Source organism: Plutella xylostella, chromosome 23, assembly GCF_932276165.1.
Source record: "Plutella xylostella chromosome 23, ilPluXylo3.1, whole genome shotgun sequence".
Classification (NCBI taxonomy): domain Eukaryota; kingdom Metazoa; phylum Arthropoda; class Insecta; order Lepidoptera; family Plutellidae; genus Plutella; species Plutella xylostella.
In genome coordinates, this window is record NC_064003.1 from 2,437,242 (window position 1) to 2,509,330 (window position 72,089).

The 72,089-nt window shown below is 37.2% G+C and overlaps 1 protein-coding gene, 2 long non-coding RNA genes and 1 other non-coding gene across 5 annotated transcripts; 2 read left to right on the forward strand and 2 right to left on the reverse strand.

Annotated features, from left to right (window-relative positions):
* Positions 1-22,546: 22,546 nt before the first annotated feature.
* On the forward strand, positions 22,547-24,805 carry LOC105395901 (diuretic hormone class 2). Of its 2 annotated transcripts, XM_048629572.1 has the most exons (4): positions 22,547-22,637; positions 22,945-23,046; positions 23,797-23,820; positions 24,493-24,805. In XM_048629572.1, the coding sequence occupies exons 1-4, from the start codon at positions 22,552-22,554 to the stop codon at positions 24,623-24,625; spliced, it is 345 nt and encodes a 114-aa protein (XP_048485529.1). In that variant the 5' UTR covers positions 22,547-22,551; the 3' UTR covers positions 24,626-24,805. The 2 variants fall into 2 exon arrangements, with proteins under 2 accessions (XP_048485529.1, XP_048485531.1); XM_048629574.1 differs by lacking the exon at positions 23,797-23,820.
* Positions 24,806-26,968: 2,163 nt separating this feature from the next.
* Trnae-uuc lies at positions 26,969-27,040 on the forward strand. Its single transcript has one exon. It is a non-coding gene; the product is annotated as a tRNA-Glu (tRNA).
* Positions 27,041-59,550: 32,510 nt separating this feature from the next.
* Positions 59,551-60,685, reverse strand: LOC125490409. The gene is made up of 2 exons (XR_007267670.1): positions 60,381-60,685; positions 59,551-59,877 (listed from the first exon to the last, which is right to left on the reverse strand). It is a non-coding gene; the product is annotated as an uncharacterized LOC125490409 (long non-coding RNA).
* A 928-nt stretch (positions 60,686-61,613) lies between these two features.
* Positions 61,614-62,748, reverse strand: LOC125490410. Its single transcript, XR_007267671.1, has 2 exons — positions 62,444-62,748; positions 61,614-61,940 (listed from the first exon to the last, which is right to left on the reverse strand). It is a non-coding gene; the product is annotated as an uncharacterized LOC125490410 (long non-coding RNA).
* Positions 62,749-72,089: the final 9,341 nt, after the last annotated feature.

Below are 72,089 nucleotides of genomic sequence, written 5' to 3' on the forward strand. Positions count from 1 at the left end.
TTGTACTTGTGACTCTCCTTCCTACCTCTATTTTTCACCATTTTCCTATTTAACAATCTATAATCTACACAGACTCTGGTGTCCCCGTCTTTCTTCTTAACTAAAACTAAAGGGCTAGCATACTCTGAATAACTCACCTGAATAATGTTGTCGTCCAGCCACTCTCTTACTTGGTTTTCTACTACCTTTTGCTCTGCTAGTGAAATACGTCTCGGCCGCTGAGCCACCGGGATATCATCCTTCAGCACGATCTTCATCTGTATGGGAGCCTCCTTGACCTGTAGGGGCTGGTAGTTCTCTACCATCTCCGTCAGCTGCTCCTTGTACTGGATATCACCAATGTAATCTACAACCACAGAATCACACGTATAACACCCTACTTGTTTCATCCATTCGTCATCTTTCATACGTAAACTCACGCGTCCGTCTTCCATAATCAATACCACTCTTCTCAAAAAATCTTGACCAATTATCACATCGTAAGGCAAACAACTTCTATTCACAACATGAAACAATACGTTATTATAATGTTCTTTATCTATCTTCACACTTAAAGTGACTTTCCCTAGGGGTTTCACTTCCAATTGTCCGAGTCCCACCAAAGCACTCACATGTCCCTCGTCAAACTTAGGAGAACCTATCAGTTTGTAGTATTCGTCGGTTAACAAGTTAACTTCACTGCCCGTATCTATTAAAGCAGTCATTTTGCAGTCTGAAATTTCAATAGTCTTCATCGGCTTTCGTCTTTCCGTCTGTTTGTTTACATTTGCATTCGCATCTGTCATCTTGACGTTGACGTCCATACAGTTTGAACTGTCACTGGCTGTCACGTTTGCGCCTGAATCCGTCGTGCCACTCGTAGCGCTAGTGTAGTTCTCACGTCGTTGGTCGCTCCGACTCGCTGCTGAATTTTCGTTGTTTGACTCCGTAGGCATGGTGAACATTGAACGCCTCGGTCCACGCTGAGGTTGCTGCAGACCAGGTCGTCCTCGTCCAAACGCGTCGTTGCTCCGCCAGTTGCCGCTTCCGCCTGGCTGTTGACACTGCGTAGCAATATGTCCAAAGTTGTTGCAGCGGAAACATTTAATACCTCTCTGTCTGTACGGGCAATCCGCTGACACGTGTTGACTCTCTCCACAGTTGTAGCACAGTCGCACGGCCGTCGTCCTGTTGCCTGGCGCGAGTGCAGCTGCTGCGGGGCCTGCGGGTGTAGTTGCAGTAGGTAGACGATTGAAGACCGGTGCCCGTCTTCCGCTCGACTTCTGCCTGATGGTCTCATACACTTTCAACTTATCTTTCAGATCCCCATAGGTCGTCACGCCGTACAGCATCACCTTATGTAACTCGTCGTCTAGTATTCCGTCCACGATATATTTTATAGCGACGTAGTCGGGCATCTTGCCTCGCTTGCCGAGCTCTTTCATTAACAGCATGTAGTCTAGGCACGTCTCATTTGCTTTCTTCTTCCGGCTGCTCATTAACTCATGGATCGTCTTGGAATCTACGGTGTCTGGGAACTCCTTGGTGACCGCCGTCTTCAGAGCCTCCCACGTCTTGAAGGGTTTCTCTGAACGCAGCCAGAGTGCCGCCGTACCGGTCAGTGACCTGCGCCCCACGATCAGCCGCTGCAGCTCCGTCCACCCGAAGATCTCGGCGTTGTCATCGACCTCCTGCGCCCACCGTGTTGCGGAATCGGTCTGGTCGCACCCACTGAACTTAGCTACCAGCTCCTCCGTGTACGTGAGCGGTCCTGATGTTCCGACTGCCTCCCCGTCATCTCCCGTCGTCGTCCGTGGCATCTTCTTGTCGTCGTCTTTACGTCTTAAAATAGTATATGTTCAGACCTGAAGGCGTTGTGATGCGAAGAAAAATTTTCTTGTAAAATTTGCAACTGTCAGTCTTGTTCTTTTTATAAAAATCCGTCTTCATCCGCCGTAATCTCCGAGATTTTTTTTTTATTTTATTTATCCCGGACGAGCCCCCAATTTGTAGGAATTAAATCAAATGTTGTGTTTATCACTTTTATTATAAAAGGGTCAAAATAAAATAAAGAAATATGAAATCGTCTTTACGTCTTTATACGTCTTTCACACTCTGCTTTCACTCTATGCTCCTCTGTTATTCGTCGTCATGGATACTTCACCTTGCGTTCTGTTCCACTCCCACATACATATATTGACGAAATACTATGTGACACGTCACCTCTCGCTACATGTGAGTATTTAACTTTAGATACCAACATTTCAAAAATAAAATTTGCAGGGTGCATCTGGACTATTCTGTACTATTCATTAGGAATATTAGAATATAACCTAGACATGCGTAGTCTAGATTCTATAAAGGTCTACTTCAAGGCATTCTCCCAATTAGACAAATCAGACATTCAGTCATTAATACTGATGATACCAAATGACTATTTACTTGAGAGATAGTTATCGTACGTACGGTCATGTGCAGAGAAACCTGAACCCTCTCTCATAGTAACAATACTTCTGAGGGGGGTCAGGTTTATCTGTCCCTTACTGTACTACATCTGATTCCGCAGGCAACAGCTAGTAAAGAGTAATGACGTCACATTATTAGGTTTGTGATTTATAGCCCAGGGGTGTAGGCGAAATATTTCCCAATATATGAGTTTTGTACGTGATGTCCTAATATTGGCCTTGTAGACACTTATAAAGATCGCATCCAGTGGCGTGCTTTGGGAGAACCTACGTCCAGCAGTGGACTGCTATAGGCTTATGATGATGCGACACTTATAAAACTATTGCCTGCAATGTACAATAATTATTTGGATAAAAAACAGATCGTAAACTAGAAAATAGCACTGAGGAACAGCTTATCTTAAAAAAAACGTTTTTTACTTTTAAAATGTCACTTGATAATTCTTATACAGATGTATTTCGACTCTTTCGTTTTTTTAATACAAATATTAAAAGGCTATAAAATAATAACTTTTTAAGAATACCTATTTATGAAAACATCCGGATTTAACACGTCTTCAATTTATAAATCGTTTAGACGATTTTTGAAGTGAATTTTTTTTTGTCGGTAAACTTTGTTGTTCAGGAAAGTTTCTTTCATTTCTTCACAGCTATTCGTGCTTAGCATTCAAATCAGATTTGGAAAGTTATACATTGTACCTACGTTACGAATTGTGACGAGGCATAGGTACCGGTTGGTTTTTTTTTTCATTTAAGTAACTTGTTGCCACTTTATTTATTTATGAGTAGAGAGTTATTTTTTATGATATTTAAGTTATAATTAATTTAAAGCTCGAGTAGATATAGACAGGAAACAAGGATGCGCCTTTTACATCATCATAATAATAATGTTCAAATATATAAACTACCCTAAAGCGAATTAACCAGCTTTTGTATTCTGACGACTTCCGACGCGGTGAAACAGTTGACTAAGTTGATTGAATTAAAGCTTCCCTAATTACATTTGTCATCCCCACACACACACACTAATTACAAATGAACTGGTTCTAACAAGGTGCAAACAAACACCATAAGTTTGACTTGGGCTAGTTGTTCTACAATGTTGGTACTGTAGAAGATACTAAATACGTAACATAACATAACTCTTGCCTTGTATTTGTGTAAAATGATGCGGGGTTGATAGTATTTCTGCAGTTATTATTTGACAAAAGGTATAGAGGCATAACTTCCAAAAATCGCAACAACACTGGGCTTTTCTCATCCAGTAACTATTGGCTACAGCCTACGTTTCTTAGTTTCCTACTTATATTGTATAAAATAATAGAAGACATGTAGTTACATCGCTTATTTCCATTTTATTGAGTAAATATCGTAGTAAAACTAACAAATGGCTTATATCCAGTTGAAAACAGTCAATTCACGTTCTCTACATTTATCACAATGAACACTATTTCTCGCAATCACCTTTATTATGACAAAGTTCCAATTACTTTGGTGTTTAAAGTCCATTTACTTGATTACACCCATACCTCAGTAACTTCCGACATTCTTTAGACACTTTATTCGTTTTTCACCATTGCATCACATTCGTACTAGAGTAAGGTGTAAGGTAATTGGTAGATTAAAACACCTTTTCAATTAGGGATCCATGATCGAAGGGGATCCAAAGCAAAATAAGTAATGTATCTATTAATAAGTAACACAATTTCAGGTTATGACGCCCTAGAGTAAATGTGTTCTGTGATGACGCGTAAGTCTAAGTAACAATTTCATAAGGCCAGAAAAGACCCTTTTAAGTATAGGTTAATCTAAGAAATATGTAAACTGGTGGTCCACTTGCCCTACTAAATGTGCAGCCTGAGGGTAAGACTAACTAAATTTTTCATTTATATTTTAATGAAACCAGCCACTTGGCTGGTGGCCGTGAATTTCAAAACGGTTTACCCTCTACGTCATGAGACGGGCGCGATGTAATTTTCTTGTAGATATTTTTATAAACATACCTAAGTACTTTTTTCGTAGGCTGCGAAGATTTCGAATAACAATAGTTTAGACGAACTTCAAAATAGTTTTGAAACAGAAAAAACAAGAAAACTTACGCTGGGTTTTCATTTGTTGATTTACATATTTGTATCAGGTTAAGCATGAAAGGGTTTATTTTTCATGAAAATCGGGGTTACCAACCCTTTTCTATTTAGGTACAATTAACTTTATCTCGTTATTATTGCGTGGATTCATCCTCAATGGCTCACTCAGTAATGTATGCTGGCAGGTGTGGAGTGTTGAGTTCTTGTGATGATCCATCAATAGCGGCGTGATGGATCACGTTGTTCCTCACTTTTCTTGCCTTCTTACCAACAGTTGTGTTATGATGACGCTCTCTGTTTATTATACCTACTTAATAAGTCGGTATTTATGTTCCACATGTGACTTCGGAAATTATCTGTCCCTGCTGCACGGCACCGTTATCGTAGTAGATAAACGTTGATGTATCACGATATGCGATAAACACGGATGCTATCGCATTGCATCGAACGTACCGATACCGTGACCTCTCTCCGAAACTTCGTCGTCAAAGCAGAGTAGATGGGCACAGAAAATATCCTTATCTGCCGAAAACTCAGTTCTAAGCGATATCGCCGTCTTAGGTACTTACCCCCTTATTCATAGAGAAGTTACAGAACATTTTAACTAATAAACTGTTTTGTCCCTCTCCGACAAAGAACAATTTGTTCTTTGACAGAGAGGGACAAAACAGTTTATTAGTTAAAACGTATTGTAACTTTTCTATGAATAAGGGGGTTAGATTATAACAGCCTTCTAAGTTAGTCCGATAATTCTACTAGTTAAAGGTTGAGACGTGGGCTTAAAATAATAACTTATCTTCGAACTTAAGAGTAATTGGTGATAAATGTTCAGTAGCCAACAATGCATGTTAAGTAGTTAACCATTAGAGCGACATTTCCATGGCACGAGGCGCATTGTCCCTCGTTAACTGTTCGCTTTGACAAGTGACGGCTCAAATGTAGGACACCCTGTATAATGACTACTGAAGCCTCTATGGCGCTGCTTGCATTGTTAAAGTTGGTTGATACTGCATTTTGCAGTCGAATTGGAGAAAAATGTCATAAGTTACGCATCCATTCTTGATTATTATAAGGTTTGCGAGAAATTATATCGTTAGTATTACATAATACAGATATACACGTAACATTTAAACGGTATGTTTCCCATCTCATACCTAAGTTAAATTACTTACTTATTAAAAAAATAAAATCTTTATTCATAAAAAAAAAATTTACAAAGTAAACTAGCACCGGGGTCTTGTGCTAAGAGAAGAGACCCCGAAGATAAGTGTAAATACGTCATATAGTGACAGTTTACACAAACAATGAACATTGGGATTTTTTCCCAACAACTACCAGGTAAGTACATCTTTCTTCTGCTATTTGTGTAAAAAATCATACGGATACTAGCTGTGCTACCACAAAAAAAAATTAAACACTGCTTAACTAGTGTTTAAAACGAAATTTGACAGCTTTAGAATTTGTAGGCATTGACAGCGCTAAACACCTGTTAAATACTGTCTTAGTTTTTTGGTAAGGCACTTGAAGTTTAATAGAATTAAATATTCGTTTATTAAAAAAAAGACTGAAAACCTGCACCAACACCTTGTAATAGGCAGAGTATCAATATAAAATTCAATGTACGGTGGCCTGCGCCTAAAAGTATACAGGCGGAGTTTTTAAAATAGCGATCCCTGATGATGAAGGGACCAGCTACATCTTTTATAAATCCGGGGGCGGGTTGTGTGTGATGTGTGTAACAGTGGTGTTTATGTGGATGTCCTTGAGCAGCATGTGAGCTTGAGATCGCTATTTTAAAAACTCCGCCTGTATACTTTTAGGCGCAGGCCACCGTACCTACATCCCAGGATTTCATTTATTCACTAGGTATTTGATAAAGGTCGAACCTGAGTCTGTCTAATGAATTACTAATGCATAATATATACAACCCCGATCAACCGACCCGATCCAAATCACAGGAAAAATACTATCGTGAATCGATCGTAATGGCAAAACCACCAGAAAGTAGGCAACATTTACTCTTCGTTGTACAGTCAAACTATAAAGTCCTGACATCAAAGAGTGCGATTTTGCTAAGACTTTTTATGATCATCTTTTACATACATTTTAAAAATAAAATACCGATTGATCATGAATTTTTACGGATTTGTCCTTTAACAAATATGAAAGATCGATTAAATACGATCTTAAACAATTAGTTAGGTTAGGATCCACTTCCGTTTTCACGACTTTATAGTTGGACTATAAGTAATTGATACAACTAGGCAGTAGGTGATAGGTACTCCAGTATAATGATTCGTGTACACATACATTCACTTACTTCTTGACTATGCGAATATAGACAAGTATGTAAAAATCTTGTAGGTAGTCAAATCTACAGGGCAAAAGAGGAAAGCAAATAAGATAAGTTAGTTTTCGCAAGTACCAAACAAATGTTTTCTTACTGTGCCAACTTTTTTTTTTTAATTCTCAAACAAGACTTTATCGTCTTTTCTGCTATTGGTACGCTTTACTTTTTTTGTTTCGATTATAAACCGTATCTGTTGATTTCCAGGTTTTCCTGAAACAACCTAAAGAATAACTCCCCTGCGTTCGTATCATACAAAACGTTTTCCATTCCATTTTAATTTCAAGATAATTTTCCAAACAGTGCGGTTGGCTCTGGGAGTCCTGCCTTATCTATCTACTTTCTTTTCATTTTCAAAGAATTGCTCATTAAAACCCAGAACCATTCATTGTTCTAGAAAGAGTAGGAGTTTATTGTCTTCAGTCGCACGAATTATCAAAAATATTTAGTTGAAAGCATGCTTAGTCTGAATAATTAAAAATATTTGAGTAAAGTACGAACTTAAGCATTTTAGTAGAGTTGTTTTTCAATTGTGTTTGATTGTACAGAAATAACTACTAAAATGGCACAAACAATCACTTCATAAATATTAGGTACAGGTATGGCAACAAAAAACACTTTATGTAACAGGTTAAAATCTGTAAAAAATACACATTTCACTCTTCGTTTTCAGATAAGCCTCTCCCCGAGAAAGGAAGAAAATAATCTTTAAAACGCAGAAAATTCAGTCTTCAAATTTGTTATCTGCTGCAACCGAACTCAAAAGAGAAGTTAATAGCTTCCTCTATTTGTGAGCTAACGGTGGTACCTAGGTACAGATGAATGCACTATTTGCACTAGATGCTCTAGATCTTTTGAGATTATAAGCGCGGTTAGGTCGGTATTTATTATTAAATACTAGCTGTTCCCGCGCGCTTCGCTTCGCCTTAAAAAGTTTTCCCGTGGGAATTCCGGGATAAAAAGTAGCCTATGTTCTTTCCCAGGGTCTAGACCGTATGTATACCAAATTTCATTCAAATCCGTTCGGTAGTTTTGGCGTGAAAGAGTAACAGACAGACAGACAGACAGACAGACAGACACAGTTACTTTCACATTTATAATATTAGTTAGGATAATATTTAATTAAATAGCCCCAAGAGAACTCTGATAAATAATTTTAGCGATATATCTAGTAGCCTTTCATGCAAGATTCACTATGTGTTAGCTATAATTTATTACTACAAAGTTTCATCCAAATCCTTTTAGAGTTTTTGCGTGAAAGAGACGTAATTACTCACAAAATTTTACATTTACCTAATTATATACTTAGTCAAGTGTATGAAGAAGAAGTGTGTCTAGAAATTCTATAGATATCTCATTATTTTTATCTGTAAGATATAATTGTGGTCTGATAGTGATAGTTAACTTATCGTTGTAGAAGAATATCTTAACTCATTTAACTCATGGCGTGGGTAACACTGAATAACTATCGAAAAGACGGTGGGCCACGTCGTCATATCGTTAGGTAATTACCAAGAGGTATCTAGTCCAGTTTCCTTATTATGGAAGTTAACCATTGGGGGATTATAATTACCTATTGGGTTCTATCGACCCATGTATCCTATTTTCGCATTAGATTACGAGACGTATTGTTATTAATGTAGTATTCTGTTAGGTACTTATTGTTATTTGTTCGTTGGAGGTCGAGCTATTGTTTCTTTCCACCGCTATGGGGTTATTTTTCGGTGTCAATTCAAGGAGAAAATAATAGGATTACGTAAGTGCCCCATTCACAGTGTCTGAAAAGTCCGGTAGCCAACGAAGCTCTGGCTGTCTATTCTCCTAAATAAAAACCAGTCCCAAACAAATCGCCATTCCTCATTTCTACGCAACTTTAAAAACTAACGTGTTTCCGCCATCACTTTGACTGTATAACAAGAAAACTTGAATGTGAAAGAATTTTATTCATTTCATACAAACTTCTGTTGTTTCATTCTCAGGTCATGTATTTTCCGTGAGGTGTCATACTAGAGGTATAGTTAGGTCTAGAGTTAGTTTCGCTCACAAGTAAAGTTCTACAGTTAAATTGCTTACAAGTTTACACTCTGCGTTGGTCGCATCTGCTTACTTAGTAATTTGTGAACTCCCAACTAACAAGACAAACAAACATCACATTAACCACATGAAACACCTTTTATATGCAAACATTTCAGTAAATAATAATAATTTAGTTTATTTCAGATAATTTCAGTAAAGGTTTACTTATCTGTAACGTACGTATCGGGTCAAACGGATAATCATAAATATATGAAGAAACGGCTTTGGCAACGGCAATGCCGATGAAGTGGACGCAATTGTGTGAATTTCTATGCAAAGAATACTGAAACCGATGCGTCCGTGTCGTACGATGCCAAAAGGTGGACGCTCACCTTAAAGGTCTTCGCACATTATAACAACTCAACGGTGACTCGACTCTATGCTAGACATTGATATTTAAGCCCTGTGTCATATCTTCAAGGTTTGATTTCAAAAATGATTATAAAGTAGTGTACAACGAGTGGCCTACGCATCGTACACTAAATGTAATTTTTTGAAATTAAACCTTGAACATATGACACAGGGCTTAAATATCAATGTCTAGCATAGAGTCGAGTCGCCGATGAGTTGTTATAATGTGCGAAGACCTTAAGGCGGTTTGCACAGTGCTACGCATGACGCTACCATGTAGCACACAAGATGACATGTAGTGGCTTCATGATGAAACGTGTACTTCTTTGCGTGTTCATGATACACTCTAGATCTAGAGTAAAACTAGCGTTTTTGACCGCGATTCGAAAGACAGATTTTTTGTTAATTGCTTCGCTTTAAGTACTTATTTCCCTTTTTATTTAAATAGCCTCCATTATAAATTAAGCTCATGCTGACATTTTGTTAAGTACTTACTCAAACAAACACGACCTGCGAGTAAATATTTGAGTTAAAATGATGTTTAATTTAATGTCGTTTTAATTAGTGACTACTGGTCGCAAGTAGGTACTTATTACCACTCTTATTTATGTAAAATTTCGTTAATCATTACGTCCACGTGATAGTGTAAGAAATTTATCGTAGGCTCAGTTTTAAAGCGGTTTTTAGAACATTCGTACGAGTTTAGCTAACGCCCATCTAAAAGTTAGTTCTCTTACAAAACCGTCAAATAAACGCACAAACTAGTGACAAATCCAGTAACAATAACGGTATAAAATATGTTCTAGTTGAGCGAGTATCACGGTGTAGTGGGATTCAATGTTATCTCACATCTTCGCAATAAACCCAATGGTTTTGTAGGTTATATCCTCGTAGCAGCTTTACAAAGTCTTGCGTAGGGAACTATCGTGAATTCTATAGAATAATATTGCATAAAATAGTAGATACGTTAAATCATAATATATAAAGGTACGTAACGGTATTCTAAGTTTAACATGCCAGTGTATAATATGTTAATTTATCTATGAATTAACTCTCTCTGGTATCTCCCCTACTTACTGTTAAATCTATTTTTTTGGTCGTCACCAGTTTTTACTATTTATTTTATTTTGGACATGGTTCACGGTTAGATCTCGGCCGAAAATGATAGGTTCGCGCAGTAAACGTTAGATGAGTCTATTTGAACCCGGCACAAAAGTATCCACTCATGGCGATGTCTCCCAAATAAGCTTTTTTACTTTTAGCTACGCGATGCAAAGCTACCAATAACATTCGTTTAACTAGTTCCTCATTTTGCTTACAAAGAATTACGTTGAACCCAGCGGTACACCCTTGTCGACTAAGCTTATTTATTTGGTACATATTGTAAAGACATTGTTGTTTATTTCAGAATAAAGAGTACTAGGTACTCAAATATAGATTTTGTTTATTCGATTGGGTAACTTGCGTTAACGTATCTGGGCTTAAGCTGTATTGCGGGTTCTGTGTATAAAAATACATATTTTATTTATTTTACTATACTTATCAATATCATATTTTCCTTCCTACGAAATAAATATATTATTACAATATAATGTATTATAATCCATGTAAAGCTGGGTTCACATTTGAATCATCTCTGTGTATCGTTTCTGCGTAGGCTCATCATGTTTTTCGAATAATTGCGATTAAACTTCTGTCTGTAACGTAACGATGTATCGTAAAGTAAGTACATAAAATATAGTGATATCATTTTCACGAGAATATGATGATGATGATACAAAAATAATTAGCTTAACAAACTTGAAGCTTCAGCAACCTTCATTTTACTTTTAAAACTAAATACCTCACGTGCAATTCAGCAAGTATTCAATGATATTAAAACCATGGAGTGCACTTCCAGGGCCCTTGGGGCAAGATATTATGTGAAAGAAAAGAAAGAAAGAAAAGAAAGAAAATGGTTTTTTATTGCCAAACATAATAAGTACTTAATCCTAATGATTTTATACATAGATACCATAAATTTTTTAAACAATAATATTATTATAGTTATATAAAACAACATCAAAAATTACTTACTTACTACTTATTCATAGGTGTACACTAGTTTGTTCCGGCAATTGGAAATACGCTCAGCAAATGCTGCCGGATTCACAAATATACTTATGATCCATACAGCATGTGAATGGTGAATGATGTTGAATGTTTCTCGGTTGCTTTGACTGGCTCTTGTTAAGGTTATCTTTGACTTAGTTAACTTAATAAAGTACATACCTAGGCAAGGTTCATACAATCATGCGGATCTATTACGTAACACTACAAGTTTATCATAATGGAAATGATTATGATACCTATATTTATCATAATAAACTAAAATATACTTACTCGTATAATATAGCTACTATTCGTAGAGCGTTTACTCTAAATGAGCAGAAGTTTGAAACAGGCAATACAGGTTGTTTACTGTCTGAATCGGAAATTGGCTCATCTTGTTTTTCAGGAAAACCTTTCAGTTTTCGATCGGGAAAACTTTAAGGGTTCTTTGTAATCTGCTTAAGCCTCTAATGATGGGTTTGTTTCTTTTCACTCCGTGTATCCTGTTGGCTGTCAGAGTACCTATACATTTGTTTAAAAACTTTATACTCGTAACTGTACTAACGAATGGTACAGTGAATGGCTATCGTAATATTTGCAGTTGTATCGAGTTTGTAACGTGTATAACACAGCAGTGCCATTTTCTCTAGTGTGCAAAGTTTTATTTTTACTTTCAAAATGATTTGACAGTGATAGGGCACGTTGGTGGCGCAAAATACACATGCGGTTTTAAAACGAGTGTTTGGTGTAAAGTGTTGGTTCTATAATTTTTTGCCCTGACTAAATATGGGATACACTCGCGAGGAATGAAAAAGTTTCAGTGACATAGCACCAATTTACTCATAAATAGAAAAAAAAAACTAGCTTAATGATGTCTTCTGCAATATTGAAGTATATTTAACAGTATTTTTTATATTATTTATTTGTACAGAAACCAGGACACACTTACAAAATATACATTTCCCAGAGGCGAAATAATCTTAATATACAAGACCTACCCATCTAACTGCTTCGTATTTCCACCTTTTTCGGATTTATTTCCTCCCAATGGCCACAATCCGTATTTATCACGTTACTACACCTTCAGGGCGTCAGCGTCGGCTGAATGAAGGTAAACCAAAATAAATTGTAATAAAAATATACGGACATACATACTAGAACACTATTTAGGATTTATTTTATCACTATAGTTTCATATCACAAATTATATGCGTAAAATATCTAGACTTTAAACTTAATTCATTTTAGTAGAGACGAAAATTTTATGTCGAATCTAATGCCACGATTTTTAAGCCAAGTTTACCTTTTAATTTTGAGATTTACAGAAACTGTCATATAGCCTAATTTTAACCAAAGAATAATTTTAGGTTTTGACGGCACTAAAATTAGATTTGTGCCTTCAGAATCGACATCATTACCCAGCTAAAAAACGTTGCACCAACGATTGTCGCGCCTTCTACTGTGCTGACATTATATTTTTGTAGTAAATTCATTGCCGTTAGTGAATGGAGGCAGATGGTCCCAATTATCAACTATCGGATGTGAATGCAGCTCAATGGCTCTCACACAAGTATCAATCTGTGACTGAAAATTGTATTTCAGAGAGTCAATTCCCGTGAAATAAGTGGCTTAGTACGAGTTGGAAAAAATGTGGCCTGTACGTTACGGATATTGGGTCTCGATTGAAATCCTGTTGGGGACCGCGGTCGCTCTCACGTATTAATATCCAATCTGTTCAGTTGATTTCTTGATAGCTAAAGCTTTTTCGTAGGTGATAGAATAACGAGACAAAATTCGGCCATTTATAAAATGGTACATTTGAGACCGCGTTGTTACAAATACGGATTAGTTAGGAAACATTTGTTTTTTTAATAAAACTATAGCGCCTATTTCTTACATTATATGTGTCATTTATTTAAGCATACGCTATACATGTAGTTTTCTAAATGCTTAGCTGAAATGGCGGTCGCGATTTACACAATCCAAAACATAGATCTTACGCTCCTTTCGGGACCTTTGCAGAAGGGCTAGTATGGGGCGCATTTAAGACGTGACAAGAGTTTTGCATCGCGCTCACTCACAATGTGCAGTCCCAAGAGCGAGCGTGACAAAGAACTCTTGTCACGTCTTCATAGCGCTTTGTGCTACAGGGCCGGGTTGGAATGTAAATCATCTACATCTAGAGTTCACGCTCTGCGCGTACAATTATTTATGTATATTGTATTCATTCATTCAAATATTTATAGCAACAATAACTCATACTAGCACTACAGGTTATTGCAAAAGTGGTACAGTTAGCTCAGTGCCCCCCAACAGATTTTGTTCTACCACTTTTGAATGGCATGTGATGACTTCCCCATTATCGCTGACAACCATTAGAGCTGGACTAGGGTTAATCACCTGCTTGAGATATGTTTCATACTCAAGTTTGATTTATCTAGACCAAAGCGCTTTCAAATATTCCAAGAGTTTTTAAAGTAATGATTCCAATAGCTTCAACTGTAACGCCGTAAAACGGTTCTTACAGAAAATATATTATTGAAGTACTTACAAAAAAACTTTTCGGACAAATAACAGTCCGTATAGAAATACATTGGACCAACCAGCTGGAAAATGTTTGTATTTGTTACTACATGACATAATTTATCGCACATTGGAACCCTTATAGCCACTTAAACCAGTAACGGGCAGTATTTCTCCAAATAAAATAACACCACTTTTCATATAACCAACGAGTCCCACAACGCATGAAAAATATGAAAGATGATACAATTTATATTAAACTTTTAGTGTACGAAGATTTATACACACATTTTTTTTACGTAAGTATTTATCTTATCACCAACTAATTTACATCCACTACTGAAAAGACCTAGATCTCCAGCCTTCTTCTATGAATAATAGCTACACCCTGTCCTCAACTCCGTTAGCCAGCCATCGCATCGTTATACTTACCTGTTTTTTACATACTGTGCGATCCTAACTAATATTATAAATGCGAAAGTAACTGTGTCTGTCTGTTACTCTTTCACGCCAAAACTACTGAACGGATTTGAATGAAATTTGGTAAATATATGGTATAGACCCTGGGAAAGAACATAGGGTACTTTTATCCCGGAATTCCCACGGGAAAACTTTTAAAGGCGAAGCGAAGCTCGCGGGAACTGCTAGTATAAAATAAAGCAGTAGGTAAAACATGACCAATTTTTAAACAAAAATTTGAATCAGGCTGGCAAGTTATGTACTCGTATCTAATAATATATTTCTGCGCAATCCGGTCTTTTGGGATTCGCTATAGGTTACTGTTTAAAACATCGACGTAAAAGTTTTTTAATTTGAGTAAATTTATTTGTCGCAAGCTCTTTATTGTAGCCGTGGGAGGTGGGAGTTCTATAACTGGATAAAAAGGTTTAACGAGTTACATACAGTTAGATATGTTGCTTTAATCTTTTCGTATTTAGTGCCAAGTAAATGTTGACTTATTAAGAGAAACTTAAAAATGTATAAAGTACAACCAAAATAAAATTGTATGATTAAATCGGTTCATTTCTATATAAGTAGTAATATCTAAATCGATAACGCTGATTATCGATTTTATTTATGTTATCATTGGCTGCATTTTGAATGTGAGATATCCTAGAATCACTTATTACCAGTAAATGTATAAATAAAACATAAATCCCGCCGTAGACCAAAATTCTCAAAAAATAAATAAACTCAATAGATCAAACAATAACAAATATCAATAGGTACGAGGAAAATTCAACATCATGGCAAAATCATTTAGGTATAATTCCAACTTTATTGTGAAACAATCATATTCAATTTCCTTCATTTATAAATACTCCCAACAATGAAAAATATTAATTTAATTCAGTATTCTTGACGGTGAAAGTTTATATACCGGCGAGATTTAACTAAAACTGAGATGGAATTAAATTAATTAAATACTTTTAGATTTTTTTCGGAAAAAGTACTTATTACCTACTTCTTATGTAAATTTAGTTTTAGGTTGTATAAAAAAAAAGTGGAATATTCGATTAATTCATATCTTATGTGATGAAAATGGTAGTTACAACTGATGTTAAATACATAACCCTACTTTCTTAACTGCGGCGCCACAAATTGGTCCAAAAACTTTTTGTTACAAGAACTCATTTATCAAATAGCTGACAGCTTGTTTCGTAGCAATTACAGGATTTGCATAATATTGTAATGCTCCCTGCCTACTTCTTTCTAACAAATTGATTTACAACCATTTCTTGTCTGCTTTCTTTCATATGTTTTGAACATCAGCTGTTGGTACTACTTGCTAATTCCATGATTATGTGAATTCACTGTCTTTTGTTTCGAAAACCTGGAAGCCGATTCTACACCACTCGTCTTTCGAGACTAGTGTGTGAATTAATGTCCACAAATGGGAAAGATTAGACCAGAATCTATCCAGATGTAATCAAAATGTTTTATACTCCGCAAATAATTAGAATTACAGAATTAGCACGACTCGCTAACATAATAATATATCAAAAAGCAATCCTCCCTCTGAGCAAAAATAATCCCATAGGTTTTCCACTTAACCCTTCGTTGGCAGATTAAATTAAATTTTAATAAATAAAAAACGGCAAATGCGATTAGTACTCGCGGGTTAGAGATTCCGGACATTTTCAGTATCTGTGATGTAATGAATGACACCCTTCCCTTCCCCACCCACGGGAAATGAGTAATTCAATTCAAAATTATATTTTTGAAGGCGAAATGTTATTTGCTTATGTATAGAAAAGATAGTCATAAACAGCTTTTAAACCAGGCATACCAAATTAGTTAGTTAAACATTTTCAGATACAAAAATAAAATAAAATGTTTTTGACTATAAAGTTTTAGGACCACAGCAGGACTTATTTTCGCCCACCCCTAAAAACAATTCGCACATATTTTTTGTGTAACAGATAAAATTGAAATGGTCCATAAAATACTGAAAACAATACGAAAAGCGCTATAATAGAAGGATACGATGCTTTGTGAAACAAATAAAGGCGTTATTTCTGGTATTTAATTTTGTTATGTAGGTTAGTACTTATTTTGCCGACGCCGCGTTGGTCGCCATGTTGAGTTGTTGACTTTATATCCGCGGGCACAAAGAGTCAAGTTAAGTTTTATTGTTATTCATACCTTAAGACTATTTTTTATTTCTTAAATCTATACTTTTTTTGTTGAATGACATCACCCGTATGGTATTAATATTTCACAACTATTGCAATTACCTATCAATGAGGAGTTCGATACAAAAGGAACCAGTCAGTTAGGATAAATAACTAAATAAGTACTAGGTACTAACTTAAGTACTACTATTTACATAAATCATTTCCATGCATTTATAAAAAATACTTTTCCATATATTCCTACTGCATCTCTACATTTTATATATTTTCGCTCTAAGCTTTAATTTTGCTTACAATCTCAGACCGTCGAGGGACTTCGCAGAGCGAACCAGCAAACACATAGTGACTGATTTATGGGTCGGTAGTTCCATTGTATTCATAAATAATAAGATTTTTTTACCTATATAAGTAGATAATATTTACTATTAGTATAAAATTTCGTCTTTTATTCAAAATACAATTGCGTTTACATAAAACCATAATAGGATGTGTTAAAGGTGAAGTTTCCTACGTATTTTATTTAAAATGAAAATAAATGTTCACTTTCATCTTCACATAAAAATCCTTTTAAGACGTTTAGGTCCTATTTAAACGAAAGTCCACAAACTTACATTAACATTAATGTTGTTACGTCTTGGAAGGGTCGTTTGATGTTACATTACATCCGAGAAATCTGTAGAAATCAAAGAAGCCATTACGGCATGTGCCATGTATTAAAGGTGAAGATTTCTGGCATGAAAAATAAAAATATTAGTTATGATCTTTCATAATAATATTAATAATACGTTGCATGATACTCATGATTGATGAAATTTATAATAATAGAAGTTTATAAGTTGATAGCCGTGAATTTCAGGGTTAATGTTACTTACAATCCTTAAAATTCATTGAGTACCTACAAATAAATTTTCTAACATAAACTCAGAATGATCCGTATTCGAGATCAGGTATATGTATCTCTTCTACTGATATGATCTATTAGAGTAGCTACTAGATTCATTTGGCCCGGAGTTAGGCTGAGCACTCACTGGGAGTTTTTTGTCGCAGAAATTATGTATAATTTCATTCGTTCATATAAAATGAATTTGCGATAAAAAAAATTGCTAGGAAATTACATGAACATCGAAAAAAAAGGGTCGCAAAAAGTCAAATTTATCGCAGTGCGCGCAGGCCCTTAGATGTGTAAATGACTGTAAACAGTGGATCAAGTTCTGCCCAAGCCGTGATTGCAATTCAGCGGCGCGGCGGTCTAGCTTGTGCTGCTAAAGTTAGGAGCATTTGCAGAGAATGTTACGAATTTGGTGTTCACACGGATCCTGATGTCAGCAATGTTGACTGTTGTTGACTGTTTGTTAATTGATGCAGGTACAAGGGAAACTGGCTAACTGGGGCAGTTTGGACTGCATGTTTATGTTCTGTTATGTTATACGAGATATCTGACTTTAGAAATCAATTTTGTTCGATAGCCTTTAACAGACTGGTAAAAAGAGTCAAAAGGGGGTGGTGATTATTATAAAAAAAACTTTTGTTCAATAAATTCCAGTCAACCCCTTTCGGCTGTACTGGTTTTGCAAGACATTGTATACTTCAAAAAAATATTCCCCTGTTTCAGAGTTAGTTCCATAATCAAAGTTGCTCAATAACTACCTCTATAGTGCACAGTATCTGTCATCGGGATAATCACTCATGCAATCCCACCCTGTACACTAACGTATTTTCCTATCAAAATCATTCCTATCAAAATCATAACGGATATGAATTATGTTATGTTTGACAGAAAGGACCCTCCCCCGCCTCGATAGTGTGACAGGCGCACACTAACATCATGTAATTTCATTCTAATTAGCACTCAACGAGGCAACACTTGAGTTTCCTCCGATATGAGCAGATAAATGTGTGTAAAAAGCCTGGAAATGCCAGTTCAGCGTCAGTTAGTGGTGTCTGTTGTAGAAGAGGAACAACTGTTTATAGATATCAGGTAGGTGATTTTTTTCATTCTTACTTTAAGTTTTCATGGCAGAAAAGCTTTGAAACTAGTCGTCAATGCTTAGGAATCCAATGTATCTGAAAAAAGTACACGCTTTTCAGCAATTAGGTATATTATATTAATCCTTCTAATTAAGATACTCAGTTGTAATCACATGAGGACAGTCATCATGGTTACGTACATCGTAAAATATGTTTAAAAGTCCTCATTTTTTTTAATTTTATGGCGGATTATGCCAAAACTACCATAATGACCAAACAGTATAATTAAGTAAGTATATCCGAAGTGTAAGTTTCGATAATTTATTCAAACTAATTTTTAAACCCCAATAAAAATATACTTTATACACATACATCATCTGTCATTCGTTTTATCATAGTGACCACCAAAGGCCCTAGTTTCTATTCTAGAATAACCAAAGGTAAATGTAAAAATATTCAAACTCACCTCGGTGTTTTCTGCACTGTATTTTCAACAAACGCAGTTCTGAGATAGTCACGGGTAGTATCAGATTACAGGTATAGCGCATTAGTTTAAGTGGAGGGTGCTATTCTAGTATTTATTTAACTCTTCGTTGCACTTACTGCGATCTTTTGATATTACGAACTTATAAATAAATGTGTTATTAATAATATAGGATAAAGGTACCTGTACAAAAGGTGGGCTTAAAAGCATTTTCTACCAGCAAACCTACATGAGGTAGGTACAGAGTACCTATACTACTTTGCTGGTCACTACAGGATAGTTTTAATACTCTCTCTTACGTGTTATACAAACCTGAGATCCTATACCACCACTGCCTGTACTTTTGCGTAAAGGTTGGTTCTGCTATAATGCTTTTAAGCTTCCGTCTACCAGATTTTTATGAGAAGACCAACGTAATGATGGAGCAATGTCAAATTTTATCAGATCAATCAAGCTTGCAACTACTTCAATCAAATGGGTCTAAATAGGTACCTATAGCAAGCAAACTGCAAAGTTATTCATATTTGAGTAATATTTACTTACAAAAGCCAACTTCAGCTTTTATTTCCAGTGTAAACTCCGCTTAACACATAGACTTGAACGCAACATGGTAACATTGTCAAAGACTTTAACAATGCTGGGAACACGGCTCTGCACGCGCCGATAACGACTGTAGCGATGGGAAACGAATGCAGGAAAAAGTCTTGTGTTTTAAGTTATATTATTATTTATTTATATACACTTTATTGTACACATACACAAGCAAACATAAAAGAGAACAGTTACAAATCAAAACACAAGACGTATACAAAGGCGGGCTTATTGCCAAAAAGCAATTTCTTCCAGCCAACCTACGACTGGGTGAAAGATAAATGACATTAGGTCCTTTAACTAATTTGAGTAGGTACAATTAATAATTATCAAACAGAAATTAGCCTATGGTTTAATTATAACCTTAAATTAACAGTGCATGATTACAACATAAAATAAACATAATATTATAACATATAACTTATATATAAATATATAACTTATAAAAATTACATCATATTATTAGGTATATTTTGTAACTTTCTAGCTACCTGTCTGCTCTATGGTTTTATGTCTCAAAGATCGATAGAAATATTCGGAATCGGATGCTCATTTTAAAAGCTATTAGATTAATGATGGAGTGGTTTTGTCAAAATAAGTCCTTACCAATAATACTTACGTCAATCAAAACATTTTAAGAAAGAAATAAATTTCTATATTGTTGTGATTTTGAATACTATGTTTCTTCAATTATGCTATAAATTTATATGCTTTCGAGCGCGTTTCAATAACTTCTAATAAACTTTAAGCTATATTTTTCTTCTCCCAGTACCTACCTACAAAGAGCTTATTGACTTGCCGAGCCGATTTGCATTGCCGGGAACTGTTTACAGAAAGCTCAAAAGCCAATTGTGTCCCGATTGCTCTGTTTCGTTCTTAGACTTAAGCTCCTTCGGTCTAATACGGTTAGTGGCCTATAAAGTTATAGTGCTGACTGGCTTTAGCTTTACCCTCCTTTATTTCGTTATACGGGCTTAGTTTTATTAATTTCTTAAGTTGTATTCTCTTTTCTGTTTTATTTTTTGTGTATAGTATTATAGCTTTATTGGAATTATAGGTACCTAGTATTGCTATAATATAGTAGATAAATCATCATTAGACATTTATTAAGAGAACATTGGTCGGGTTTGTTCGTAAAAATATGCAACGATGAGTACTAGGTTATACCTAATTACATACATAAAAAACATACATGACACGCGAAAAGCTTATCATAATCACACTATCAAAATTTCCGTGTTATTTCCCAATAAAATCCACGAAAAATCGGTGCTTTTGCACAATCATAATTATGATAACCCTGCCATGTTTTGCAAGTTATAAGTTTCAGATTTAATCTTATCTACAAGCTATGGGTGCTTGATTTTTTCATGAATTATCTGAGTTATCCAACTGATAACAGCCAACATGTTAACAATATGTAATTAGGCTCAGAAAATACCAACAGCACAAGCTTTTTTATTAGTTTTATATGGGTATGGTATGGGTAATCCTTTACTATACAGGATGTTATCTTTACGAAAAAAAAACATTATAAGATAGATAGATAGATACCTATTCTTTATTTGTACACAAAAACATGGACAAAAAAAACTTAATCTAACACATACGTACAAATGGCGGCCTTATCACTTAAAGCGATTTCTTCCAGGCAACCTTTGGGTGGAAGGATATTTCGATGAAAAGGGTTAAGGCCCTGTTCCACAATGTCTGGTTAGTGGCTACTTGTCAGATAAAACACATGCTGTCACCCTCTGTTATTATTTTTTTGACAGTGACAGCATGTATTTTATCTGACAAGTAGCCACTAACCAGACATTGTGGAACAGGGCCTAAGTGTACTAAGAATAAAGAAGGTAGTTTCCTACTCTATGATTCGCAAAAAAAAGTCCACCCGTAAAGTCAGAGCTTTCACGATAAAGTTACACGTTGCAACAGTTTAGGCAAGCTAAAGTTTAAAAGCACAGCGGTTCACTGTGGCCACTTTGACCCCGTGATGTAGGGGCAACATTAAACTGGACACGGGGCAGATGTAACTCTTAACTAAAAGTTTTAAAACTTCAGTTAACCTGAGCTAACCTACGTGGAAAGTGGTTTAGTGTGAATCTTTTATTTTAAACGTGTGCTGTAGTGTAGGTACTTACATGGTTTTATTGTAGTCGTGTCAAGTCGGTGTAAGGTGAATGCTGCTGGTAGTTGTTACAAAACAAACCCAGGCATCCTTTTCTAGACATACCTAAGCCTGAATTGTTGAGTTTTCATAAAAAAAATAACCCATAATTTTTCAGATGTTTAAAATAATATTATGTAATTCCTTATCCCAATATATTAGAAGTACAAGTACATAACTAAACAATGAAATTTATCGCTCCGAAGTGATGACATAATATTTTTGTGTCTTTTTTTTCTTCCGGCACAGGTGCAACACGCTACCCTACAGCGTTTTTGGATGCTCTCCTTATTTTATTATATTAGGAATCAATCAACTAAGCGTAAACTTTATGAGGTACACTTAACAGCATAAAGTTACGATCGTGCTTGCCTCATGTGCCATAGGATCGGACCAATCTCTCGATGTACTTACTCGATTTTATATTTGTTCATAAATTCGAGTAAGTAATGTTTTGAACCTTGTCAAATCCGAACTTCTCAAAATACCTTGTATAAATATGTTCTCCCTGGTAGGGTAGGCAGGACGCAAGACCCATGTTTTGGTTTGAACCCAGGTTTCATGCAGAAAAAATAATTAGTGATTCAAGACGTCATTCTGAATAACAAACCTTGGACTTCCAGAAGGATCGGGACGTCATCCTGAATACAAACAAAAATACACTCACGAGCAACGAAAAAGATCCACCTGCCATAATCATTGGCGTTCCATATGACACTTCCTTGCACACGTGTCTTACAAGAAAACCTAAAAAGCTCACATATTTCATCTCGTTCCCGCAGGATGGTGCGACCGTCTAGCTGTCTCGTTCTGGCGTGCGCTCTCGCCGCCCTGCTGATCGTCATGCCGGCCGCGGCGTACCCCAGGTAGTTGTACTTACTCCTGTTTTATAGCCCTTCAACAAATCAGGCCCTAGGACCAGCTCATCGTTTTTTTATCCGTTTATTACTAAAAACCGCAACCATTAGTAATTGAAAACCAACACAATGCATATGCAGCTGTCATGCGTGACACGTGACTTTGACCAAATGGTTGAGAGAACTAGGGATAAAAACGGTCCTTAATCATGAAAGCCAGAAGGCAAAATTTGGTGCTGGTGGCTATCTACGTAATGGAATAGAATTTCTTACATAAATGTATTGTCTTGCTTCTAACCTCATCCTCTCCACGTTCCAGTCAGAACAACTACTTCCGCGACCGCCAGTACGACCCCGACGAGATCATGGACCTGCTGTCGCGCCTCAACACGCTCATGCAGCTGGAGCACAAGATGGAGACGTGAGGACCTTCTGTTAATCTTTGTAGCCCTGTTAGCTTTCGTGTCTTACCACCATCGACATAATAGCAATTAACAATCTTCCTTCTGTCAATCCATGTAGCCCTGGTAGCTCTGGCGTCTTACCGCCGATAAAATAGCAATCACCAATCGTGAAGCAGCATCTCTTATCTTTCAACCAGATGCAGATCGCTGAAATACAAGTTATGTGATGTTTGATAGATAAGGTTCGTTTGTAAATTGCTAATGCTCGGTGGTGGTGACCCTGACGAGACCATCTGTCGCACCTCAACACGCTCATGCAGCTGGAACATAAGATGGAGACGTGAGGAACCTTCTGTCACTCCCTGCAGCCCTGGTAGCTCTGCTTTAAGACCACCGATTTCCTCACGATGTTTTCCTTCACCGATGCAGTATCAATCAACATAACAATCTTTATGCAGCATCGCTTGTCTGTTAAACAGATGCAGATCCAATCAAGTTATGTCACTTTTGTTAGATAAGGTTCAGTTTTCGATTGAGATTCAATGTGCGATAAAAGCTTATACTCTTATCTATCCACTGTCCAGTCGTTTAGCACGGGGCGCAAAACGCGTACGTTACTCTCGAGTGAAAACGACGCAAAACTTATGTCACGTCTTGACATGCTAGGCGTTCTGAACAATTATATCTACTCATAACTAGTTACATACTTTATGTATATCGTGTGAAACTACAATCTAATACTTATACAATGTCTTCTTTTTCCACAGTATTAATGACGATATCTTGACTAGGTATGTTAAGTTTAAATAAAGTCGCTTGTTTTTTAATGTTTTAATGCATGTGTATTTTTTATTTCAAATCTGCTATTCTTATGTCGTGAAGTTCATCTTATAATGGGACTATGCATGCATTTATAACTATTATTTTGTGTTACCTACATGTTATAGTTTTAGCACATTAGTATGCTTTACTTAAAGGAGAACGGCAGTGGGCGTACCGCCTTTTTTTTGGAGCGTTTCAGAACAATGTTTTTCTCTTTTCTCCCAGCTTCTAAAAATCTAGTAATTAATTGACTTGTGTACCTGTACAGTGTCTCTCTAATCATGGTACTTTCATTACGGAACCCGTCATTTCCATAGTGGTACAAAACGTCCTTAGAACCCTGCCTTTGTCCTTTATACAAGCTTTAACGATGATCGATAATAAAGTTGTACAGACATTTTATGTTTTGCCATCTACTCGTTTATGTTATAGGAAATATTTAACCACCACCAACCTTATCCTCGTAATTCAAAAAATATTTTTCTATATTTCTTGGTTTTATCGTTTTATTTTTTATTTTTTCTAGTCAATGCCAAAAGAGAAACTGTTCAAAAAGTTTGCAAGCGCCTAACCTAACCTAATCACAAAAAGAGGTCGTCGAGAAACATTAAAAACAAACAGTTTTCGTTTTCTATTTACAGCGACAAGCGCGGCCTAGATCTGGGGCTGGGCCGAGGGTACTCCGGAGCTATTCAAGCCAAGCACCTAATGGGGCTGGCGGCTGCCAATTACGCTGACGGACCAGGCAGGAGGCGACGAGACACTTCCCACTAAACTCCTTCAAGCAACCCAAGCATCATCATCCTTTTTCGTTTTCGCAAAATAGAACGCAGCATTTGAATTTTCCGAACGCAGCCCTGTTCTGAGTTTCGCGCCTCGTGTTCGAATGGTTTTGAATTTGGAATCTGTCGAATGATTTTTGTTTCCTTTTTCTTCATAATAGTTGGTAAAATAGTCTGTACCCGTATCATGAAAATTCGAGCTAACGAATAGAATCGAATGCGAGTGCGACTATTGTCAACTTGACAGCACTTTCGAACACTTTTTACCTTTCGAATGAGTTTCGAAAAGAATGACCACAGAGTACATAATATTATTCTGACAATGACCTATGGAATGATAGCTGTCAAACTTTCGCAAATCTGTACACCGCAATACACCGCCATTTTGTTGTTGACAGGTTGACAGCACTTTCGAATAGACTATCGAATAGAATGTGCTGCGTTTTTTCCGGATAGCTCTACTGGTTTACATTACATCTTCATGGATGATTAAATTGTGAAAGTAGGTAACCCTTTTGGATTTCTTAGTTAAATCTTTTTTTTTCTTACGCTGACTGAAACTTTTTGTGCTATTCAATAAGTCTGAAATGATTTTGCTAATCACGCGCGTTAGTTAACATCCTGAAAGTATTTTATAGAGTTAGTCGTATACGCTAGTCTTACCATAGTCATTCCTAGTCAATGTTCTCAGTAATAATAATCCATGTTAAATATTAATCGTAATTGAAATATACCTACCTACAAACTTATAAACTTTTACCCTCTACCTTCCCTTTCCTTTACCAATCTTCCTACAAAGAAATTTTATAGCTAATCATGTTAAGCAAAATACAAATATTTTATAAAATTCTAGTCGAAAACGCTTACCGTTAAATATAACTTAGATATAATCAATGTTACTTAAATAAATCTCTATGTATAATATGATTGTACTACAGAAAAATATCTTATAAGTTTCCATTTATGAATGATACCAATCTAAATATTGTGGCAAATTGAACTAAGCTTTGGATTTTTGGTTACTATGATCAGTGATTTATAAATACCTCCTGTCTAGAGTTATTGTTACGGATTAAAGAGATATTCATATTAGCTGTCATTTGTTTTAATTTAGTTTTAATTAGGTAACTACATTACATAATTAACTAATTATTTACCTTACCGAAAATTCCCTGCTTCGCCTAGCAAAATTTTCTTCGATAGTGACCATGCGGACTATGGACGCACAACTCAAAATTTCCTGCTCATGATTAGATAACACGTTTTTATATATTATTATTTGCTCAGTCAGAATAGCATCCAAATGAAAACCAATCCAGATCTACTGAAACCAAAAGTTTTAGTTTAATGTAGTGCGAACAAGGTACTTAGGTACCTAAGTATATCATATTTAGCTATTTCACCAGTTTGGTCATTCAAATGGGTCTCGTACACGAGGTAGAGCATGCGAAGTGGAACGGAAGATAATATACCTGTATACGGATAACAAGGACATATACAATAGAAATCTGTTGATTTTAATTTTTAAGTAGGTACCTAATAAGTTCCTATTATAATGCTAAAACAACTAAGGCCAAGTTTACAACTTATGGATATGTGCATTGTGACAGTTTACTGGCAAAACTTAGTATTATCAATGACGAAGGAAAAAAGAGTATTATACTAACACTGAGTTGCAGAAAGGATCTTTAAGTTAATGTCGGCATTAAATGTATTGTTGCCTTGCTTTGACACTATACGGACAGAAAGAGACAGACATAGAATGTCGACATTAGCTTAAAGTCCCTTTCTGCAACTCGGCATAAGTCTATGGTATAAACATGTCGCTAGCGACATCTGTGTTACAAACTAAGTACCTTATGATACATATTTGACAGAGACATCTGTTGGATTATAGATGAACTGCTGTATCGTGAAGTGTACTTTCGAAATATTAGCCAATTGGTGATACAAAACTCCCATAGATGGAAGCACTCGTCGTATTTTTAACAATATGTTCTGTTTTCATGGCCATGTAAAACCAACATTTGACCTCTCAGCAAGGGCAGTCTCAGATCATTTCTATAAATTCCATATAGGGAGAACAGAAAAACCAAATGAGTAAACTTTTATCTTTATTTTAAGTTCGTAATATTTTATTAAGTGCTTACCTAGGTACTTACTTAAAATCCAATAATTTACCGATTACTGTGGGAGGCATTTAAATTCTCTTTGGTTGGACGTAGGTAAATCGGTGGATTTGTAGAAGATTTGTAGATAACAACAAAAAATCTTGTAATCTACTGCAGAATGTCAAATTTTACTCATATACGATTATTTCACATCTTCATTCATATCCCGTATGGTCTAGTGGCTAGGATACCTGGCTTTCACCCAGGAGGCTCGGGTTCGATTCCCGGTACGGGAAAACCTTTTTGTTTATTTTTTTATATTCCGAATAAATCGACTAGTGTCATAAGTTTTTTCAATATTTGTTACTATCGTGTCTATCGTATTATACTTATCATTGGCTTCATGTAGGTAGTATAATTATTTTAATAGTTTAATTTATGCTTAGGTTAGGTACCCAGTAGCTACTAGTAATGTAACGAATATTCGCATTCGCATTCGCATTCGCGAATATTCGCACATTTTAGGATATTCGCATTCGCATTCGCAAAATTTTGTGCGAATGTTTTGCGAATATCAGTACTTATTAGAAAAAAGTATTGAAAAATAATGGTAGGTTAATTAAATCAAAATCCATTCGTCTATAACCTTTTATTACAAGTTACCCTCTTAATCTCATTACCTTTATCATTTGGTATTTATTTAATTATTTTTTTGGGCAATGAAACTTTAGAAATAGTTAATACAAGGCGGGCCAAAAGTAATCACCCTATTGGAAGTTGCTCTCATTTGTACAAATGGACGCCAATTTCAAATTTGTTTTGATATTGGTGGACTAGACAAATGCAAAATACAAGTTCAGAGGCCATGGAGTGATATACTCACCAAGATCGCGGAATAATTGTGTATACTTATTCAGTTTTCGGGACGCCTTTTTTTGTTTTATCTGTCATTTTTCCTTGCAAAATCGCCCGATTTTGCCGTTTGAGACGGTTTTGAGGGGTTTTTTGAAGACCCGTGTTTATGTGAATAAATAAACCCGTGTCTCTGGAAGCCCTTAAGGCGAGTGCGAGAATCTCTCCCCCGAAGTTCTCGCTGGAGTGATGAGAAATAAAAGGAGCCATAAAAGGAGCCCGTATGGCAATCAATTGTGACGGCGCCCATTTTGCCGATATCATCTTCTAGACTTTACCAATAAAATTGTAAAGGTTCAAATAAAAATAAATCAAAAAACAGAATCCAAGTTTCTCATAAAAAATGAGAGCCAAACAACATCGGATGACTTCTATTGGTCCACCTTATAGTTTCATAAGACCTAAACACTCACGTGCAAAGAAATAGTTCTACTTAAAAAATACAGACACCAAATAGCCCCTATTTTTTTAATCATTTAATAGATTTTTTTTATAAAATGTAACACGTTTTTAGTAGATAATATTCTAATTCGTCGTTAAATGAACTTGAAAATTGCAGAAGTCGTCATTAAGTATTTTTTTTGCGCTTTGGATTAATTTGGTGTTTTTCTTAATGGATCATTTTCATTGCCCGTGAGTGTAAATAAACAAACAAAAAACATATTTTGACAGTATAGTCTCAGAGCAAGACAGCCATACATTTAAATACGTTTAAATGTTTCGTGTAAATCGTCTTCAGAAACTGCACACAGTCGCAATGTGTCGTAAGTGTTACGGAGCTATATAAAGTTTTTTTTTTTAATTGCGTCTAGTATTGTTTAGTCTGATTCGGAATGCGCCTAGACCGGAACGTACCTCGTTCAGTACGAGACTGCCACCAAACCATACAAATAACGCAAAATTTGAACACAAACTGAATATTCGCATTCGCATTCGCATTCGCGAATGTCGATTTCAGATATTCGCATTCGCATTCGCATTCGCGAATGTCCAAAAACACACATTCGTTACATCACTAGTAGCTACACTATAAGTACGTTTACCCACCTAACCATTGTATACGACTGAACAAAATACCCATAAGCATCCATTCTCATACCTCTTTTCACAACACAACACACCCTTTTGTCAAAGAACTGTGTCAGCTGAGTATGAAGGGAGCTTACCTGACCACCGTAGCTTGACCTGTGCAGCGCCGTCGTCGGCTACGAGCTACACCGAGGTCGGGGGCTCAGGTTACGCTGGACTGAGTAATATGGTAGATGTGCACACACATGGCTGGGCCCAGCCCTGGTCGGATGGCGTAGGCAGGGTGTATTTATACCACGGGAATATATAAATATATCTAAGGATGTGTAGGCTGATTTAGATAAAAATCGCCTTGGCTTAGATAGGTCTAGAAGCGAATAGCGCGTAGGGTAAAACCGGGATAGCCGTCAGACCGTCCAAAACTTATTGAAATCGTAAAAAAATATTCATAAAGTACTTACCTATCGTTTTAAACCCTATGAAAATACTTAAGTTTTGTAGTAATAGTGTTATTTTCGTTTTGCACACCTTATAATAAAATTTTCTTGCACCTCCTGTGGGTTGACTGGTAGAAAATGCTTGTAGCATTAAGTCCACCCTTTGTACACTTTATTTTACTTTATTTTTTTATATTTGTGCAATAAAGGATTAAATTATTATAATAATTAAGTCCTTTAACTTAACGACCAGTATCCAACCATAGGGCTGCATTATTTGTGAATGTGACAGTAAAATTAGATTAATACTGTAATAATTAATTACCTGTGCGTTTATAGCCAAAATAACAGCCGTCAATAAAGTTCAGAACCTACTTTTCTTATCAAGTTAATATTCGCATTGGTACCTAAATAATAAGTAAGTACCTGTATACTTAGGTATGATGTGATGCAAACGTCTTATTTATACTAATCCGAAGGGGAGGTCAGGTGTTACCTACTATGCAAAAGCAAATTAACCCCCTTTTTGCTTAGTACACATACTTACCATTTTTGCAACACCCTGTATATACTTTGAAAAGACAGATTTTTATCTCAATAATTACGAGTATACTACGTACAAACTTACTTAAAATTAGCACCTTTTTCTAATTTGTTGGTGACAAACACAAATGAACTATTACTTATTGTTTGTCATCGGGGCGAGAGGATTGGCCAGTCATATGAATGCCGCTGGACTGACGACCTTAGGCGGGTAGCCGATAGTGGTTGGGTGAGGAGATAGATCGCATCCAGTGACGTGCTTTAGAAGAGGCGTACGGCCAGTAAGGGGCTGCTATAGGCTGATGATGATGCGTTTAGAACCTTAGTCGATATCCATTTGGAGGGTTCGTCAGTCATCGGCTTAATAGAATAGAATAGAATAGAATACTCTTTATTTTGCACCATTAAAGAAAACATTATAATTTCACAACTTATACATATATAAAATATAATTAGTAATTACATATATGTAATGTTTTCTTTAATATACATATCATAGAATTAATTATCGGAATGGATGCTGCTATAATCTCAGTTTTAGTATCCAGTTTATAGTGCGCTACAATCTACATTAATCTTAATCTGTTTCCATTTGATCGCTTTAATTGAAAACCAATTAATTAAAAGCATTATCCTTATTCATGAGAGTGTTACGTTTTAGCTTGCGACCGCTACACGGGTTCGTTATTGACGTCGATAAACTCGTTTAATGCGCGTTCCGCCAATCACAGCGCCGTATTTATGGCGAATCGCGATATAGTGACGTTAACGAACTTAGCTACGTCTATAACGAACCCGTGAAGCGGCAGCAGGAGAAGGTAAAATAAAATAAGCAAGTAATGATAATAGTATCTTGCAGTAGAGAGGTTATATGAAATTATATACCTAGGTAGGTATAAGTATTATAAGTGTATTTCTTGTGTATATTTACGAATACTTCCTCAACACACTTGACCTATTGGAACTATTCGTAACAGTTTCGGAGAAATTATTATCCTGCTCCAGTAATAATGTCACCTTTCTCAATAAACTAGGAAACCCATAAACTTCAGTTATTTTGGGATATTTGCTTATCACACGCCACCCGTCTGATATTGTGAAATGTTCAGGCTTCTCACGCGAAAACGAAGGTCGTCGACTTTCTTATAGTTTTTTGTCTGAGCTCTTGTGATTTGTACTTAATGGATGCAAAATTGCATTATTCGGGATGAAGATGGATGGAGCCAACGGCAGTGACCTTGGGACCTTCTTTCATATGCTCTGATAGCATGATTTGTGTTTAAAATGCGCAGTAAATTATAATGACCTAATACATGAAAATTTAACGAGAATGTGCTAAAGGTAGGCACCTAATACCATAGACTAATAGCTACGTAATACTAATACGGGATTTAGGTACGTAGGTTGTATCTCTCTGTGCCCAAAATATTAATGTGCTCTATCGATTTGATTGCGGCATTTATGAAGTAAATAGGTACTTAGAATTAGGAATAGAGGACGACCGAATGGCGTAGTGGTTAGTGACCCTGACTTAGGGTTTCGTTCCCGTGTTCCCGGGAATTCCCGTTCCCGGGAATTCCCGGGAAATATGTCATTCCCGAAACCGGGAAAAAAATATCATTCCCGGGAATTCCCGGGTATTATATTTCATCGATTCTATGCTATATTTTCATATTTATTTATCTGTTTCTCTTACCTAAAACCAAAAAAAATATCGGCTCTTACATATGTGACCAAAGAGTATGTAAAAGCTAACGGTAGTGTGACGCCTGTCATATTTTTTACCCGACTGCCGAAGGAGGAGGGTAATGTTTTTCAATTGTATGTATGTATGTCTGTTTCTTTGTTCCCTCCTGTAGCCTAAACGGCTTGATAGATTTTGATGTATGAGGTATCGTTAGAAGCGTATTGATGGCGCGATGACGTTACATTAAAATGTACATAGCGCCCTCTAGAGGACATAACGTGATGATCGAAAAAATAATATTTTTGCAACTATGCCGTGTGGGGTATCAAATGAATGGGCTTGATTTGCACATTCCAAAAATATGAATATTGTAGGTATTTAAATAACAACACCAAAATTATTGAAATAAAAAATGTTCATGAACTAAAACCCGACTACTGACGTAAAATTTCATAAAATAAAAACAACTAAAAAGTTACAAATAAAAATATATAATTATAAACAAACAAAAAACCCGACTGCACACAAAAAGGTGAAAACAAGTCCCAATGTTAATGGAAAGTATCGCAGGCGGGGACTCCGGGGACAAACTTGACCGCCACACAAGGCCGTTTTCTAAGTAACATTCAGCTAAATGGTGAAACCTCTGGTGGTCCCCGCCCACGATACTTTCCATTAACATTGGGACTTGAATTAATTAATTTTTCTAAAACATTGCCTCAAGTGTAATTAATTTTGAATAATATTATTTTCAAACTGTTAATCATAATACCTTTGGTTTAATTTACAATTAAGAAAAACAAATGATTTTGCATGTAAAACAAATCATTATAATTTTGGTTGTTAATTTATCTGACTTTTGCTTACTACTACTATTTTTTTTCTACCTATACGAGTAATAAAAGTAAGAGTTATAAAAGTATATTTGATTTAATTGTTAGTGTTTTAATACCCGAAAATAGCAAAAACTAGCATTTAAAATAAATTCCCGTTTCCCGGGAATTCCCGGGAAATCTTGAAAAAAATTCCCGTTTCCCGGGAACAGAAAAAGGTCGGGAAAAACGAAACCCTACCCTGACTACTGAGCCGATGGTCCCGGGTTCGATTCCCGGCTGGGGCAGATATTTGTTTAAACACAGATATTTGTTCTCGGGTCCTGGATGTGCCCGTAAAATGGCAATAGGCCCGCCCCCTATTACATTGGGACTAACATAACACTGGCGAAAAGTGGGTGCAGCAATGCACCTCTGCCTACCCCGCAAGGGAGTACATTAGTACAAGGCGTGAGTGCGTGTGTGTTTTTTTAGGTACTTTATAGCTTAATTTCCAATGCATACAGTTGACTACTACTTTCTTTATAAATAAAACAGCATACGCGAATATATATGAACGCTATCAATTAAGTCAGAAATCGCTCCACATTTTCGTTTGGCAATTAATAAATCAGAGCTGAAGCATATACAACTTTCAACCCGGTCTCTAATTATATTTGTTATTCACAATTAACTTATTTTATTTTAGAGCACCTCTGTAACCTTTCCACTTGTAGAATTAAGGTCAATTTAGCAAAGTGCTGTATTCTGTAAGCCGCATATAAAACCGTGTAGAGAGGTGCTTTCCAGAATAAAAATACCAGGTGGACTATGTAAACGCCAGGTATTTTTCCAGCCATCTAGAATTCTAGACTACAGGGGGACTAATTAAACTGAATTGGAGTGAGACACTTTGACCTGCTGTGACCTATTTTCTCCAACTAGACCTATCTGAAAAGTTCAACATGAAATGAACCCTAGCGTCTTTGAGTTAGATGTGGGTTTGCCACGGCAAGGTATCCTTGTGAAATAAATAGCTAAAGACGTTTAGCTGTAGATACTCTATTGATTTCAGACGGGAGTTGAGCGAGTCTATGCATCGAGAGTGTATGTAATTAATTATGCACAATATATCCCTATCCGCATATAGGAGAAACATAATTGTAGTAACATCACTAAAGAGTAACGTTACCAAGAAGCTTATACCAAAGCTTAATCAAGTTTATCGAGTTATGAAACCAAAATACTTACTATAAAATCTTAAAATTTGCTGTAAAATGTCTATATGTCAAGCACTTTCAGTAAGTTATCAGTTTATCACATAAGTATATTATGAGATCTCATGCAGAAGTAGAACCAATATCTCAAGTCAATTTATTTCTCAGATTGGAACGGTTCGTCAACAGTCGATTATCCTACGAATAGTGCGCCAATAGAACGAATCATGGCACAGTGGACTGTTGATGAACTGTTCAGAATCTGTCAACTTAGTATCTGAGATAAAAAAAAGACTTTAAATGCGGTTTCTAGAGACAACCTGGAGTCGGTTGCTGACAATTTGTACATTTAGTGCCAATTTCTCCATAGTCGGTTAGAGCATAACCAGGGAGTAGTGGTTGACTTTTGACACATCTGTCATGAATTTTATATAGAGATGACGTATAATTAATAAAACAATCCCTGTCGGTTAGATAACCGCCTATGGAGAAATTGGCACTTACCTAATCTAAGTGACGTCGTACGCTGTTTCTAACATATTTTACGTAAACTCATGAAACTCGTTCTATTTACAAAAGATGGAACGGTTACTGTCTTTTACGATCTCGTAAAAAGACGCCCTTTTAGCCTATCTCATCGCTTTCAGTTGTACTCACCACGGAAAAGATTTTAGATGGAACGAAGCTAATTTTAACTTTTATTGTTCTGGCAGTTTAATTTCAAAAGCCACAAAACCAGTCATATTTTATAAATATTACAAGCAGGATATTGGTATACTGACCATTTGTAAGACGTATACTGACCATTGACCAAGACAAGTGATAAAGTATAAAGACTTACCGAAAAGAAATACTCAAATGAAATTATAAATTTTCCTTCCATATTCTGTACGTTCACTATATTTATTTTGATTCTAATTATAATTTTAATATACTTACTGTTATTGTTAATTAAGTACTTAGGTAAGTATACTGCGTATCCTAACCTACTAAGACAAAACTTTAAAATAGTATTTTACTTATTTAAAATATGTAAAAATCTTCTTTCACAATCAACCCTCAAAATCAAGAAGAACAAATTATTCTGTTCCTTTACAGTTTTCACATTTTGCTTTTATATGGAACTGCTACACGAATTTCGACTTTACAGAGGCGATGAAAAGGTTCCTTTTCATAGGAATTGTATACGAAAGTACGAATGCAAAGGCAGAGCCCAGAGGCACGGAAGCTAAAATAGAGTTGCGAATGTTGCGATATAAATCCGGATGTCGATACGAACCCGAATATGAAAGGTAAAAGGCGTAACGTATAAATAATCCGTTGCGTATAAATAAAAAAATCGTGTTATTTCCTGGGTAACAAGTAAGTACTTAACAGTTTTACTTTTTGTTTAAACGAATTTCTAAAAGTCGAACCACAAAAGTTGTTTAGAATTATGTGTTATTATTTAGCATATAGTAAAATAGTTGATGTACCTACATGCAGGGAAATAAAAAAAGAACCTGTAAGTAATACGCATATGCCTATTTTTGAAAATCCCGCTTTCAGGGTTTCATTAGCTTCTATTGCCTACTCAATTTCATGAAAATCCGATCTAGGTATAGTTTTTACGAGAAAGGAATCGAAAAAAAACTTATAAATATTTATTGGAATATGTACTGACATATTACGTTATATTAACTAATAAAACTCACTAGATAAGTAAATAACTATGTACCTACTCAATAGTTTTTATAAGTAATTATCGTTAAATTATTTTCTTGACAAATGTAGTACATCCCTAGTATGAAGATTGCGTTTCACACTTTTGTGCTCGCTTGAATAAGATGCTTATTTGCACCTCGAACTTCGCGGAATATGAGGAGTTGGGCTAAACGATTTTCTGTATAAAATAATGTACACTCATAATGTTTTATATCCAAGGACCCTATTGCGAAGTCAAAACGACATAACATTTATGAAGTAATTGGTGTAAAATTAAATAAATTTTGAATCCGCAAATCACTTTCAAAACAATTCGCGATAGGTACACAGAAGGATCTTTTGAATATGGTGATGTGATATTCATCATTGGCCACGACATCATGATCAGATGATGGTCGCAGCGTCAGTTCATTGAATGGGAAGAGGTTTGTGCGCATCTTTTTTATGGCTGTAGACTTGTAGAGTCCTATTGCAGCTCGACACCTTCTGCCACAGAGATCGCAAGTGTAGCGTGAAGCGTGATTCTGCAGACGGTTCTTGAACTGCGCGGTGTGATATTAATATTATAGTACTTTCGAAGGTTCCGGGTTTGACTCTTGCCCGGGGCAAAGGGTTGCCGCCCTTAGTGGCATTACAACTAAAATCTTCACCTACCCTGCCTGTTTACTTTAACATAATCACCCGTATCTCTACCTTAATTACATTAGCTGAATAACTAAATAAAAAACATGCTTTATGAATTATGCTCCCAATAACTGATTATTCATTATTTTGTTCGTAAAATATAATAAGTAGGTACAATGGGAGCGTAAAAATCGTATAATTATTATTAATAATCTCTCATGAACTCATCAGCATCACTCTAGGGGTAGGTAGTCTCTGTGATCTTTATCAAAAGAAGCAATTGGGTCTTTTATTCAAAAGCAGGATGCGTAAAGACTGAAGTGTAGATATAGCTGTCTCAGAGAGGTCACTCTATATGACGAAAAACGAAACTGCGCGACCCATGAGTCCCATGACTCTAAGTGCCAATTTCTCCATAGTGGGTTAGAGCATAACCAGGGACTTTTGTCACATGTGTCAAGAATTTAATATAGAGATGACGTATAATTGATCAACCTTTCCCTGGTTACGATCTCACCGACTATGGGGAAATTGGAGTTAAAACTCTCGTCGAATTAAACGTGCCGATGCGATGGGACGAGAGCTCTCGTTCGTTTTTCGTCAGTATAGATAGAGTAACCCCCCAAACACGGCATATACCTTTGATCCTGAAGGCTCACGAGTGGAGGCATCCATTCACTGAAATTCAGGCACACAGCCGTGATCATGAATAGAATACGAGTAGGCTTCAGCGTGTGTTTGCGTTACAATTTGATGGTGAAAATTATGGATAAAATTATGTACCTCTCTTGAGTGTAAACTTGTGTTACTTTTTACATATCCTCCTGTTTTCAGCTGATCTGAGCTGAGCCTAGTTCCTGAAAAAAACTTCGTATTTGAGTTGTGTAATAATTAATGGATGTATTTGAGTTTATGGACTTTATGAACAAAAGCCTTTGTATTTGAGTTTATGTGTGGATTTTTACTGACAATAAAGCGTATAAACACTGTGACATCGTGGCTGTTAAATTTGTAACAACGTAACGTCAACAAGATTTCAGTATTTCGAGACATAAAATATTCGCAATTTTGCCCACATGTCGCATTATAAATCTAAATGTCAACCTCGATGTACTTGCCAAGATATTACGGAATATGTATTAGATATATAAGTACTTTCTATCATCCATCAGAAGAAAACGCACGTCTAAGGCGCTCCGCTCACTGCACGAGAGTCGAGGCGGAGTCGCGGCGTAGTCGATGTAAACTAGACATTATTCCCTGTTCTTGAAGCTGTAGCGACGCCACTGCGACACCGCCTCTACCTCGACACTACCTCTACTAACTCGACTTTAGCAGTGGGCAGAGCGCCTAAAGGTGCAAATTGGTAGCAGAAGACATTAATTTACCATATACGATTCGTTGCGCCGTAACTTCGGGTTTCTATGGGATTAATAGGGTACACAGTATGATACACGCTTAATCCGGACGGTCCTAAAGATTTATGAACATTTACTAACTTACTCGCTTGACTTTGGGCTCTAAGCAAACCTGCCTGTCCGGCCCCGGCCTAAGGAAATAGTAACTCTCATAGAATTGGTCTCCTCCTTTCGGTGACAAGCGCTTGAGCTGGTCTAGGGTGTGTCACAGTGGAGAAAGGACTGGAGTCCATCAGAGTCAGAATAGCGTCAATTGCGTCAGTCACTGACTGCCCATATATACATATAGTATAGGTTTATATGTCAATCTGGCCATGTAGCACGGGGCGCTATTAAGACGTGACAAAAGTTCTCCTTCACGCTCGCTCTTGAGGGTGTGCAAAGTAAGTGAGCGCGATGCAAAACTTTTGTCACGTCACCGTACCTACCGTCTTAAATGCGCCCCGTACTACCCAACAAACAATCTACTCTTATAAAATTATATGTATAAGGTCTAATCTCTTATAGTTGTTTTAAAATAGCTTTCATTACAACAATGTTCCTTATAATCGCATGACATAAGAAGATTTGGCTAATATTACCTTTATTCTTATAATTTGGTTGGGTTAACCATAACAAGTCCAAATTACATGGTTACAATAAGGATTGAAAATGTGTTATACTTGTAAGAGCATTTACAATGCTTTTAAGCCATATAATATTCAAAAGCCATATAAAAGCTTTTTATTTGGCTAATTGTTCTTATAATAGTAATGCATAAGGTAACTATGATACTTTTAACCTCATAGGAGCATTTTATATAATGTCTACCCAACAAACAATTCACAGCATTTTATATGATCTTTATAAGAATGAAAGCAATCCATATTCACTTACATAGCTAATAAAAATGTATTATTCTCTAGATGGTCATATTAAAAGATACCCACCACTTCTACTGCTACGAGTATAATGCCACAAAATTACCAAGCTGATACCAACAAATCACTAGATGGTCCCGTAAATGATTTTATGGAACATGTACTGTACAACTATGTCTAATCAGTGAGGAAGATTATAACAGTACTTAGCGGTAGTGAAAAATAGATATTATACATTTATGTAGGTGAATGAGATGGATTTGGATATTCATGGGGATATCAACTTTGGCCAATTCTGTCTGAAATTAAAAATGTATCGAAATATTTATGTACTCAACGTGGTGGGAATCTATGAAGGAAAATCAAATAAAACAAATATTTGAGAATCACGTTTTTTTTTCAGTCACCATATTGGTGATTATCAGTAGAAGCATTAATCAATACGAGGGCTGATCCAATGTTTACAAAAGGGTGTTTTTAGGCCCCTCTGATGATGATTGTGTGGTCCCCGATTTCCCAATTGCTTGGAACTGCAGATAGTTTTGATTTCCCCTTTTCAAATATTTTTACTATATTACTAGATTTTGTACGGCATTATTAAAAAATCTGAAAAAAGTAATAAAGTAAAGTATAATTTATTTCTGACGACCATTGCAATACTACCTGAAAAGTAATAAGTATAGTTAATAATTATTAATATAGCTACAGTCGGCATAATACTTGCGTCAAAGGAACCCTAACGATAGATAAAATGGCGATAGCTTATGAAACAAGTGTTGCCATTACAGAGCTTATAATCTTATAGATTTCTTATAGACGATGTGCGACTGTTGTTACCCTTGTAAAAGCGTTATAAAGAAACATGACTCAATAATTATTCACATTTTTACCGTAAAACTACTCAAATTCAAGGGCCCGTTGATATAATTACACTTTTTGTACCTCATTTTACCATACGTTTGAATTCCCACACAGTTTTCACATAAATGAGCAGAATATATACACTCTAAAAAATAAATTAAATTAATTATAAGTACTTGGTTCTTGTCATCTGTCTTTATAATACTTGTTGACGCTGTCATACTGTCAAAAATCACTCAGGAAAACACTTACTGTAGAATCTCATACACTGATTAGCTATCTAATAGAATTTATCTTACCGCTATAAGTTTTACTCCCTTGTTGCTCGCCATAATAAAACACGTATAAGGTTGGTTGGCTTTATTAACGCTTTTCAACATATATCTTACAAGTTTATTGGCTTTCTATAAGCAATGCTTTTGCTTTTATTAGTTTGACTCTCTTGTTGCTTGCTATAATAAAGCACGTATAAGAAAAATAAGCTAACAATAAAACAATTATAAGAGGGCTTTGAGGTTATTGTCCTTGTAATTTGTGCCCAAACGCACGCTTATTAGCGATAATACGGCTTTTATAAGTAAAATATTTTTGGCATTATAAGCCACTATGAGAGTATTTTTTGTTTGTTGGGTAGCCATTCAGGCATTCAGTACACCTGTCGTGCACCCATAGACTTATAGAGCAAGAAACATTACCTACTTTTCCTCTAACGAGGAGGTTCAAAGTGAAAAGTATCATAGCTCACCCCAGCACCTTGTTCGTCTAGCCTTTTCGGGTTTCTATTTGGGTAAAGACTGCATATTTATAAGTGTAATCATCACTATAAATAAATTAAGATAAAACATCACTGGCAAGACTCGGCTATTAATCTGGAAATAGACGAGAAACATCAAAAACATGAGCAGTGGGACGAAGGAAGTATCATAATTAGATTTACGATTTATACAACAGCTTATAGCATACACACTGTGTGTTTACACGAGCCACACCTACAGAAATGAACTATTGCGGCATGTGTTTAGGTATATGGTTTAATTATTCTGCAAGTCATGAATTAATATTGAGCAAAACAAAAACAGAGAGTTAAGTGTTCACCTATCGGCATCGTATACATACATGTATCGGAAAAACTAATTTTCATAAATGTATGGCGTAGGCAATGCCGATGAAGTGGACGGACTTGTGTGAATTTCTATACAGAGAATACGAATGCGATGCGTCTGTTGCGTACAGGAGGACGCTTACATTTATTCCTGAAATCCATTCAACCCGTATGATGTCCAGGGTTAGGCAGTGGTGCTCAGTTGCTCACACATGGTGTATCATTATATCCTAGCCAGTGTTATTGGTGCTCACACATGTAGCGTTCTATCCTAGTAAAGTGTTTTGAATTTTTGTTTTGAAGACCGGTGGCTAGCAACTAGTCCTTTTAGTGAGTTACGAACAACTGCTAAAGCTCTCTATATCTACATGTAGTAGCTACCTATCTCCCTATTGTAAGTAAGTACGTCCCTGCAGCCCTAGCCATGCTTTACCTAGTAGATGATGGAACGTTTCCATTTAGGGATGGGGTAAGATTGTTTTATTTACGTTCTAAATATTTTTGTAATCGAATCGCTTTCTTCTTCAGTTTACCTTCTGTTAACCATGGGAAATTTAGATGCCCTTCCGAGTTTTTTCACTTTTTGGACAACCTTAGTGGTCACCTTTATGTCCTAACCAAACCTCGAACAAGAATTTAGAATCAAAGTTATACCTATACCCTGTGTGTTGAAGCAGCTTAGAGCTTTTGCCATTAGACCACAGTCAGTTCAATTCTTGTTAGTTAATAGAGTACATAGACATACATATTACGTTATGTAGTCTACGAAGACAGCCAGTTCAGTTCAGTTCAGAAACTGACTGATAAAATTATACCCTATACCTATAGATTGTTGTCGATGCTGAAGTCCACCTATTTGTCCCACTACTGTCACCGGCTTCATCAAACAAGCGTTTCAGTAAACAACTTATTATTATTCACGACAATAATATATTCAACTTCGTATCCCCTCCCTATTTTCCACTCCATTGGTCCCCGGAGGTGCTGGACCGAGGGGGGGGTGCGGGGGGGGGGAGACTTTCCAAAACAACGGGCACGGAATGGCCATTTAAAATATGCTGCCTATTTACATAATCTAATGTGACGAGAGTATATAGGTACTGTTAGTACGGCGTTTTAGAGGAAAAATTGTGACGGAAAGGGGAAAAGTTTTGGCTAAAATGTTTCGTGTTTAACTATGTAGATGTAGCTGAGGTGTGTTTCTGGTGGAATTTATAATTATTTCAGCTACGACTGTTACTAGTTACGTAAAATATCCTGACTAGGTTCGGTTAGATTTTTTCTGCGGGTGTCATAAAAGGCGACTAATACATTAGAGGTGGACAGTCTAAGACCGTAAGCCTTCCCATGAGATGAGAATGGCAGGGCGATTTCTTCAGCTAAGCTCCTACATAAGTCGCTTGGCAAAATGATACAGGATGTCCCAGAACGATGCCATAATAGGTATTATAAAAGGGAAGTACTTACAAAAATAAATAAAATTATAATTATACTGTATAAATTGCGATCTTTTCTTGCATAAAAGTTGCTCAAGATCCTTATAAATCCTGTCCGTTTCTCAACTGACCTATAAAGTTTTAATTGTGAGTGTAATCCGATCTCAGCTAAATTAATGTATTCAGGAAAAACCAGGCCAACACTCAATTTTGTATAGATTCTCCATAATTTATAATCCCGAGGAAAAATTGAGGGGCTTCTTCGGCATTTCCCGGGGTTTTTGATTAAAAATAAACGAATGGATTGATATTAATGGACTCTGGAATGTATAATGAATACCTCCATACCTGGGTAAAGAAATCAAAGGAGATAAGTACTTACATAATATTTTAAAAAATGCGTGACCGAACGTTGCTATAGCTTACGACCGTCTCCGTTTGTAAAGAAAACACGCACAGTTCAACACATATAAATCTAAATATATATATGCGTTCATGCGACATTATAAATAATGTATTTATACTTACGCAAAATGCAGAATGATGCAGCGACACTGTGAAAAGAGAACTTCAGAACCGCTAGAGTTTAAGAGGAGAGATTTTATATTTCACACCTATTTACAAATACCTATTGTCAGTCGCGTGCTGCAGTGCATCTCTATCGCACCCGTGCCCGGGGCATGAGAGTGCAAGCGATAAGAAATCTTTTCCTAAATACCTATTTCGCTAGAATCGCGAAGGTATACTCTCCTCTTAACTCTAGCGGTTCTGAAGTTCTCTTTTCACAGTGTCGCTGCATCATTCTGCACAAAAATTACGTTATTTGAGGTGCCTGTAAGTTTGAATCTATAAACAATATCGAAAAAAGAAAAAGCTATAAACATAGTTATTCCTTGTGTCAATAACATACAAATCATGGAGATTGGATAATATTTAGAGGTCGTAAAACGTTTTCTCTTTTTGTATGGACGAACAAGTGCTATACTCTCCTCTTTACCTCCGCTTTACTAGTCTTTGTATGCAACTCAAATAGGTATTACTCAACCTACCAATTAACAACCGTACTGAAAATTTACTTAATTGTCTCTTCATACAAAAACCTTTCAATTCTCAAATCCCCAGACCGAAACCCCGCGTCTCTTTTAAACTCACTTTAAATAAATCAACGTAACTGATAACTGGCAATTCGTTTAAAGAAAGCTCTTGCGTCGGGGTTTTTTTCGTGGATTTAGGGCCATTTCTCCCACTCGTGCCACGGATGACCTTGGTTTGCGTGCGAGACGGGGTAAAGTAGAGCAGTGGGGTAACTCTTTTCTTGCCTCCGTTCATCTTTTCTTTCCTCCAATCTTCTCCTAAAGGTGGGTACTGACGAACGTTACAAGGTGTAATGAAACATGTTACACAGCGAGCATTCGTGCAGTCAGTACGTAGGGTTACAGGGAAACCAGCGAGCAACGAGCCGAATTTTAGAACCCAGTATTGTGTAACATGCTCGCTGGGGATGTTACATTACAGTCCGTAACGTTGGTCAGCACCCACCTTCAGATTGTGTAACATGCTCTCTAGGAATGTTACATTACAGACCGTAAGGTTGGTTAGTGCCCACCTTCGACAAAGAGTTCCTTTATCCGAACGGAGAGTAATATGTAAAAATTTATGTTCATCAGAACATTTTATACGATGATTAAAAACATTTAACTTTGACTTTGACTCCGATCTATCATCACTAGTAACCACCTGGTTACGAGTGTTGGGCATGCGCCTCGATGATGGGAAGTTTGTCCTTATTCTTGCGTGTCAGTTACGTGAAAAAGTTTTGCAAGTTTAACTCCATGACTACAGGGGAAAGCTCTTAATGAAGTAGGTAACTAGGGCTACGATACTCTGAAGCCTATTACAATACAATACAATAATCTTTATTGGCACACCGTAAAAAAACTTAAATCTAACTTAAATAACATTGATGCACAAATGGCGGTCTTATCTCTCTTCCAGACAACCTATTATTTTCACTTTGCCTACTACTTCGCTTTTACCCCCTCTCCTAAGGGAGGGTGGCGTGCCGAGCTCTTCCTAGCCCATGTTACCTTAAAAACAACAACGAAAAAAAACCTTTTTCCGTCATATAAGAAAATTGGAATCGAGTTACCCGTTTTATGAAAGAATGTTCATTGTTCACGGAATTTTTATGTAAAAATATTTCTATTTTATTGCACGATTTTTTCTATAAATAAGCCTGAAATAAGCTAACGGGTTGTATTCACATTCTTACGCGTCTTGAAGGAAAAAGAAAGCAATTTAATGTACCTGTAAATTGTGATAAGAATTAATATAAAACTGTGTGACTGTAAAATCATCATTTTCAAATAAATAATTTTATAAAGATATTAAAGACTGTGCCTGTCCATAATAAGCATAATATAATGTGCTTATTATGGACAGGCAGTAGCCGCTTAGCTTAGGCTGAGCGGTTTTTTATCACCTTTTTTTTTACTCGAGTAAAATTTCAAAAGTGAAGTAGATAGTACGAGTATTCAGTGATAAATTCTTGTGTCATTTTAAAAATATAAACGATATATCATTGTGAACTAGAACAAAATGTGTTACCTAATTATCAGTCAGGAAGAAAGTCCCTGAAGGAAAGGGATCGTCTCAAGGTCAAGGTTCGATCGATACCCGCGGTGTGGCTCCCACTGTTGTAGGACTTGTAGGTGTGAATAAAATATGTAGCACCGTGTATGAAAGAAAATACATTATATCAATCTCACAGATACATACAACTTCACTAGGTACACTGTACGCATAGTACAGGTTATTGATAGTTTGCATGAAACGATGGAAGTTAACTTTTTCTCACATACAAAGTGGCGTCTCTAGCAGGAAGTATCATCAAACTATGGCACATCACATAAAGTTTGTGAAAATTGGTTAACTATGTTGAAAAGGTTCCACTGAGAAAAGCACCAAATTACTTCTAAACGAAAAAGGCTTCTGCAACATTGAAGTACATGTTACAGAGCATCAGAATATTACCAACTAAAATCGGTAATATTTTGATCCAATTTTAAATTATCTAGATTTTAATCTTGATAACGATCCCAGTTTGTTGTCGCCATTTTGTGAGTGAAACTTTTTTATTGCCCGGCAGTGTATATTATATTATAGGCTACGTTTTTTATCCCAGAATTCCATGACATCACATAACAGAGAGTCGCTGCTGTCGCATACGACCAAGTTGACATCATCACGATCATCATCACACCTTCCTTCGTCTTCATCAGCCAATGAAAATTCACTGCTGTCCACCAAACAGGAGGCAAGGAGCGCCCCAACACCCTCTCTCCTCATCAATGCAGCTTCCTTGTTCAGCTGATAAGCGATATACTGCGTGCAAGTGAGATGGAAGAAATAATGCCATGTCGGATTCGTTTCTTTATTGGCGCGGCAGAAAGTTATTATTCAGTGGCAGAAGTAAGTATCTATCACAAGGATAGGAGCTCAATTCTGGTGACTATTTAGATAGACTACAGGCTACAGTTTTAAAAATATTTAAATAGGATTAATGTGTCAACATGAAGATGTCTATTTGTCTGTCCACAAGAACATGACAGTAGGGTGATAGTACGGTAATGTATCAAAAACGATACAAAATGGCATATGTTTGTTTCAATAGGTTACTTTAAAAGATGAGATTACTTGACTGGCCATAGATCAATGGAGATATCTTGCAATTTCAGTGTCAGAAAGTTACATGACTTTGGGAATAATGTTTCACATGAATGGGTTGAACCAATGTAAAAATACAATAGCATTAGCGATTTTTCCTCGTTGACTCAGATGTGGAACAAAAAAACTAATTTAATCATTCTGCCATATCTCCATAGTGGCCAGAATTGGGCCCCTGATCGTGAATACGGCTTCCCAAGGTCACCCGACCGACGACCTTTGACTGTTACAATTTATTGTATTTACTGTGTATTGATCTAGAATATTCGACCCATCATTGACCTTGGTACCTTATGCTTACATAATTACTGTTGTCTACAACTTCTACGTACATTATCTACATTTTAAATCTATGTCCTTATATAGTAGGTACATTTTGTTGTTGGTGAGTAGGTAATAAAGTGGTGGTGCAATTCACTGGAGAAAATGAGAACAAATGTAAGAAAACTTTTCAATCGCGCCAAAAATACGAAAAAAGTGGAAGATTGGAAAGCGTTTCAATTAGCAAGAAATAAATTCAAAAAAGAGACTAGAGCAAAAACTAGGGAATCCTGGAGGAATTTTTGCGGGTCAATTCAAAGTGAAACTAAAGCTGCGAGGGTAAAAAAATGCATGTCAAATGACTCTCAAAACCAGCTAGACTCATTAAAAAAACCAGATGGTACCTACACAAAAAACGAAACCGAAAGGAACAGCCTCCTGTTGCTCACGCACTTCCCTGGCTGTGAAATGCTAGCAGAAGAGTCGTGTGATCAAGATCAGCTGTCACCAATAATTAATTCTTCTAGTTACGCTGAATCTATTGCGGCCGCCGTAATAAATGAAGAAAAAGTAAGATGGGCTATCACCTCTTTCCTTCCCTTCAAATCGCCGGGAGCAGACGGTATAGTGCCGGCTCTCCTACAGTGGGAGGTAGATATTATCTCACCACGGATAGTAGGTATCTTCAGAGCCTGTATAGCCCTCGGGTATATACCTAAGGGATGGAGGGAGGTGAAAGTAGTATTTTTGCCTAAAGCGGGTAAAGATGACTACACCTCTCCGAAAGCCTATAGACCCATTAGTCTGTCATCATTTCTTCTAAAAACTTTAGAACGACTGTGTGACAGATATATACGTGACGGTGCACTTTCCGTGAAACCTGTCCATCCTAACCAACATGCATACCAACCGGGTAAGTCAACAGAGTCGGCCTTACACGCAGTGGTAAGCAAAATTGAAAATTCAATATTGTTACAACAATCCTGCCTTGCAGTTTTTATCGATATTGAAGGAGCTTTTGATAAAACTATGTTCAATAGCATAAGTAATAATCTTAAAAATCATGATGTAGACCCGGTCATCAGTGCCTGGATAACAAATATGCTTAAATCAAGAACAGTATCTTTTACTTCAACAAATACAATAAGATGCAAAGTAGCAAAGGGATGTCCGCAGGGTGGAGTGTTATCTCCATTGCTGTGGGTTTTAGTTGTGAATGATCTACTTTGCGATCTAAATAATAAAGGTTTTACAACAATAGCCTACGCCGATGACGTTACAATTCTCATTGGCGGTCTGTTTGTAAATACCTTATGTGAAAGGATGCAACTTGCACTGAACATCATAGAGGAATGGTGTCACAAACATGAATTGTCAGTGAACCCAACCAAAACGGAAATGGTTCTATTTACCAAAAAGACTAAGATAGGTAATTTAAAGCTACCTAAACTTTTTAATACAACCTTAAAGTTAACAAATGAGGTAAAGTATCTCGGCATATGGCTAGACCACCGCCTAAGCTGGTCTAAACATGTGGAGAAAACCCTAAGTAAAGCAACAATATCCCTATACCAAACTAGGAAACTTGTTGGATCCAAATGGGGACTCAAGCCAAAGCTGTGTAAATGGTTGTACACAGCGGTGGTCAGACCTATAATAACATATGGAGCAGTGGTTTGGTGGCAAAGATCGAACCTCATTACTGTGAAAAACAAACTACGACAGTTTCAAAGGCTTGCATGCGTTTCAATCACCGGATGTATGAAGTCAACCCCAACAGCCGCCCTAGAAATAATTCTAGGACTTCCACCACTCGATATTATCATCAAGCAGGAAGCTAAAGCGGCGGCGATAAGGCTAAGTAACATGGGACTATGGTCAACGAATACTACTGCACAGGGACACAGTCGCATACTTGACATTGCCAAGTTGTCGGCTCCCGGGTCCACTGAATGCAGCGACACTACTATAAAGACGTTTATCTTCAACAGAAGCTACACTATCCAGCGAGATCAGTGTGGCACATCAGACGAAAACAATTACGACATCAATATCTACATTGACGGAGCCAAGAACAAGAAGGGCAGCGGTGGAGGTGTCTTCTGCCCGGAACTTAATTTACAATACTCTGTCAGCTTCGGGAACAAAGCTACTGTTTTTCAGGCAGAAGCTGCCAGCCTACTTGACGGAGCTACACAAATAAAAGACACAAAAAATAGCAATATCTGCTTCTACACAGACAGTATGGCTATTTTAGGTGCCTTAGGCAGAACTGTAACAAAATCTAAATTAATTTTAGAATGTCACAGAACACTGGAAAACCTAAGCATTTCAAATAATGTAACAGTACAGTGGATTAAAAGTCATAACGACAACATAGGAAATTGCGAGGCTGACCGACTAGCAAGAATGGGATCAAATACCCTACCAATAGGGCCAGAACCATTTATTAGTCTGTCATCAAAGGCAATAAGGCAATGTCTCACCGATAAAACACTATCTGAACACAATCAGGAGTGGAAAAATCGTGTAGATTGCAGACAAACTAAAGCGTTTATTGTATCACACAACCACAAACTTACACGCTACTTACTCAACCTGTCCCGTAGTAATATATCATTAATGGTAGGACTAATAACAGGACATTGTTGCGTGAATAAACACTTATATACCATAGGTAACTCAACTAGTCCCTTATGTAGGACATGTAAGGAAGTAGATGAGACGGTTGAACATATTCTGTTAGCTTGTCCACCTACTACAGAAACAAGATTATCTATTCTTGGACCAACAGAGCGCCTACCTCAGCTATTACAACACCCAGGCCTGCTACTCCAGTTTACCCGGGAGCTAGGCTGGCTGAGCTGAAACCAAGGGGATATGTACAAAGGTTCCACTCGAGAGAGCCACGTACAGGAACTTCACCCCCTATGAGAATAGAATAGAATAGAATAGTAGGTAATAAAGTTTAAAAAACTATGACGATCCATCTTTTGCCACACTTTTCTCTTGGTGACGGGCCTATTACCAAAAGTAGATATACTTATAGTAAAACATTGAAAATTCTGACATTTTCATTCGAATACGACTCTATGTGAAAATTGTGAAATCATACCTTTACATATTATGGTACAACTCAAACACACGACAGTAAATACGTCAAGACATTTTATCATATCATGCGGCACCCTAACACCATCACACCATTCACACCCCAAGATCCAGGGTCACTCATTTGGCCTCAGACTCATTGGACTTGAATTGTCAATAAGCCTAAAAGGATCGGAAGATAAAAATCGTTATCTCGTTTCGTGTTAATCAAAATCACGCCGAACCTTTTGTCAGGCTCTATTTTAGGTATTTCCATCTATTGTCAGTGTTACCCCGGAGCGTGGGGTAGGCGGGGGGGTGCCACCCCTCTGTAAGCGGCCAATGACGTCACTACCCACACTCACGCAAGTTCAAGGTCACCTAATAATCTGGAGCAACAACATTGGGGATGTTTTCAGTACCGATCGGAATTCGGAATTTTCTCCCCTATAATACACCAGTTAAGAGGCGTTTTGCTTCTCCGAAGGAAAATAGATATTGGAAGCGCTTCCTTTAGGGTTTACTGTGTTTTATGTAAGGTCTTGCCTGTGTGGGTCGGTAATAGGTACGATCTCGAGCCAACGTTTTTATGCGCAGAAAATTTGGAAAGCGCCCAATGGAAGGCAGTGTTTAAATTGTCTTAACGTCGCAGTGTCTATCATCGAGGCTTAATTAGACTACAATCTAGAATAATCTAGAGGTACCTACGTTTTAGGAAAGAAATACGGTAAAAGACTTGCAGTCAAAGCTTAGTAGAACTTATTATTTCGAGCCTTAAGGTCTAATTGTCAGTATTAAAGGAGTTAACTTAGTGAACGCATTCGTTCTAATGAAACGTTTTTTAACAGGCCCTGAAAAACACTCGGTTTTGAGGTCTAAATGGAAAATGACAGTTGTGAACTCTGGATTGAATGTCTTTTAGAACAAGAATGAGACTCCTCAGTTTAGGAGGAAATCATTAAAAATATCATTTTACGGTTATGTTAAAGTTGCTTTGTATGTTTTCCTGGAAGTCTTAAAAATATACTGCCGGAGCGATTAACAATCTCAAGTTATATCAAACCAAAAGATATTCAACGCTGTGGGGTGTTAATAACTCATAAGGAGTTTTCCTGGAATTGTTTATACAAATCCTTGATTGTCCCAATGTCACTACCCTTTTTGGCTAACCCTTAAGTACTGAATTATTCAAAAAATATACCAACATCCGTCATATCATTATTAGGTACAGCTCACATAAAAATAAAATTAAATTCTTATAAATCACACTCCATACGATACGACACGAGACAATTATGACAGGCGTATCGCGCGCAAATATCAGACTGTCGAATAAAATTATATCGAAATGGGCATTTATTATACGTTTATGCTGACAGCCCTGCTGGCAACGACAGGTGGATTGTTTGTTCCAGCCGGGGGGGTCACTATAGAAATCGATAAACGAGCGAACGAGAGTTGTGAGTGTTGTCACACAATCACCAAGTTTAATAGTAGAGCCGCGAGATTTTGAGCGCTAGGCTAGCCATGACTCTATTTTAGCTCCAATTTCTACATAGTCAAGCAATAATCCCTGGTTATGATCTAACCCACTATGGAGAAATTGGCACTAAGAGTACAGATTGCATGACAGCTCCCGTTCGTTCGTTCGTTCGATTTCTGTACTAACACCCCAGCACCAGCAGCCATTAATGACTACAATCCACATTGTACGCAGACGCCACGCCATAATAACCCTTAATATTTCACAGCTACGATCATTGTTTCATCTGGGGTAAGTTTGCAGGGATTGGTGAATGACGTCACTCAGACGCCATGTTGAAATGAAATCGCGTTGGCTTTTTCGCGTGATTTTTGTAAGTAAGTACTTATACAGGGTGTTGCAAAAAGGGTAGATATGGCTTAGATATACCATGCTGCTCATGTAGGTTTCGGCTTAGTATATCCATTTTGCAACACCCTGTATATTATCCATTTTGAACTTAGAAGTATCTTGAGCTATGATAGGGTCTCGTAGCCTGCTGTAGCATCGAAGTTACTCCAGAGAGAACCAAGTTTATTGAATAGTAAGTGTAAGTGGCATGAGGGCGGCCATATCTATTAGAGAACCAATGGGAAAATGAAGAAGATAGAGTTTGTTTTATGTACAGCAGTAAGGGGCAGATAAACCTGACCCCCCTCAGAAGCATTTTTACTATGAGAGGGGGGTCAGGTTTTTCTGCACCTGACCGTACTAGGCACCTTACCCACACACAGCTTTACATGTGGTATACATGGCTTATTATACTTACCCTTAACGTACTTATCACATGTACATTTTAACATGGAATGCCGACTACGCACTATTGCGTAGGTCTAGGTAAGTACCTAGTGATACGAGGATTGGATAACGCATCCTCTATATTATTATGAAAGACAAAGAAACCATTATAAAATCTACACCCACACCTATATTTATACCCACCCTGCGTAAACATAAACACATAGCAGTAAATTAAATGCAATGTGTTACAGTTAACACAAGTAGCGTGTAATACAAGTCTAGCTGAGAACGGAACCCGGGACTTCACGCCTCACCGAGCAGTGGCTGTCTCACGGTCATATTACTTATGTTCACATAATCATGTAGGTCTAAAAAGGTTGCCTGTAATAGATCTAGACAGTCTTTATACTTACAGAAGGCTTAGCATGGGGTACAACAGTTTTGCGTCGCACTCATTCACGAACTTATCAGTGAACATTCAATCAAGAAACTTTTGTCACGTTTTGACGTGCCTCTCTTGTGTCCCGTGCTACGCCAGCAGGGTTTTGTAAAAGTGCAAAGTAATTATAAAGCCGAAGGAGGTGGCAAGTAAAATTTCGAGTAAACACAGCATCTTGGACTGAAAATGCTGTAGATACAACCAACTCTTTAACCTTCACAATCTTCTATAGTAACTTACTAGATGTCGCCAGTATAGCGAGCCAGTATTTGTAACACTTGACACTTTTTAGTGTCACTTAGCACAATAACTGGACATCCTTGACACTTGTCCAGGTGGCGTGAGTGAGTTATGCTGATCTCTCACTCGATAAATTACTCACATAGCTTATTTATACCTTTATAGTATTGGTGCTATAATATTGCGACTCTGTTTGTACTGTGTACTGTAGCTTAGATTGATAAAAAAGGATGAGAGGTTTGAGAAATTTAGAGTTACCCCCCTGGGGATAAGCCTTTTTAGGGTTCCGTAAGTCTACTAGGAACCCTTATAGTTCCGTCATGTTTGTCCGTCGGTCCTGGCTCGCCGTTTCTGCACCGATTGCCACGAAAATAGGGGGAGAGATGTAAACTGATTATTAAAAATTGGTTTTTATAATTATTCTTATCCAATAAATATTCAGTCCAACCCGGATCGGACCAAACGGATGTTCATAAATGTATGGAGAAACGACGTCGGCAATACCGCTGAAGTAGACGCGCCTGTCTGAATTTTTATACAAAGAATACCTACCGAATGCGATGCGTCCGTTGCGTACGACACCGTAAGGTGGGCCTTTATTTCAACTGAAATTTTCACGGTTCACGGCTGCGTGACTTACCGAGTCCTTCCAAGAAGCTCTAATGAAAATATTGTAAAAATGTAACCTTGTACTGCACGTGTTTGTTACACGGACTAATTAGACAGCTCGTTATGTAATCAAACACTTACTTAGATTTATACCTTGGTTATGTTGGTATACATTCATTAGGTAACTCCACCATCCTAACTAATCCTAACTAATATTATAAATGTTAAAGTAACTGTGTCTGTCTGTCTGTTACTCTTTCACGCCAAAACTACTGAACGGATTTGAATGAAATTTGGCACCTATACATATGGTCTAGCTATACTCATCCTGCGGCCCGCCGGGCTTTTATCTGTGGCCCGCGTGCCATGAGAGATAATAGGGAATATGCATAGTTTTTTTATATTTTATTCGACAGTTTACACAGCTTTATGATAGTTAAAAAACATATATTTTTTTGCTTTTGGCCCGCGAAACCATTACTTAAACGTTTTTGTGGCCCTTAAAAAAAAAGTTTGAGTACCAGGACATAGGCTACTTTTTAACCCGAAATTCCCACGGGAAAACTTTTTAAGGCGAAGCGAAGCTCGCGGGAACAGCTAGTATTAGCTATTTGATAAAGGTAGTTTAATAACCTAACCAACGTTAAAACCGATATTCAACCCCAAAAATCGCGTAACCTTTGAACGAAAGAACCAATTTTCATATAAGTAACATGGACCCACATTTCCTGAAAATAAGAACACTCGGGGTTTAATAATATTAACTATTACTCTAAAAAAACAAAACGAAAATTGGTTCAGCCGTTTGGGAGCTACGCTACCACAAACAGATATACAGAGATGATAAACATACTTATAACACCCTTCTTTTTCATCGGCGCGGCGGTGAAAAATATACGACACATGGGAATGCGGTACTTATGCAAGCATTATGAGATGACCCGTAAGATTTAGGCTGTGAGTCTTACTTAATCAAAATTAATATTCATTTAATTTATTCACTTTAAATCACAACATACACGTATGAAATTCTACAAAACATTAATTAAATTAGTACTGAACTAAACTACATAACATAAACACAGTTAATAAATTGTAACATTATTAAAATAATACTTAATACATAGAATAAGAATTGTAATTAAGTTGTAATTTAATAACCCGAACTCTGTAAGTACTCTAATAATAATGGGTGCATAAAATAAAGAGTACCAAATACTAGTACTAACAAATTGTCCTACAAATATATCTCGGTGTCTCGTAATATTGTTTATGACAGAGAATGATGGATCGGGCCTTGAGATGTGAAGTTATACTGAGCAAATGGACTCCGCCCTTGGCTCTATTCGGCAGAATCAAAGATTATTAATACGAACTAGATGGAGTGTTACGGGAAAAATTCTTCCCCGTTTCTACTACTGAGCTCTGATTTTGAATTGGGAAGGTCGGTTAGAAGATTTGTAACCTTTCTTTATGTTTATTATAAAAAAATGCATAAAAAATCTCATATTTGTGCAATAAAGTATTAAATAAATAAATAAATGAATAAATAAAATGCATGCTGAGTATTACAATATATGCACCTGATTCATTGCTTTGGTACAATGGTTGTCAGTCGGTTGAACTTAAAACGGTTTGGCAGTAAACAAAATGCGGATATTATTTTGCTTTGTTTTTGCATCTTGTTCGTATATTGTTAATCTAAGGGCGGAATACAAAATAAACTCTCATTGTATTACGATAGGACGACTTTTGTACGGAAAAACAGGAAAATGGCACAGAGCAAAATACTGTGTTACTTTGAGAGTATTAAAAGGTCAATTTGAGATATACAATTATCAGAATCAAACAGAATCAAAGGATCTTTGTCTCTGAAAACATGATCATCTTTAGAGATTTTTCTTTTCTTCTTCAACCCAAGACTGCAAATGATTGAAATTATGTTATTTATGTATTTAAAAAAAAAATCTTACTGTTACCTTTTTGTTTGATAAGCATTTTTTCATGAAAGAAATAGTAATTGTGTTTCATCCTTTATTATATGTAGCCATGTCTGTGTCCTACTGATGGGGAAGATCTCCCTATTCTTATTCCACAAGTAACACATATAACGTCAACCTCAAAATCAGAGGTAATTTGTAATATTTGCTAGATTAATTGTTGATAAAACTAATCTGTTTTATAACATGCCTATCAGCTGTTCAGCGTTTGATCGTCAGGTATGTATCCTCATTTACAACGAACGCAGTCTCTAAGAAGTAATTAGTCTGATTGACAGGCCGCAAGTAAAAACCTCTCATTATTGTCTGTACACTCGCGAAGATAATCCTTTACAATGAATGTCACGTTACCAATCTTGGGGTTCTTGAATTGCTGATAGACCCTAGGATCTTACTTACTTTTTTTTTTTAAATAAAACAGGCAGCCTTATTGCTTATACACCTATAGCAAAATCTACCAAACCACCTTACCTAGTGCTAGTCGCCCTACATAATATATGTTATGATACACGAAGATTAAATGGCGACATTAACTTAAAACACGGAAACCTTACCGTCCTTACCTTAGTACCTGTCCAGCCTTTCTGACCCTCTAGTACGGGTTTTGCTATTTATGAAAACGAAAAAAGTTTACGTTTTCCCCTGTCATCTGCATACATTATTTGTCAAAAGTTTCGTGATAGTTTCCATTCCGCTACTTAGTATGCGAGAAAACGTAAACTTTTATAGTTTTCGACAAACTATCAAACCTGTACTAGACCTGCAGGGCGATCACGAACAATATAGAATCGAATGCGAGTGCGACTATTGTCAACTTGACAGCACTTTTGAACACTTTTTACCTATAGAATTGACAGTTGTCGCACTCGCATTCGATTCTATGCTAATAGCTCCGTTTTTCGTGATTGCCCCACTGCTGAAGCTGTCGGTTAATCCCATCACGTCACGGGAGCGCGTATGTTGTAGTTACTCTAGTTACCGCGGGTACGTCGCCGGCCTACTTCTGTAAGTGGGACGCCCCTAACTCCGCCAGCCTAGTTACTTACTCGCAAATTACTTTAGCTTCTGAGTTAGGTAGTAGTTTACTGCTGTGTTTACTGTTTACTGTGTCGTACCTAGGTATAGGTATCTAAGTAAGTACCAGGTCGTTGGCCCAGCGACAAAGGCATCCCATAATACATTTGCATATTACACAAAAAAAAAAAAAAAAAAAAAACACGCACTCACGCCAGTCACGCCTTGTATTAATGTACTCCCTTGCGAGGTAGGCAGAGGTGCATTGCTGCACCCACTTTTCGCCAGAGTGTTATGTTAGTCCCAATGTAATAGGGGGCGGGCCTATTGCCATTTTACGGGCACATCCAAGACCTGAGAACAAATATCTGTGTTTAAACAAATATCTGCCCCAGCCGGGAATCGAACCCGGGACCATCGGCTCAGTAGTCAGAGTAGTGAACCACTACGCCATTCGGTCGTCTTACCTCTTTCGATATTAAAAATATTTTTTAGAAAAAGTTAATAAATATAATTGATTTGTAAGATTGTACAAGTATTATCTACCATGAAATTAGTATCGCCGTAAAAACTTTAGTACGTGACTTTTTTCAAAGTTATAGAGCAAAAATTGTTCAGAATGACGAGCTGAGTCACCCCCTTTCGGATTAAGTATATCACTTTTGCAACATCCCTAATATCAGTAACTGTATTATTTAGTTTTGCTTACTAAATCAAATATTATATTAAAATTAGTAAATATTACTTTGTTTAATACAGTAGGCAAAATAAAATAAAAGAAATATAAAATTTTCCTGTTAGTTTTTGTTTGATGATAATTTATTCAAAACATTTAATTTATAAAATTGTAAACATAATGAGGAACGGAACAGAACCTTCACACTTCAGCACGGGCCTGCCTAGTGAAGTGTGCAGACAACTTACTGCGATCTTATGATCCTACAAAATTGTATCATTCATTGTGTAATAAATAAAAAATAAATACTTACATTTATGGCATTTCTGGCACAGGTCTTTTAGAAGCTACTTAAAAGGGTGTATACAGGGTGTTGCAAAAAGGGTATACTATATATAGCATGTTATATCTAAGCCCGAAACTGAAATCAGAATTTGGAAATTCGCGAAAAAAAAATTTTTTTTCCATATTAAAAGTCACGTGACCAACGAAGTTTCTATGGAAAATGATTTTTTTTTTCGCGAATTTTCTAATTCTGATTTCAGTTTTGGGCTTAGATATAACACGCTGCACATGTAGGTTTCGGCTTAGTATACCAATTTTGCAACACCCTGTATATGTTTTTGCATGATAAATATATTTTCATATTTAAAAATATATTTTCATTTATAAATAATCACTTCTGACGTCGCCAGTACAAAAAACTAATTGCAGTCGGCAACAATAGTTTGTCACGAAGCTGAAATTATGAAGCTACTAGCGAGCAGACAATCTCTCTATTCTCCAGCCCAATTTCAACATTCTACTCGCTTTCTTGATGTTTCTTCGGTCTTTTTGTATTATTTACAGGATGTTGCAAATAGACGCATTTTTCCTGAAATAAAAATGACATATTATGTATCTAGCCTATCTGAAACCTAGTTAAACATTGTGAGATATGGCGTTTCGACTTTCTCCGTGTTCGGCATCATAAGGGTCACAGTGACAGTTAAATAAAGTCAATTTTTCTCTCCACCTTTAGTTTGCAAGGTGCGGGTGCCTATATAAATAGAGTGAGTCGCCCGCGCGCCTCAGTTGTAATATCACCATGCAGAAATGACTAGGTTTCAGATAGGCTAGATACATAATATGTCATTTTTATTTCAGGAAAAATGCGTCTATTATGTAGTCTGAGCCTATCTGAAACCTAGTTAAACATTGTGAGATGTGTTTATTATCGCATGGTGGAGAGAAAACCAACTGTGACCCATAAGCTACTGATGAGTATATCAGTAGATAAATATTTGAATCTATAAATTTATAATGCATAGATTTCTAGGTAGTAGATATACTAAAAAGAAAGGTATAAGTATACATAAGACTTAAGTACTTCCTTATTATTCCTGACTTGTCAGAAAGTTATGGAAGGTATGTACCTATTCATATAGGTAGGTATTATACATATGGATACACACAGTGCCTCTTCGAAAGCAATAATTATAAGTAATTATTAATCAAAATCTTGTTATTGTCAAGGCAATATTTTTAACATACACTAGCCGAATGGATGGAACCAGTGAAATACTTTGCAACAATATTTAAAAGCTGTAAAATGTAGAATATCGATCCAGCCCGCTGGGGCTCAGGCCAGCACATGCTGACTAGGGTATGTAATTCTGGACTGACCTCAGAAATGCAGCAGCCGACCCTGGAGCCTCGTGGACCTGCTCAGTCAGCCCCGTACGACGACACGACCTGCAACACCTGGCGCAGCATCTAGTCCTTGGAACGAGGAGTGGTGCTTGAAGGGAAGATAATTTTACTAAATATCTCAGCCTCATCAGCTACTGGAAAAGATTAGATGAAGGCTGTGACACTGGCGGATAACTAAGTATTCAGTTTTTCAAAACACGATGCAGGTCACCATATTCATATTCTAGATTGACAAGTAACACACAGTCTAATTTTGTATTCTAACTAACTCGGCGGTTAACGAGTTCCTGTGCAGTCCTACTAGGAAGGAAAGTTATTTTACTACTATCATTCTGTATCATCATGGTGTGAATATTATGAGCTCTGGCAGCATTCCTTGGTAGATGACATCAATTAATAAAGATTGATTAACACAACAATAACAATTATAATATTTGATAAATGAAACCCGGCTAACATGTCTTAACTGGGTAAGTAAATGATCAGTCATGCCACCAGGATAAGTAAAATGTTCAGTACTTCATATAAAAAACATTAACAAGGTCTTTAGGTATGTTCGTCAACACTAAGGGTAGGTCCCGGCCAAAACCTTAATTTAGGCTTCGCCTTGTTGCAACTTCAAAGGTACGTAAGTAGGTACACTAGGTACCTACTTACATTGTTGTAGGTTACATTTTAAAACCATTAAGTCAACCAAGACAACACAAAATAAAATAGCTCGATTAAATAAAGATGGTACGTAAAGATGTTAGTTGTACCTGATCAGACCTGATGCAACGACAGCCAACATAGACTCTCTAATCTGTGGAAGCAACAATCATGGTGGCGGGAACATGGACAGTTGGACGAGCCACCTCGAGCCTGACTTATCCATCAGAACTGACAGTTCGCCAACAGCAGATAGCTTGCGGCTATCTATAGGTAAACTTAGGTAGTAAGCTATACCAAAGAAAAAGTCTTTGGACATCGATATGACAGTGGAACGGTGAATAACTATGACATTCTTCAAAACAAAAAGGCTTGTTGTTGATACCCAGCTAAGGAAGGTTACCTACTTCAGCGACCTGATATTGCATTCTGAAAGAACTGCGAAGAGTTATGACTAATAATTATTACTTATTTTGAAAGTTTTCAGCAAACTCTAATAAATCAAGCAGCTACCACGACGCCACGTCACCACTGCCCGGTTATAACTCTGTACTAGCTTAGTAGATATATATACCAGAGAGCTCCAATCAGATGCGAGTACAAGTATTTTACTTGGTAACTAGTTATGTAACTAACTGAAAGATCCATAAAAAAGTTGAGGATTACTCAAAATGGAATTGTGAAAACGGCACGTCTGCACCAGTCAGTCTAAGAAGTTTCAGCAGATACAGTGTTGAAAAATAGTTATGAAACGTTTGCGCCAGAATCGAATTAAAAATACATTTTCATTGAGAAGCCGTTTAGGCATGAATAGGTACTTTCATCCTTTGAATTGTGCTCCAAATGATGAATTCATAGAAATTTAATGACGACTGCCATTGTTTATTATCTAGCCCAGTAATTTGAGTAAGGCTGCGGCTACACGTGATGTGATACACAGTACACAGTAGGTATATGCATGTTCCCAGAATAGTGGAAGTTATAATTTTACCAAAAGGTAGTCGTCTCGTGCAAGAGCACCGTTACTCGATTTATTCGATACACAACTATATAGTAGACAGCTGCTGCGTAGGAGGTTCACGCATTTTTCAACAAAGAGCTCGGATACACACTCACAATCCACTGGGACATAAGGAAAACAGCTAATGTGGTGCCACTCAGAAACCGCGATGACACTCTGATCATGATCACCCGACAGTAGGATCATAATAAGTTCGGTAACTTGAGAAGCGGTATGGTATAGCAACAGCGACTTTCACGAAATCAGGAATTAGCTCAGTGCTTTTAGGTTGAACACTCGCCGGTGGGATTCACTTTGCTCACAGCCGAGAAAAGAAAAGACTCAAAGCTGGAATCTGCCGATGTGTCATGACACTTAAAGATAGTGTCTGGGGGGTCACTTTATATGACGAAAAACGAACTTTCAGTGCACTGCGGCGCGAGCCGCTGTCGCGCTTATAAAATATGGCTAGCTAACGGAGAGGTGAAATGAGAAAGCCAGGGTTTAGCTTGACACAAATTTATTAAGAGGTCAAGTGTGGGTTAGGCCTACACTACACGATCAGTCAGTTTTCAGTTGGCACGGATAGGGACTCCCCTGAGTCGAAGAGTATCGGCGTGGAATCCCGATAACGCGACCGGCGTGGAAGTCCTCTTCTCCAGTGCCCAGGTAGGTAGGCAGGCAGGTCACGTGGCCGTAGCGTGCGCGTGGCGTGTAGCTCGGCTGCGCGGCGTGGTCAGCAACACGGAGGTAGGGGGTTGCCGAACCAGCACGTAGAGGGCGAGCCGTAGAAGTAGGTAGTTCCGTGCAGTAGGTAAACCGTACCGTGGACCCTGGAATAGATAGACATCCAACGCATCAGTACACAGTTATCATCTAGGTTCCACATACCGTCATCAAAACCTACAGGAGAGCACCTAATCTAACTTGATTGAGGCGGCAGTGGAAACCAGAACGGAATACCTAACATTAATTAAATAAGAAATAGTAATAATAAGGAAAGGCCGAAAGCGGTACACTAGCTGCAGCATAATTTGGAATAAAACTACGTTAATGCATTTAGGCAAGCTAGCGTAATTAAAATAAAAGAAATATAAAAGCTGATGATGATGGAATGTCTAAAATAGTCTAAATGATAATGCGTAATTGCATGTCCGCCATCTTGGCTGCTATAAGTGCGCAGTTAGTTAAGCTAGCTAACGCGTAAGCAAGCGAATAAAATAAGAAAGGAAGCTACGTTAAACAAATTTAAATTAACACTTTTAAAATACAGTAGTACACGTTTAAAACACAAATAGGTTCCTAAATTGAGCTAAGTAAGTCTGATCACACTTACCCGATATTGGGGAAGACACACACACGATACCACTGGTAATGTCTAGGTCATTCGACACTTTAGAGCGGGCTAGGCACCTAGAGGACTGCCGTGAGGTAGGGTCACGCGCAGTCGATGCCGTAGCCCGTGGACGAATGATCGAGAGCCAGTGGTCACCGAGTGGGGCTGCCGCGATGGTGGGGACACGAACAAAAGACCGCTTCGCTGGCTAGGGATGGGAACGCGTCGATAATTTGAAGAATTATCGACGCGAAGATTAAGTTATCGATAAAGTCGATACTTTTAAAAAGGGAATTTACAGTTAAATTATGAAGTTATTTACTAATATGTAAGTTATTTATTTTGAAGAAATAAATAACGTTACATTACCCCCCTTTCTGCCCAAGGATTTTGACCTCCTAAAAGTCAAAATCCGCAGCTTAATACTCCTTTGTAACTAAAGAAACTACATACACATTCATACATCTCTTGCAAAAATCTTTCATACTTTCAATCATAATAGGCCTTATCATAGATTTAGAGAATAATAAGGCCACCTTTCATTCAAAGAGGCAGCAAATATAATAATTTGCTAACTCAAGCAGAATCATTATTCACAAAGAAAATATTCTAAAGTGAGGGTAGAATTTAAAAAAAGTTAACGGTTTTAATAGTTAAAGTCCAGTCAATAAATTTAAAAAGCAAGAGATAAAGGGTACATGTCAATGAATTTAAAATAATTTAAAAATGGATATTATCCGAAAATCTAAAACTATGGCGAAAAGCGTCATTTTTAAAACTACTGTGTGATCAGATCTACTTAACTCATTGATTCCGTTCTGTTACAAAATCAATTAAAGTAGACAGTTTTTTTCTCAAGTACACAGTAAATAACACTAGCAAACATAAAAGATGCAGCTGAAAACAAAATGCAACTATTGTACTGTGTTAAACAACAATAAAATTTTACGTTCACAATCAAATAAATATTTTAAAAAGGAAAATATTATCGATATCGATAGTTTTAAATTTAGTTATCACAAAACTAGTTTAGGAACACAGCACCATAGTTACGAGGTGTAGCGGGAATAAAATAAATAGATGAAAATAAGTCTTTACAAGTTGCACGCACACAAATCAAGCTACGTCACCAACCAAAAAAATGACTGACCGTTAGAACCACGTTGGGCGCCAGTGTCGCGCTTATAAAATATGGCTAGCTAACGGAGAGGTGAAATGAGAAAGCCAGGGTTTAGCTTGACACAAATTTATTAAGAGGTCAAGTGTGGGTTAGGCCTACACTACACGATCAGTCAGTTTTCAGTTGGCACGGATAGGGACTCCCCTGAGTCGAAGAGTATCGGCGTGGAATCCCGATAACGCGACCGGCGTGGAAGTCCTCTTCTCCAGTGCCCAGGTAGGTAGGCAGGCAGGTCACGTGGCCGTAGCGTGCGCGTGGCGTGTAGCTCGGCTGCGCGGCGTGGTCAGCAACACGGAGGTAGGGGGTTGCCGAACCAGCACGTAGAGGGCGAGCCGTAGAAGTAGGTAGTTCCGTGCAGTAGGTAAACCGTACCGTGGACCCTGGAATAGATAGACATCCAACGCATCAGTACACAGTTATCATCTAGGTTCCACATACCGTCATCAAAACCTACAGGAGAGCACCTAATCTAACTTGATTGAGGCGGCAGTGGAAACCAGAACGGAATACCTAACATTAATTAAATAAGAAATAGTAATAATAAGGAAAGGCCGAAAGCGGTACACTAGCTGCAGCATAATTTGGAATAAAACTACGTTAATGCATTTAGGCAAGCTAGCGTAATTAAAATAAAAGAAATATAAAAGCTGATGATGATGGAATGTCTAAAATAGTCTAAATGATAATGCGTAATTGCATGTCCGCCATCTTGGCTGCTATAAGTGCGCAGTTAGTTAAGCTAGCTAACGCGTAAGCAAGCGAATAAAATAAGAAAGGAAGCTACGTTAAACAAATTTAAATTAACACTTTTAAAATACAGTAGTACACGTTTAAAACACAAATAGGTTCCTAAATTGAGCTAAGTAAGTCTGATCACACTTACCCGATATTGGGGAAGACACACACACGATACCACTGGTAATGTCTAGGTCATTCGACACTTTAGAGCGGGCTAGGCACCTAGAGGACTGCCGTGAGGTAGGGTCACGCGCAGTCGATGCCGTAGCCCGTGGACGAATGATCGAGAGCCAGTGGTCACCGAGTGGGGCTGCCGCGATGGTGGGGACACGAACAAAAGACCGCTTCGCTGGCTAGGGATGGGAACGCGTCGATAATTTGAAGAATTATCGACGCGAAGATTAAGTTATCGATAAAGTCGATACTTTTAAAAAGGGAATTTACAGTTAAATTATGAAGTTATTTACTAATATGTAAGTTATTTATTTTGAAGAAATAAATAACGTTACACCGCTCTATCTGTTTGTATGTATTAAACGTGCCGATTGAACGACAGCTCTCGTTCGTTCGTTTCTCATCAGTATAGAGTAACGCTCCTGTACTTACCGTGCGTCACCATTCCCATGAGCAGTCCAATGATCTTTAGGCAGTTTAGAACAAAAGCTGCATTAGACAGTTTCTTCAGAAGAGACATCGAAATAAAAAATAAAAAAAATTGATTGCACAACTATCCCCAGGAGCAGTCTACAGGTCACTTTGGGCAGTTCAGAAGAAAGCTGCTTTAACAGGATACCTCAGCGGAGGCATCAAATTGAAGTGCTATAACACTTTTAGAAGCGGTGCACGTTACCCGATTTGTCGTCCTCCATGCCGATGTGGCTACGGCGACTGCAGGTGGTTACTCAGGCTTCGTTGGTGTGCCCTTGTATGGCTAACATGACCAACCTTGGCAGTAAACGTTCGTCTGCATATGCCAAAATCACTGATGAATAGCGCACGTTACTCGATACCTTCTAGATAAGTCACTCATAATGATGGCTGATGACGATGATGACCGTGCTAGCAATAGTGCAGGCGTTTCCGCTGAGCATAAAATCTCTTCCCAGACAGGGGGCGTTTGGATCTGGCAACCAGAACAGGAGTGCCAGGTGTGCGCAGCGATGCAGGTGGAACAACACAGCCGCCAGGGCAGGAGTGCATGGCTGGGTCTATGCAGCGATGCAGGTAGCACAAACCGGTGGCCAGGGCCAGGACCGGGTGTACACTGCGATGCAGGTGGCACAAAACGGTGGCCAGGGCCAGGACCGGGTGTACAGCCGCCAGGGCAGGAGTGCATGGCTGGGTCTATGCAGCGATGCAGGTACCACAAACCGGTGGCCAGGGCCAGGACCGGGTGTACGCTGCGATGCAGGTGGCACGAGACGGCGGCCAGCGCAGGAGCACAGGGCCGGGTGTATGCTGCGATGCAGGTGGCACGAACCGGTGGCCAGGGCAGGAGCGCAGGGCCGGGTGTACGCTGCGATGCAGGTGCCACGAGACGGCGGCCAGCGCGGGAGCACAGGGCCGGGTGCAGGTTACACGAAACTTCAATTTCACCGAATCGGCCTGCCTACCCTCAGCGGGTAGGTACCGGCGGATCACATTACTCGCCGCACATGCCACAATGTCCCAACATACTGAAACTCGGAGCCACGTGCTTCCTGTAAAAAAATCCTATGATGGTCCTGGAAAGCTCCTGTTTGTAAAGCCTTACATAAGCTATAATCAAGTGCATTATTGTAATAGCAAAGTTTTTATCAACTGTTTTCTAAAAATATTAGAAATTGAGGGTAGAAAAATATATTTTTATAATTTTTTCCTGTATAAAATTAACATATGCTTTACTAAAAGCGGTCATTAATGTAAGTATCTAGCTCAAGCGCCACTAGTAGGACCGGAATATGTGATCAATCATCACCACGACTATTGAATCGGACCCTACTGCGTGGGATAAAAACCCCAAGCGCCGGAGCATTATGACCAGTGGCTGAGCTTTTAAAAGCAGTAAATAATAGCATTTTACTCACGGCTTATCAACTCAAACCTTCGTTGCGAAATCCTCAGCAATGGCTGTGTGCGCAGCAGCCGGCAGGCCCCACGCCGCCTGGTCCGCATCACGCTACAGCTCCCGGCAGCGAGGACTCCGCAAATTCAATATTATATTTTTCCCCGTCGGAGCGAAGCCGACGAGAACCGTGGCTACATTGAGCCATTTTGCCGAAGTGTTCACTTCAAAAATCAAAAACCAACTGAGGCGCGCGGGCGACTCACTCTATTTATATAGGCACCCGCACCTTGCAAACTAAAGGTGGAGAGAAAAATTGACTTTATTTAACTGTCACTGTGACCCTTATGATGCCGAACACGGAGAAAGTCGAAACGCCATATCTCACAATGTTTAACTAGGTTTCAGATAGGCTCAGACTACATAATAAATATTTGAAAACAATTTTACCCAAAATGGAGTGACTCAGCTCATCATCTTCACTGAATTTCCAAAAAACCGTAAAACAAAAATTGTTCAGAATGACCCACTATTCACCCCCTGTTTCTATTATTAAGCAACCCCTTTTTTTACACACTCTGTCTCTCTGGGGCGTTTTAAAAAAGGAAGGAATTGAGTTTGATTCGAGTATCACAGGATTCACTGGTTTATTATTTTAATATAACCAAAGATGTATGAATATAAAAATATAACACTGTTTATGTGGTTATTTAATGCTTTCTGTTAACTTGTTATTTGTGCGATGTACGATGCCTTTTGTGGGCAATAATATAAAACTGAAAACCGTGTCTTATTGATTACATTATATCAAGACTTGCAACAATAGTTAAATATCTATAAGTAGGTACCTACTTATTTAATATCACTCATATAAAGTTTACATTTTGATAGATTTCCGATAAGACGTAATGGTGAGTCCCCGGCGGAGCATATTGCGTAACTAAGTAAGTACATAACTAATATGATTATGCAATGTTTATGCAGGTACTAAAATGACTTGCATATTACTGTCTGTTTCTTAAACGCTGTAATTAAAACATATTGATGGAGTTTTCCTCCTAAACAACTTATTTACATTTTACACGGTACACTATTATAAACTAGAGTTACTTTTTGGCGGGGGACTAAAACCACCACAGTAGGTGACCGACCGTAGGTCCCATCCAAAAAGTGACGTATAAAAAATTTAAACTACATCTAGGTATTCAAAATAAAAATGACCAGCCCACACTCTCGTTCCCACCATCCACTACATATCACTTATAGCGTCCACTTATGCATTACTCTATGGTCACTGGCATCCTGGCTGGCAGCGCCGGCATTCGACCTTTAAATTAAAAACTTTTTTTACAATTTGCGGACTGTGGCTTTTTCTTTTTCAGTCTGTGTTCTTTTTGAATTCAGAACGGCTGCAAACCTAAACTGTAATTTAGGCTATTATGAACTGTAGTACGGAAAAATAAGAGTTTTTAAGGGACTTCCGATATGAAACAATGTGCACATGTTCTCATTTCTTTCTATTGTAGGTACAATTATTTAAAATCTATTCTGTAGGAGTCATAGCAGTGAAAGAGTTAATCATTGTTTAATAAATAAACTAAACTATGAAGCGTCCGTAGTCGAGCGGGCCTCAGTGATCGTAACTGATCAGAGGCCTTCGGGCGGCTTGAAAACATCTGACAGTCGGGTTGCCCACTTACCCGACAACTCTCTCAGCACAAGCTTGCTTGTGTTGGGGTTCACCAACCCGCACTTGGCCAGCGTGGTGGACTAGGCCTAAACCCTTCCTTCATTGGAAGGAGACCCGTGCCCCAGCAGTGGGGACGTAATGGGTCGTGATGATGATAATAAATAAACTCCGTTACACACTCTGTTATACACCGGTAAAATGTCGTTTCATGTCATGTCTGAACACAAAAGTACTATATAACTACTGTAAAAATTACCGATTAACTATGCCTAATTTAATTATTTCTAAAGTAACAAACACAATCAGTAAACGAAAATGGTTCCAGCAATACTATAAAGCGCAATCAAATTTAATGACCGGGAAACGTAAACAACGCTTATTATCTGGCGAAATCTAGTGAATACGCCATTACAGGCCATGGTGCTAACACACCGGTCACATGGGGGGTCACGTGTGCGGTGTGTCATGCCGACACTGTGTGTAGGTACCTTTTAACATGTACAGTCAGCAAAAGATATTAGACCACTTTGCAACACCCTGTATAAGTGTGGAATAACTTAGAAAATCGAAAATAATGTTTTCAGTCGTATGACATCTCACTATCTTACAGATAGGTATCCAGAGAACATCCAACAAAAAAAAAATACCTAATTACAAGCAGGTATATTGTTTTCATAAAAAAATATTTCTAAATATTTAGATCATATTCTTAACTTGTTTTATAAGCGGGAACCTGTTAATGGCATCTAGTTGTTATGTGTGTGTTCATAAGTAGGTAATAGTTATTTATGTTATGTTATGCTACTATAATTTCTACTAAAATGTTTTTATTTGATAGCTTTATTTTGATTTTTTATTAAATATATACTAATTCTTATAAAAGTCTACGACATAATTAAGACGCAGGGATTGCGTATGTTTCCCTGGAGCTATTTTTATTCTTAAAGCGATCCAACGTCTTACCATAACTCATATCTTATATTATTCCTTTGACTGTAAATGAAGCAGGATTTTTAAAGCAATTATAATACTTAATTTATTATTTAGCATATTTATCACAAGCAAAATTAGCATATACTTAAGTAAAATTAGGTTAAGTATGTATTGGCAGGTAGTAGAAGTAAGCAGGTCAAAAGACATTATGGTTTTATACAAAAAAAAATTCTTTTATAAAAAAAACTAAATTAAATCAAATCTGCAAATTCGCGGCACAAAAATTATTCAGAACAGAACACCTAGGTACACTACACCTATGTAGTTTTTGCGGAAACCTAGTAGGCACATACTTATTTCCAGTTCCAAAAGACGACGTGTTTGTTGGTATGTAATGCAAAATTGCATATATTCCATTTCTCCCAATTACAATATTAAAGTATGTTAATTATAACACGGACTGTATAGCGCTGAGTTTGTCATCAAAGTCAAAGTCAAAGTCAAAATTTTTTATTCATCGTACAAATATAAAATTTTCTGATGAACGTCAATTTTTACAAATTACTCTTATTTTTATTCATTAATATTTTTACTAATTAATCAACAAGTATAAGCTATAAGCCGGCAATTAGTGAAATGCGAATCATAATTATGAGTAAGTGGTAATGACCTAGAGGCAGAAATATGCAATGCAGCTGGATTTTTAATTGGAGTAGGTTATGTTGTTTTTAAGTTAACCGACTACATGAATAAATGTTTATATTCAGCGCGCGAACAGTCCTATTTCTGTGGCATAACCTAATTTAAGCTAGAACTAACTTTACCTAAAGGCCTCTACACACCAAAGCCGCTGACCCGGCTCAACCCGCCGGCCTGATTTTGTACAATCATACCTCATTTTGTACTATGTTAACCCACCGGCACTAGGCCGCCGGGCTATGCCGCCGGGTCAGCGGCTTTGGTGTGTAGAGGCCTTAAGTGAAAATTCAATTAAGTAGGTACATAACTCTAATACAGTGAACTGAGGTTAATCATACATACGAATATAATTGAACCTTGCAACTCGTATGATAAAGCAAAAAGTTGAAAAGATGCTCGTGGTGTTTCTTTTCCCCTCGGTGACTGCTGCTTTGCGAAATGGTGGGTGTCAGACTCATAATCTTGACAATCAAGAAATAATTGTAAAATTTTACGTTGAATAAATTGTAATTCATTATTCTATTCTATTCTATCCCTCCTAAGTACTAACCAAAAACATTCATAAATATAGGGCAGTACAGCCATTTCAGAGTCAATCCACAAAAAAAACATACTTTCAAGATTCGTCGCTCCTTTGTTGCATGTGTGTATATTGTGTAAGTGAGCATGTGTATAAATGCAAGCCACCATTGCAGACACAATTAGTCACTAATTAATTAATTGATACTGTTGCCCCCACACTAACTCACCAGACTAACAGAGTTTAGAGTCAGCGAAATATTTACAACTTAGCTAAGTATAGCTATAAAATAGCTCCGAGCTACCATTATACAAATATACATACAATTCATACAAAGTTCAGAATAACTACATTGAAAATGCTGAAAAATATACAAATTCAGCCCCACGAAATTATTTTAATAAGTAATTAACGGATACTCAAAGTAAATTCAACATCAGCCAAGGGCTACTGACTTGTGACTTGGAAGAAAAACATGTAAATCATGTAATTTCTGAAGGAATAATCGCTTGTTTTTCAGCAATAGCGACCCTGCACGCACGCCCCTGAACTAGGCTAATGGATAGATATTTATTTCTCTGATTATACTCGTGCTGACTGACTGACTGTAATCAATAGCAGGACTATATAGGTAAAGCAACATAAAAATTTTACTAAGTATATGGAATTTTGTAGCGGTGGCTCGCAAAAAAGTGATCCGAGGTGTCGATTTTCAGCAAATTTATAAAAGTGACAATATCTTCAAAACTATCGATCTAGTCTAGTATTATTCCACTGGCAATCTTTTTCATACACTAAGTAATTGTTTGATAAGTACTTACTTCTCTAAATATCCCGACTGAACGTCAAAACCAAGAGCTAAGGAAACTGCTTCATTATAGTTTCAGTTGAATGAGATAAGTGAGGATGAGTATAAAACCGTTTCTTTAGATTTTCTTCAAAAAATATTATTTTCCATATTTCTTTCTGCCATTTTGGTGACAAAAAATAATAATTGGAGTCCCTATAGGTACTTAAAGTAAAGACCCGATTGGGTAGTCAACCATGAAAACGTCGTCTGAAAGTATGATGATAAAGAATAATATTGGAAAAGGGCACTTTTCCAATCTTATTCTTAGCTTCTTTAAAGCCATTTAAATATAATTTAAGAAAAAAACTTTTACAAGTAAGTAACTTATTTGATTTCAAAAGTAGCTACCTAATTTTATATCGACTAATAAGCTAATAACCCTTTCAATGACGTACTTCAGAAGACTGAATGCTATCGATCTATGGTTAGATGTTGTCTATTAATTTGAGTAGTCACAATTTTTCGCTGAGCGAATTTAGCTTTCACGATTTCGATTCCGAAGCGTCCGTCCGTAGTCGAGCGAGCTTCAGTTATTGTAACTGATCACTGAGGTTAAGCAACACATGGCACGGTCAGCCATTGGATGGGTGACCGATTTCAAGGGGTTCTTTTCTGGACGCTTCCGTGCTTCGGACGGCACATAAAACCGTGGGCCGTGGGTCTCGGTTGCTGTTTCGGCAGCAGTCGGTAAACTTAGTCAGAGACCTTGGGGCCGCTTGAAAACATCTGACAGTCCACTTACCAGACAACTCCACCAACCCGCACTAGGCCAGCGTAAAGAAGAATAGCCAGTGAATCCTGTCACAGCTGCACGAGATAATTAACGTAATTAAATGTGCCTGATGTTCTGATTAGTGGAAAACGTTTTAAACAAGTTTATCGATATCGATAACATATCCGTGCCGTGGAGACTGGTGGCGCTATGTGGCCAATGTCACACAAAACGAACAATAAACTAAAATTACGCAACAACGCAAACAAATTAAAGTAACAGTAAATTTCTCCAGCCTTACTTAAGGTCTCCCACACAGGAATCCGAACAGACTTACGTAATCGCCTAACTTAATTAAACGGAACAGAAATAAAACTAAATAACAAATACTTAGTACACTTGAAGACATCCGAACGTGAACAACGACATTTACGTCGATTTTGAAGGCATGTATTTGTAATTTTGGCAACTATACCTTTTCCACTGAAACATGAAAATTGTGGAACTATATACTCATTCATATTCTTAGGAATCTTGCATTTATAACAAAGTTAATCAAAATTAAATAGTTTGAGGTCATAGATTTAATTTTGATCAACTTTATTGTGCAAGCCACCCTTAGTTAAAAATACTATGAGTGATTCTTAAAACAAAGAATTTTTAGATTTTGACATTGTAAAATTTTTTGCGCCTTTATCTACCGATGACTGGTATTGACACATCAAAAGTTACAACCTGTCAAAATCGTATGAAAGTAACTATTAGTCATCGGTTATTAAAACTGGCAGTTACCTACTTACTCTTACTTCCAATCAATAAATAACCAATCCTGAAAGGAACCTCCATATCGGTCTCGGTAAAAAATACTAAAGTGTTATGCTTACCCTGTCGGCCACTGTACCAGTGTTAAGTAAATAAGTGTGAGGCTAATGAATGTCCTTGGCCCTGAAACCTATCACGAAGTAATGCCCCTGAACACTCATGAAAATCCAAACGAATTTTCGGGAAAAATCTAGCCTATTTTACCTATACCTATTGGTAATTGAAGTAATTAACTACTTTAAGTATAGTCTAGTTTTTAATTTTAAAAGATTAGAGTCCTAGAACCTATTATATTGGCTCGTTAAGGGTTAGGCTATTTGCCCATTATATAACCTATAATTAATTATAATATCTCTATCGGTAAGTAGCCAAATAAGTACTTTCAACCAACATTATACTAACAGCTGCATTCATAAAATAAAGTAGACGACATTGAAATAAAGATTGATTTATAGGCGAGAACTATATAAGGATGAGAACTATTAATCATTTCACTATAATATTGGGTCCAATCTAAATCCATTTGGGTCTGGTTTCGCAAGCTGTTTCTTGAATATGCAATCCCCAAAGCGGTAGTCAAAATTAGCCGTTGTAGCATTTAAAAGGTTTTCGTCCAATAATATAATTACTTGCCATTGGTGAACCCGATATAAGATTTCGTGCATATCAGTATTGTAAACGTTAACCTATGAATAATATCAATCCTGTACTTTAAGATTGTGATAGGTAATACATACAATTTAAACCAATACATAACTTTATGCTTCATGTAACCCTTTCTTACTTATTCTTCTTCGTATTTTCTCTGAAGTTTCAGAGTTTCCACAATATAAACTTTATCTCAGATAGCACGAGTTTCACTTCCCAAGACACACAAGCTCAGCTTCAATGAGGGATGTTGTATTTATAACGTATTTTAACGTAACTGAAGTTAATAGCAATAGAGTGTTGGAGGGTTTGGAGGGTTACTTTACGATAAAAATGCGATCGAACGAGAGCTGCCATGCAATCGGCACGTTTAATACAAACAGATAGTCCTGGTTAGTGCAGCAGAAGTCAGGATCTTCGTATAAGGTGTACAATACTCTCAATTATATTTCGTCACCATATGATTCAATTCATCATCAACCATTAATATTATTACATTTCTTTTACGATTTTTATGTTATGTCGGAGTTATAAGTTACTTACTACTTACTGACATCATTTTGAAGCTTATGCCCTTTATTTTCAGTACGACGTCACTTACGAATCCAAACTGTTGAGTAACGACCTGAATAATTTTGAAATTCGAAATGGTTATGGAATCAGCATCAAGTATTTAAATTTTACGTCACATTTCTCGAATTCCCAGAAAGTTTCGAAGGCTTAACGTTGTCAAACGTTAGGTAATGTTCAATTCAATCTGGAGGGAGCAAAAGTTATGAAAAGAAAATGTGACACTGGATTTCCCGAAAATACCCGAACAAAGGAATTTTGTGTAAGTACTTACCTACTTGTTATACAGTTAACACTACTTTT

Coding starts and splice junctions, on each gene's coding strand:
- LOC105395901 (XM_048629572.1), top strand. CDS start 22,552: ATGGTGCGACCGTCTAGCTGTCTCGTTCTGGCGTGCGCTCTCGCCGCC. Junction 22,638..22,944: donor GCCGCGGCGTACCCCAGGTA/GTTGTACTTACT, acceptor TCCACGTTCCAG/TCAGAACAACTACTTCCGCG. Junction 23,047..23,796: donor CTGGAGCACAAGATGGAGAC/GTGAGGACCTTC, acceptor CTTTTTCCACAG/TATTAATGACGATATCTTGA.